Genomic DNA, 60,375 nt, shown 5'->3' with positions numbered 1-60,375 from the left:
CCACTTCCCAGTCTGTATACAGTGGGGTTGCTCTTATAACTAGTTCAGCATATATCCTTGACTGGATAATCTATGAAGAAATGAGGCAGAGATAAAATAGCTATTACTTCTTGAGAGTGGTAGAGTAGGGGATTTTGATCTGTTCTCTGAATTTATCACCAATGCCCATTTATTCCAGCAAAGCAAATGTTGATTTAAAATTAAAACAGAACATACTGGAAATTCCCTGCCGGTGTGACAGCTTCTGTGGAAAGACAGGGTTTACATTTCTGGTCTGTGGCCTTTCATCAGGGCATCAAAGTATTGGTTTAAATTGTTTCCTACATCCAGCAGTTGTGCCAGGACATGTAGGCATGAGCTGTTATATTGATGTGCTCTGTTCAACAGGGGCACCCTTGAAGCTTTCTTATGTGAAGTCAATTTGGTTTTGGTAGATACATTTGTGTATTAATGGTACCATCTTAGAGATTATAGCAGTTATTATACAACCTGTTAAGTGTTAGGGTTTTTGATGTGTATAAATGTGAGTGACTGGCTTGAAATCTCGAAGAGCTCTTGCATCCAGTCAAGGTGATCAAAAAAATGTCAGTACAGGGTTTGGTTCATGGAAGTATTTTAAAATTTGTGGGCAACTTATTACAACTTGTGGCTTTATCAGGTCCTTAAAGGTCATTCTAATTGCACAGTCACTTGAAACGTCTGCTCAGAGAATTGAAATTAACAAGGTAATGGTTTGTGTCTAGGTGCAAGGCCCATACATCTTGCGTTGAAGGCAGCAATGTATTGGTTAGCAAGCTGTAATGATGTCAGAAAGATTGACACTATGTTTTCTGTCACATTTGTGTTTTTAAAAAAGTTGATTTTGCTTTTGGGAAGCAAGGTGTATAGAGGAAGTTTCTAAGCTATCTTCCATGCTCACCTTAGCTTGTGTAAGTATATTGTTGTACTTTACTAAGTTTGCTCAAAACAGGTTACTCTGCACTCCCTAATTTCAGAAATCTTTTGGTATTGTCTGATCAGGGCTCTGGTTCCTCTACTTTGTACTCAAGTCATTTGGAATTTGTGTGGTTTTATCAGAAGTAGAAAATTATGCCTTCCCTGCCACTTGCTGAGAATTTGACAATTTTTCCATTTTAATATAGTCGTGCCAAAAACACATGATCTCTTATTGAAGATGAACTGGACCAGTTGCCTGCAGAAAGTGGTTAAGAATATGGGATAATATTTTCCACGGTTACACCAGCTCCCAGTTAAATTGCAGAATAGGGAAAGAAAATTGTAAGAATGCTATTCCATTGCCACTTCTACGACTTTCTGATGGCAGTGATATCGACCATGCATCTGCTCAAATATGAGCACCGAATGAGATCCAAATGATAGGAAAATTCATCATATAACACATTTCTTGTCACTTGTGCAACATTTCCAGCACCAGTGTTCAGCATTGCTATAATGGCAAGACTGAAACTTTAAAGGACTAGTGCAAAGAGAAATTTTTGAAAACATTTGATAGAAAATCTTTAAATTCACCTTAGCTATGCTACACATTGTTCCTAATTAAGGCAAGCAACTTGTCAATGACTGAAATAATACTAGTAGCCTGACAAAATGACCAAGAGAAATCAGTTGGAGTAGTAGATGCAGGATGGACAAAAGTTGTGCCATCTTAGGGACAAGCGGAAACTTCGTCCCTTGGTTCCTGCCAGGAGTAAAGAACTGAATCCAATGACAGCAATTAAGATAAATATAGATTTTTTTTCAGCTCCATCACCATTATTGATGTTATTCTTAGTGCTTGAATCACTGGTTATGAGTTGGACACTGTCACTATGCTGTTTTGTTTTGCTTTTCTTTTAGGCAGGGAAAACACTTTTATTACAGATAAACTGTGATGCCATATGCAAATTCTGTTGGCTGGTTGTAGTTTTGCATGATAAAATCCTGCTCGAGAACATCAGATCGATAGCTATGAACCTAATGGTCAGGCTCACATAATTCCAATTTCAAGGACAAAGTTGGGATGGGAATAACGACTCATCACCCTAATTTTGGGACTATTTTCCTTGACTGGACAGCTATTTCGATTCCTGCATCCCGTTGCTGTTCACAAATTTAACGTCCCAGGAAATAGGTCCTACATTTTTCCTATAGTAGGAAAAAAGGTTTTGTAATTGCTTTGCAAGTGGTTGGCTTAGTTACGATACCAGGAACAAATTGACTTTAAAAAGGACTATTTTTCAGAGAAAGAACTTGGGCATTCTTTGGTTCTGGTACTATGTAAAATACATAGGAAAAAAGTTACATTAAAAGATCATCAATATACTGAGATATGGTGCAGGGCTGGCAATAATCCTGACAAACTGTTTACCTTAGAAAATCTTATTAAAATGATTGATTTGTTGGTTCTTGGAATTGCCTCCTCCCACAGATTTAACTTGTAACCTTCCTAATAACGATTCAATTATTTGCATCCATGTATTACAGGTGTGCTAGGCGAACAACTTTATCAATAAACCACTATATTATATATATATATATATATACACACACACATACATCGAATAGTCCTGGTCCTTTTTCATAATGCCTAATAGATATTTGTAGAATATCCTGTATTACTATGTATATACAAGCACACTTCTGTCAAACAAAAGTAGTTTTCAGCTCTGATCAGCACACAATGACAAAACTCAACATGAAGAGTGCATTCCATTTCATTTGAAGTAAGAACGATATGATAAATATTGCGAGGAAGAACCATCTTTCCTCATTTATCAAGTAAAAAAAAAATAACTTTCTTACTGAAGCATCCCCAGCTGATTTTAAATAATTCCAAGGCTTCTCCCTGTAATATTTTACTTGGAGGTTAATCCCAAGCGCTCATAGAAAAATGATTAAGACTTTAACTTTCTGTCCTAAAGTTGCCTTTCACTGGTCTAACCACGAACACCTTGTCTACTAATCTACAATCAAAGTTCACTTTTCAGCACTGCTCCACACTAAACTTTTCTACATTAGTTACACGTGATCAAAGAGCCCAACATTTTGCAATCTTCTCATAACTCAATCCTTTGACACTCCGAATCACCCTTATGGCTTTTCTCTGCATAAAATTCAAGATTTGGATTTTTTTAACATCTTTATGACCAAAGCTGGTTTAATAATCAAGATCACAGTAGCCATAAAACGGCTCCAAAAAAATACAATCATGTAAGACTAAAATGCAAAGGCAAAAAAAGTTTATTTCATGAATTCAACAGGATCAGAAAATCTTAGAACACTTAGACTTACTGTATCAAGAATTAGACATGTAAAAGCAGAAGTACCAAGCTTTGCTAAACTTCACAAATAATCTGTTTCAGTTCCACACCATGCTGAACATGTTATGATTAACAATGTTTTGTGCACTTTTAAGAATGGAGCAATGTATTTTCAATCAAATCTTTTGGCAGAACTGAGACAAAGAGGGATATGCCTGATAAATCTGCAACAGGGCATCCAAAGGATTGAGCATCAATTGAGACAAATATCCATTTGGACAAAAAAAATTTTTGCAAAACTATATTCTGAAGTTTTCAATGTGAGATCTGCATTTTATATATTTATAAGAAATCACATTCATGTTTAGCAATGCCCCTGGTATAGTAACTGACTAAATGTGTGATATAAGGTACCAACTAATTTTCAATGGGAATAGCCATTATAAATAGGTGAAGTGGCATTAAATCACTCTTCTTCAATGACCACAATACTATTGTGAAACTGATCAGGAGTTGAAGGACATTATTGCACAATGCAGGTTAAACTTCTAATTCACAATAAAAATGCTGCATCTCAAGGATTCTATTTCCAATCATTCAGAGGTTGATGGCTGTCAGTTGCACTGATATAGATGTAAAAAAAAATCTGATGCACATTTTAAACACATTTATTCCAACAAAAATGAATATAAAGCTGTGCCTTGTTTTTGTCATTGTCATTAGATGGCACCAAAAGCATATTCCAAATCATCACTTCCCCTTTATCATTACATATGCTTTGTATTATGTACTTGACTTAAAGTATCTTACCCAGAGTAGGACACAGGTAATGCTCAAAGTATTTATTTGATAAAAGCATTATCAAGAAACTCAACCCTTAAAATACAATTGTCATGTATTATCAAAGCTGTGGCAGATATTCTCACTCTACTGCTTTTTCTCTTACAAGGAACTCAATAGCTTACAGTATTTCTGCATGAGTGGGCTTCATTTTACTGGAAATAGTAGACAAAATAGAAGAAAGACTTCTTTGTTTAAATCTCCAGATGTAATATATTTAGAATATGCAAAATGGCTATTTAATATTATGTTAGAATCTGCTATGTGAAATAATAGTTTTTAAAAGAGCTTCTGTATTTAATACCTTAGCAGGTTGAGAGTTTCAATGAAGCTTTTCTTTAAAGTATAAAAATAGTACAGTACTTAGTACTTTGGTTCGATGTAATGAAGCCCATTTTGGCCACTGTAAAATTTTGGAATAGCAAGTTACACAAATAAACTAGGTGATGAAAGACAGCAAATTTGTGGAATCAGGGGAACAAGTAAAAAAGCAACACTTTGTAAATGTTAGATTAAATTCAAAAGCTGGAACAAATGTGTGGCTTAAAACCACATTAACTAAACTGCATCTAAGTATTAACACAGTGGGATAAACCTTACAATAACTAATACACAGAAAATGGCTTTTAGTAATAGAATTACAATTTATGCATAATATTGTTTCTCACATCTTTTGCTTTTTAAAATGGATCAGAAGTCTGTCAAGTAGGTCGCAAGAATCCGCAACAATTTAGCCCCTTCAAAACTTCAAGAGAAATTGACTTTCAAACTAGTAATCATATTTAACAACAGCTCCAGATGACAGATTTTAATAAGGAATAGAGCACTGGACCCAGAATAGAGCTCAAACATTCATTCATAAGGTAAAAGTCAGTGAAATAGTTCAGGAAAGGTAACATTTCAAAATGCATAATCATTCTGCAATATTTTCAAGATTTTCTAATGATGCGTAATTTTTATTTCAGCAAAGTAATGCCCTGAAATGCAATACTTCTATGAACAATCAAAACAAATTGACCTACTAAACTTAACAGCTTGTGGTCCATGTGCAATTATTTTCTAAAGCTGAAAGCTACATCATATGTGCTGTACAGACAATTCTGACATATGTAATGGGACTTTGTTTCAAAATTTAACTCATACACAGAGTTTAAATAAAATGTGGATTCAGAAGGGAAAATTGTTAAATTAACAGTTAGTTACATATAGTGCACACAAAAGAAAATCATTTTATTTTACAGTATTGAACAGCTTGGCTGATCAAGTCAACAAAGCTCTTTATGAAATATCAGTATACTTTTCTCATGCATGAAAACAGGTAAAAATGTTCAACAATTGGTGATAAAGTAGCAAATAAGGACTTTCCAAGTTAACAATCACCTTTTGCTTACTTACAGATTTAAAAGTTACATCAGGTACAGAAGAAAAAGCTATATTATTGTTACATTAGATGTGGTTTTTATTTCCTCATGTGAACTGTTTTTTAATAACTCTTTGATGAATTGTTCAAGAGCAGCAAAATAGCCCTGGCACTGCCAAGTGTCATTGTGAGTTCCATCTGGAAATATGACTAGTCTTTTAGTCCGTGATGTCGACAGTTCGCACAATTGTTTCATCATGACTGGTGGAATTAACTGGTCTGACAATCCAGAAATAAAAAGAGAAGGCATTCTGCACTGTGCAATTTTGTTATAAGACAGAAATTTGTTCTTGTAGCACCAGAGTGGAAGATATCTCATGGGAAAGAAGGAGAACAAAGTGCTGGCCATGTGTGGGATACTGAGGAATGTGTTCTCAACAACTATTGCAAAAATCCGATGTGGATTCTCTGAGGCCAGGTGAATAGCCACCGCTCCACCCAAGGAGCGGCCAAATAAAATTATTTTTGTTTTATCAAGATCAGGTCTAGTCATCACATAGTCTAGTACAGCCTCCGAATCCAAGTAAAGGCCTTTTTCACTCGGTTCCCCTTCACTCCTTCCGTAACCTCTATAATCTACAAGTAATACATTGACTTTCAGATTGACCATCATCAACAGAGCATTTTGTATCCTGTGACCAATATTACCTGCATTCCCATGAAAATAAATTATAGTTGGTGAATATGGCGCATTATCTCCAGTGTACCTCAACAGAATCAAATTGAGTCGGACTCCATCCTTGGTTTTAACAAAGAGATTTTCATATGGGATCCCAGTAGGCACAGGAATGTACAAACGTGAGGAGGGTGGTTGCTCTGGAAAGTAGAGGAGCACATCTTGGAATTTGTATAATATACCTGCTACTGATGCAAGTATCAAGAGAAGTAAAAGGATCCCTCCATATAGGTGAAAGGTTAAAATCAAAGCTAGCAAGGAAATTCGACATAAGCTCCAGGACCATGAGACCAAGGCAATCAGCCATCTCCTGGCATATGTCCATGACTTCCATGTTTTTTCCATTGTGGTTTCTTTCAGAGGCACTGACCTTTCACGTATATCCGTTCTAAAAGAAAGTGAAAGACACGGGTGAATCAGACAGCTCATCAACTTCAATGCTTGTTACACAATTATCCTTTGAAAGATTGAGAACAAGATAAAGCGAAAGCTGGTAAATTTTGTTAAGAGCACTCAAAAGCTGCAGGACGCTAAAAAACGAAGCCGATATATTTATATCCAATACTCAGCAAAGCACCTAGCTCAATATTATTAGCGAGTATACTGAATGCTTCGTGGGTTATTCACAAAGAATTTTGCTTTTGCATCAGCTTCCTTTTCTTATATTATCAGCATGAAGTGGCAAATGTGTATTTTCAAGTGAGAAAAATCAGAATAAGTGCAAAAACAAAAATACATCCAAATGATAATTTAAACTGAAAATTTCTTGCTGCATAATTTGATGAAAGACCATTTTAAAAATCATAAGAGTACACTTCAAATAAATGCTACAACATAAGCCATCACAACCCAGGATGTCAAAATTTCTGAGGGCTAAATTTAGCAAGAGATTTGAAGAGACATGCAACTCCATTATGTTACTTAAATACACCAACATATCAAAAATAAATGCCTTGTACATACATGAATTTCTTATTCAGTTACGGGATGTGGGCGTCGCTGGCGAGGCCAACATTTATTGTCCATCCCTCATTGCCCTTGAGAAGATGTTGGTGAGCTGCCCTCTTGAACCTCGGCAGTCCATGTGGTGCAGTACACCCACAGTGCTGTTAAGAAGGGAGTTCCAGGATTTTGACCCAGCGACAGTGAAGGAATGGCAATATATTTCCAAGTCATGATGGTGGGTGACTTGGAGGGGAACTTCCAGATGGTGGTATTCCCATCTATCTGCTGCCCTTGTCTTTCTAGATGGTAGTGGTCATGGGTTTGGAAAGTGCTGCCTAAGGAGCCTTGGTGAGTTTCTGCAGTGCATCTTGGTACACACTCTTTCTGTTTGTCTGTGATGGAGGGAGTGAATGTTTGTGGAAGGGGTGCCAATCAAGTGGGCTGCTTTGTCCTGGATGGTGTCAAGCTTCGAGTGTTGTTAGAGCTGCACTTATCCAAGCAAGTGGGGAATATTCCATCACGCTCCTGACTTGTGCCTTGTGGATGGTGGGCAGGCTTTGGGGAGTCAGGAGGTGAGTTATTCGCCGCCGGATTCCTAGCCTCTGACCTGCTCTTGTAGCCACAGTATTTATATGGCTAGTTCAGTTCAGTTTCTGGTCAATTATAACCCCCAGGATGTTGATAGTGGAGGATTCAGTGATGGTAATGCCATTGAATGTCAAGGGGCAATGATTAGATTCTCTCTTGTCAGAAATGGCCATTGCCTGGCACTTGTGTGGTGCGAATGTTACTTGCTGCTTGTCGCCCATGCCTGAATATTGTCCAGGTCTTGCTGCATTTAGACATGGACTGCTTCAGTATCTGAGGAGTCGTGAATGGTGCTGAACATTGTGCAATCATCAGTGAACATCCCCACTTCTGACCTTCTGATGGATTGAAGGTCATTGATGGAGCAGCTGAAGATGCTTGGGCCTAGGACACCACCTTGAGGTACTCCTGCAGTGGTGTCCTTAAATGGAAATGATTGACCTCCAACAACCACAACCATATTCCTTTGTGCTAGGTATGACCCCAGCCAGCAGAGAGTTTTCCTCTGATTGACTCCAGTTTTCCTAGGATTCCTTGATGCCACACTCAGTCAAATGCGACCTTGACATCAAGGGCAGACATTCTGACCTCACCTCTGGAGTTCAGCTCTTTTGTCCATGATTGAACCATGGCTGTAATGAGGTCTGGAGCTGAGTGACCCTGGAGGAACGTCAGTGAGCAGGTTATTGCTAAGCAAATGACGCTTAACAGCACTGTTGATGACCCATTCCATCACATTACTGATGATCAAGAGCTGACTGATGAGGCGGTAATTGGCTGGGTTGAATTTGTTCTGCTTTTTGTGTACAGGACATACCTGTGCAATTTTCCACATTGCCAGGCAGATGCCAGTATTGTAGCTGTACTGGAACAGCTTGGCTAGGGGTGCACCATGTTCTGGAGCACAAGTCTTCAGTACTATTGCTAGAATGTTGTCAGGGCCCATAGCTTTGGCAGTATCCAATGCCTTCAGCCACTTCTTTATATCATGTGGGGTAAATCAAATTGGCTGAAGATTGGCATCTGTGCTGCTGGGGACCTCCAGAGGAGGCCAAGATGGATTTTCCACTCAGCACTTCCGGTTGAAGACTGTTGCGAATGCTTCAGCCTCATCTTTTGCACTGGATATGCTAGGCTCCTCCATCATTGAGGATGGGAATATTTGTGGAGCCTACTGTGCTAGTGAGTTGTTTAACTGTCCACCACCATTCACAACTGCATGTGGCAGGACTGCAGAGCTTAGGTCTGATCCATTGGTTGTGAAATTGCTTAGCTTTGTCCATCACTTGCTGCTTATGCTGTATGGCACGCAAGCAGCCATATGTTGTAGCTTCATCAGATTGACATCTTGTTTTTAGATATGCCTGGTGCTGCTCCTAGCATGCCCTCCTGAACCCTTCATTTAGCCAGGGTTGATCCCCTGGCTTGGTGGTAGTCACAGAGTGGGGGATATGCCGAGCCATGAGGTTACAGATTGTGGTTGAGTATAATTCTGCTGTTGCTGATGGCCCACAGTGCCTTATGGAGGTGAGAGTGATTGCACTTGATATCAAGTCCGCATTTGACTGAGGGTGGCTTCAAGGAGCCCTAAAAAAACTGGAGTCAGTAGGAATGAGGGGGAAAAACTCTCCACTGGTTAAGCCACACCTAGCACAAAGGAAGATGCTTGTGGTTGCTGGGGGTCAATCATCTCAGTTCCAGGACATCATTGCAGGTGTTCCTCAGGGTAGTGTCCTAGGCCTAACCATCTTCAGCACCTTCTAGACTCCTCAGATACGGAAGCAGTCCATGTCCTAACAAGACCCTAACAATATCCAGGCTTGGGCTGACAAGTGGCAGGTAACATTCGCACCACACAAGTGTCAGGCAATGACCATCTCCAACAAGAGCGAATCTAACCATTGCCCCATGATATTCAATGACATTACCTTTGTTGAATCCCCCGCTAACAACATCCTGGGGTTACTACTGACCTGAAACTGAACTGGGCTAGCCATAAAAATATTGTGACTACAGAGCAGGTCAGAAGCTAAGAACCCTGTGACGAATAATTACCTCCCTAAAGCCTGCGTACCATCTACAAAGCACAAGTCAGGAGCATGATAGAATACTCTCCACTTGCCGTGATGAGTGCAGCTCCAACAACACTTAAGATGGTTGACACCATCCAGAGCAAAGCAGCCCCCTTGAATGGCACTCCATCGGCAAACATTCACTACCCCCACCACCAAACAGTCGCAACAGTGTGTACCATCTACATGCAGGAACTCACCAAGACAACTTAGACACCACTTTCCAAACCCGTGGCTGCTAACATCCCAAAGGACAAGGTCAGCAGACACATGAGAGCACCACCTCCTCTCCAAGTCATTCACTATCCAGATTTGGATATATATCACCATCCCTTTATTGTTGCTGAGTCAAAATGCTGGAACTCCCTCTCTAATAGCACTGTGGGTGTACCTACATCACATGGACTCCAGTGGTTTAAGAAGGCAGCTCACCTCTACCTTCTCAAGGGCAATTAGGATGGGCAATAAATGCTGGCATAGCCAATGATGCTCACATTCCATGAATGAATAATAAAATATTACCTGTGGAACACCTCCATTCAGTCTGCAAGTGTACTCTTGAGTTACCAGTCGCTTGACAATTTAATTCTCTGCTCATGTTCCACTCTGACCTCTCTATCCTCTGCCTTCAACACTGTTCTAATAAAGCTAAGATAACTTGCTCTGATGTTGGTTAGCCAAGGCACCAGGAAAACTCCCCTGTTCTTGTTCAAATGTGTTCATTATGTATTTTTAAGAGCAGATAGGAGGTCAGTTTAATGTATGATAATGCCTCTCCCAAAGATAGGACTTTCAACAGTGCAACATTCCCTTGTTACTATATTAAAATCTCTATAGTGCTGCTTGAACCTATGACTTACTGACTCAGAGGCAGAGTGCTACCACTGTACCATTAGATAGGTGGTGGCCATCCCATGCACTGTGATTTGGTACATTTTGCAGATATTTCTAGTTGAATTTACATGGGGATTCTAGAGTTATCATCTTAGAAACTGTTTCTCAGAATTTCAGCTTAAAACAAAAATAGTTTCTCCCCATCTGTTCTTTTAAAATCTTGAAAAATTCAATCTTCTAAATTAACTTAACTCTCTAAATTCCAGGGAATACAACCCTGGTTTATGTAATCTCTCTGTAATTTAACCTTCGAGAACCAGATATCATTCTGGTAAATCTATGCGGCACTCTCTCCAAGGCCATTTTATTTTTCCAAAGGTGTGATGTCCAGAACTGCTCACAGTATTCAAGGGGATGTCTAATTGGGATTTTTATAGCTGTAGCATATCTTCTACCCTCCTGTATTCTGATCCTGTGAGATAAAGGCCAGCCTTTTTGATTATGTTCTGTATCTTTTAATGATCTTTCAACAATCTATGCACACAGAAACCACTACCCGCCCTCCCACCCCACTCCACCCCAACAAGTCTCTTTGGACCAGCACTATTTCTAATTTATCACCAGTTAGAAAGTGCTCTGTCCAAAGTGGATGACCTCATATGTGATTACACTGAAATCCATTTGCTAGTTTTGCCCATTCATTTAATATACTAATACCTCTTTGCAATTTTATGTTTCATATGAAGTGCTTACACTGCCACTTATCTTCAGTTTCGTTGGCAGAATGGGATATATGATTCTCTATCACTTCATACAAGTTGCTAGTAATTATTGTGAATTGCTGAGGCCCCAATACAGAACCTTGTGAAACACCACTGGTCACATCGCACCAATGAGAATATGTGCTCATTATCTCGACACTCTGTCTCCTGACACTCAGCAAATTTCTTAAACGTAGTGGCTGGATCTTGAGTTTGCTCCTACTAACCCATAGGACAAAGCAAAATCTTCTTTCTTTCAATTCTTAAAATAAGCTTCTTCATTAGCTAACTAATATTCCCAAGCAAATTACTTCTTCCTGCACTTGGAATTACTGAATCATCTGTTCATGGTGAATAGAGGATTCTTTGGGTGGAGCAAACTTAAGAAAATCACACACTTAAGTCAGTCAGGCATATCCTTTACCTGGACAATTCAAAGCATTCAAGGACAGGAGCAAGAAAAGATACTCCCTACATCTCTTATCTAGGCACAGTCCTCCTTCATCTACCAATATTGTTGTTACATTCTGCTAATTTGAGCACAGGCACATTATCCCCCCTCTCTCCTACCTGCTAACCAATTCCTTAACCACATTAGCAGTTTCGCAATTCTGTTGACACTAAAGAAGTCTGTGTCAGTATGCAGCAAAATCTGGACAACATTCAAGCTTAGGCTGATAAGTGGCAAGTTACATTCGCACAACACAAGTGCCAGGCAATGAGCATCGCCAATAAGACAGAATTTAACCACCACTCCCTATGACATTCAATGGCATTACCAGCGCTGAATTTCTCACCATCAACCTCCTGGGGGTTACCATTGAGAAGAAAGTGAACTGGACCAGCTATATAAATACTATGGCTACAAGACCAGGTCAAAAGTTGTTAGTTCTGCAGAGGATAACTCACTTCCTGACACCCCAAAGCCTGTCCACTATCTACAAGGCACAAGTCAGGAGTGTGATGGAATACTCTCCACTTGGCTGGATGAGTGCAGTTCCAACAACAATCAAGAAGCTTGACATCATCGTCAAAGCAGCCCGCTTGATTGGCACCCCATCCACCACCTTCAACATTCACTCCCTCCACTACCAATGCACAGTGGCAGCAGTGTGCACCATCTACAAGATGCACTGAAGCAACTTACTAAGGCTCCTTCGACACCAACTTTTAAACCGGCGACCTCTACCAGCTAGAAGATCAAGGGCAGCAGATGCATGGAAACACCACCATCTGCAAGCTCTCCTTCAAGCCATGCACCATCTTGACTTGAAACTATATCAGCATTCTTTCACTGTTACTGGATCAAAATCCTGGAACCCCCTTCCTAACAGCATTGTGGGTGCACCTACAAACAAGGACTGCAGCAGTTCAAAGCAGTGGGCGGCTCACTGCCAACTTCTCAATGGCAATTAAAAATGGACACCACATGCTGGTTGTTGGCCTAGCCAGTGACATTCCATGAAAAGAATATTTTAAAAATTGCCTATAACTTCATTCACACTCATTTTTGTTGGAAAAATATTTTGCAAACTCAACAATTTACAATGATCTGAAATGCATTACTTGAAAGGGTAGTGGAAGCAGATTAATTCATAACTTTCTAAAGCGAAATTGATATATATATATATATATATATATGTATATACTTAAAAAGGAAAACATTTCAGAGCAACTGGAAAGGAGACTGTTGGATAACTCTTTCAAAGAGCTGACACAGGCCCAATGCCTTTTGTTGTGCTGTACAATTCTACAACCAGTTTTTACAGCAGGCTTTTCTGATTTCCACGTTTATGCAGTCTGCTACTTTCTTGCTATCAGGAGTCATGTAGACAACTCCCAAAGTCTCACATCTTTCACTAATCCTCATTTCTACCCAGAAAGGTTCTCCTGCTTGCTCATCTTTATTAATATCCCCTCTTTCTAATGCTATAATTGTTTCCATCATTAATATTGCTACTCCAGCTTTTTCAGTTTCCCCACCCTTTCTAAAGGCCTTTTAAACTGGAATGTCTTCCAGACATGCCAGGTCTCAGTGTTCACCTTGGCATCATTCCATTTTGCACTCCTAATTTGCTTATTCTGCTCCTGATGCATCATACATTTGTGTATAGAACCCTATAACAGACTATATCCTGCCCTTCTATCCTGATGCTGTTCCTTCTCTCACCTTTTAAGCATATCACATTTCTTGTTTGTCCATTAAAAAAATACTGCAGGAATGATCAGTTATTTCTGCTGTGTTTTTTCCCCTGAACCTTAATCGATCTGTACTTTGCTGATATCCTTTGTTTCTTATCTTTAAGCTGTTTTCAGGTTAATTATGATGTCTCGGGTGCTGTAAACGGTGTTCCCCCAAGTCGCTGTGAACAATGTGTGTATTTTCTTGTCTGTGAAGTAAAAATTTTAAAATAACCCAGTAGCAAAGCCTTTTTACTTAAAAAAAACTGAAAAGGTTACTTATTTCATTCTATTGCTCTGGAAGTTACCTAAGAAAAGATAAAGTTATAACACACAGACACACAAAGTTAATTACAAATGAAGGTAAAAGGACACAAAAAATTTGGATCAGTTTAGTCCATATTTGGGCAGGTCTGATATGTTTGAAGTCAAGATGTGTTGTCTGAAATGTTTTTGAAGTTGTAGGACTGCCTCAGCAGCTGCAATGGCTTCCACTGTCGAATTGCCAGAGGTTACTTTAACAGGCGAGCTTCATAGGTGGAATCAGGTTTATAGGGAGAGAAGGTTGCTTACATCTGTTCTGCAGACATGGCACTGTTAGCTGCCTAGTTACTTTACAGCAGACCAGTAGCTGATGTTAGATGCCTCTGCTTCTCCCTGGATTGAAGCATCTTCAAGGTGATTCTCTGTGGATCTGCCCACTTCTTCCCTTTTCAATGCTTTTTCGCAGGTAAGATAAAGTCACCACCGTTATCATGTGGCCTGTACAAGAATACCATACAATACAAGTGGTAATTTCATTATAGTTATCCAAAGTCTCCTTACCACCTGTAGTGATCAAAAAAGTCAAGGTTGTTCACACCTTACAGTGGCTCATAAGTGTCTGTGTGTTTAGAGGAAAAGCCATCAATTCAAGAGTTTCTTTTACTCTTTTGGAACACTCATTGAATTTTAAATGTATACCTCTTTGAATGGATTCCAACCCAAATTTGCATGCCTTGGATCAGGGCAAGTCCCCTGGCCCATTCCCAGTTGCCAATGGCGTGTGCTAGTGCCAATCTCTTCAGAAGTTGCTCAATCTGAGATGACTCTAGACAAAGACCAAGGTCAAATGACCCTTGGAGTCCATTTTGGAAACAGTCTTAAACTCAACCCAAGGTTTACAAAACGTGACCTTCAAACCAGCTTTTCTACAAATTTGTAATATGATAACTGCATACTATAACATTTAGTTCTGATGAAGGGCCATCAGCCTGAAATGTTAACCCTGTTTCTCTATACAGATACTGCCTGGCCTGAGTATTTCTAACATTTTCTGTTTTTAACAACTAATTTCCAGCATCTGCATTATTCTACTTTTGTGATTATTATTTCTGCTTCAGCATGCCCCCACCCCATCCCCCTTTATTCACTTAGAGTCCTTTCTACACCACTATTTATTATTTCAGCTAGGGCGTTTGTCTGAGCCCAATTTAGATGCAGCCCATCCTAGCAGAACAGGTCTTTCCTGTTCCAGTACTGCTGCAAGTATCCCATTAAATGGAACCCATCTATGAGATCAATTCTTCAGCCAGATATGCACATTGCTGATCCATTTGTCCCTATGCCAATTAGTACATAGCTTGGATAATAATCTGAACATTACTATCCTTAAGGTCCCGCTTTTTAATTTAGCTCCTGATTCTCCATTAGCAGGGCTACTTCCCTATATTAAAAGAAAAATATTGCAGATAATGGAAATCTGAAATAAAAACAGAAAATATTGGAAAAACTCAGGTCTGACAGCATCTGTGGAGAGAAAAACAGAGTTAACGCTTCAAGTCCATTTGACTCTTCTTCAGCTTTACATACCGACTAGAACCCTACCAAACACTGCAAACGATGGACATGGTCATTTTCACCTCAAAGGATGAACACAAATAAAATAACATTTGACACTGAGCCACAATATGAGGCATTATGTCAGATAGGAAACAGGTGCCGGAGTAGGCCATTTGGCCCCTTGAGTTTGCTCCGCCATTCAACTAGATCATGACTGATCTTTTACTTCAAAGCCATATTTCCGCACTATCCCCATACCCCTTGATATCTTTAACATCTAGAAATCTATTGAGCTCTGTCTTGAATATACTCAATAACTGAACCTCCACAGCCCTCTGGGGTAGAGAATTCCAAAGATTCAGCACCCTCCGAGTCAAGAGTCAACAAGGGTTTATGAAGGGAAATCAGGTTTGACAAACCTATGGGAGTTTCTTGAGGATGTTACTAGCAGAATAGATAAGGGAGAATCAGTGGATGTGTATTTGGATTTTCAGAAGGCATTCGATAACGTCCCACACAAAAGGTCAGTAAGCAAAATTAGAACACATGGGATTGGGGGTAATATGCTGGCATGGATTGAGGATTGATTAAAGGACAGAAAGCAAAGAGTAGCAATAAATGAGTCATTCCAAGGTTGGCAGGCAGTAAGGTGCCGCAAGGATCAATGCTTGGGCCCCAGCCATTCACAATCTGTATCAATGATTTGGATATGAGGACCAAATGTAATATTTCCATGTTTGTTGAGAGTCAAAACTAGGTAGGAACGTGAGTTGTGAGGAGGATGCAAAGAGGATTAAAGGGAATTTAGGCAGGCTAAATGAGTGGTAAAGAATATGGCAGATGGAATACAATGTTGGAAAATGTGAAGTTATCCACTTTGGTAGGAAACCGAGAAATACAGAGTACTCCTTAAATGGAGAGAGATTAGGAAGTGTTGACGGCCAAAGGGACCTGTATCTCCTTGTTCATAAGTCACTGAGAGCTAACATGCAGATGCAGCAAGCAATACAGGAGAATTTGAGTACAGAACTAAAGAAGTCTTGCTGCAACTGTATAGTGCCTTGGTGAGATCATACCTGGAGTATAATCTACAGTTTTGGCCTCCTTACCTAAGGAGGATATACTTGCCATAGAGGCAGTGCAACAAAGGTCTGATTCTTTGAATGGCAGGATAGTCCTATGAAGAGAGATTGAGAAGACTGGGCCTCTAATCTTCAGAAGAATAAGAAGTGATCTCACTGAAGCATACAAAATTCTACCCAGGGCTCGACAGGGTCGAGGTAGGATGGATGTTTCCCCTGGCTGGTGAGTCTAGAACCAGGGGACAAAGTCTCAGAATAAGGTGCAGGCCATTCAGGACTGAGATATCAGGTTATGACAACTAAACATGACCACCAAAACCTTGGTCAAAGAGGTAGGTTTTAAGGAGTCTCTTAAAGAAGAAAGAGATGGGCAGGCAGAGAGGTTTAGGGAGCCAATTCTAATGCTTAACGACAAGGCAGCTGAGAATAGAGCCACCTATAATGGGGCAATTAAAACTGGATGCACAAGAGGTCGGAATTGGGAAAGCGCAGGGATATAAGGGTTGTAGGACTAGAGGAGGTTGCAGAGATAGGCCAAGGTGGGATTTGAAAATAAGGGTAAGAATTATTAAACTGAGGCATGGCTGGATCAGGAGCCAATGTAGGTCAGCAAGCACAGAGTTAATGGATGAACAGGCATTGCTGGATTAAGATACCAGCACCAGAGGTTTGGATAATCTCAACTTTTCAGGGCGCAAAGGAAGAGGTAGGCCTGGAGAGTGCGACCTCTAGACTTGTCTATTTCAGCAAAGGAATGGATAGGGATTTCAATCGATGGGCAGTCAATGTTACAAAGTTTGAAACAGGCAGTCTTGGTGAAGCAGCAGATCTGTGGCCAGAAGTTCATCTCAGGGTCAACTACAACACCATGGTTGTGTAGTGAAGTTACTCATTTGAGACCATCATAGTTATTCGATGGAGCATGTGTAATGTACTGGTGCAAGATACAGGAAAAAAATGTTAATGTTACAACAGCAATCCAGAATGTAGCCTCAAGTGTTTTACCCAAGAGTTTTACAATGACAGCAAAGATTGTTGCATTCCACAGAATGTACTTTTGGACGGTGTAATAAGCATTTCTTCTCTACATAACAAACATGCTGTCCTGCTTCTTACAATTGTCAGTTTTGATGACGTTTTTGTGATTGTGCCCGAGGAACCTTATCCTGGATCCTTAATCATGCACTTTTGTTACGCTGATGATCAAGGTGACGATAGCTATGCCCAACTATTGCACTTTGATGTGCATGCATTGGCAGAAGTGGCTGCAATGAACCAAATGCGCAATGACAGTTTTTGAAACAACTGATACAACAGAAAACTTTGGAGGTGAAGAATTGAAAAATATTTTTGAGACAACTGAGGCACTGACAACTCATTTCACATCCAAGAAGAATGCAATACTGCATATAAAACAACTGAAGCACCAAGCCAGAAGCTTCACTGGTATCAACAAACTGCAAGGTATTACATGCAAGTTGAATGTAGACACTAATGTGTCTCCAATCACACATCTGCTCAGACGAACACAGTTTCATATCAGAAAGCAAATAGAAAAGCAACTTCAGCTTACTTAAACTTGACATCATTGAGGAAGTTGAGGTTAAGCCCAGCCCTTGGAACTCACCCATACAAGTGGTCAAAAAACCCAAGAGGGAGAACAAGATCAGAATCTGAAACTAAAACAAAAATATCTGGAAAAACTCAGCAGGTTTGACAACATCTGCGGAGAGGAATACAGTTAACGTTTCGAGTCCATACTACTCTTCATCAGAACTGAGAGAATAAGGAATGAGGTGAAATATAAGCTGGTCAAGGGGGGTGGGACAGGTAGAGCTGGGTAGAGGGCCAGTGATAGGTGGAGGCAAAGATCAGAATCTGCGTTGGTATACGGTCACCAAACAAAGCAATATGAGAAAGGCATTTAGCATCAACAATTGACAATATCAAAGAACAAGTGAATGGTGCTAAACATGACCTCAATGCAGGCTACCATCAAATTAAGCTTGCAGAAGAACTGAGGTATCTTACAGTATTCTCCACTCACATTGGGCTCTTTTGATACAAGAGACTCAACTTTGGAGTCAACTCAACAGCTGACATATTCAGCACATGATTCAGTCTGCACTTCAAGGGCATGCTGAACATCAGTGATGACATTCTCATCTACAGTCTACACTGAACGTGAACTTGAGACATGCCTACAATGTCTTATAGAATCTAGGCTTACAAAGCCAAGTGCCTGTCCAATGAAAACAGAAACAAATGCTTCAATCATGTATTCAACAGTGAAGGAGGACCACCAGACCCACAGAAAGTTGAACCCATTGCAAATGTTTCACATCCTACAAATGTACAAGTCTGGAGTCTGCTTGGGCCCATCATGTACTGCAGTTACTTCATTCCTGATCTTGCGAAGCACTCTGCCCCCTCAAGCAATCTGAAAAGAGAGACCAAGTGGAAGCAGTCTAAATCACAGGCTGTGCACCAAATAAAACAACAGTTGTCAGCAAGTTGCACAAGTACCTACTTCAACTCTGAGAAAACCATCCAGCTAATCAAGGATGCAAGCCCAGTTGGCAGAAAGATGATACAGATCACCTATCAATTGTCATGCTGGCAAGCAGATTACTAACTCTTGTAGATCAACGTTATTCATAGAGAGAAGTAGGCTCAATCACATATGACATCTTGGGCTTTCATCTGTATTTGTATGTAAGTGAGTTTGAAGTCATAGCCAGTCATGAAGAAAAGGTTGCCAAACATTTTTACTATGTACAAATAAACCTGTGTCAAAGTTGCTAAAATTAACTGACATCGAAGTGGCAACAAAACAAGATGAAGCATGGCAAATAATTATGACAGCTATGGAATCATAAATCTGGAAACATATGACTGGGAGAGTGTCTACAAACAAAAATCACTCACGCAAAAGATCTTCACAATGTTCAAAATGAGCTCGCAGTTGCAACCATGTCTGATTGTGTGTTACACAGCATTGTCATTCTGCAGTCATTATAGAAATAGCACAAGAGTTACTAGGGAATTGTCAAAACCAAGCAAATCCTTCAGCAAAAAGTGCGGTTCCCCAAAATTGACTGCATCGTGGAGCATAAAATCAGTGTTTGCCATGTCAAGCACCCACAATATCAATCCTACACAATCTGCTTGACATGCCTGAGCTACCTGCAGGCCCATGGATTGAAGTTCACATTAACTTCATGCCCACTGGCGAGCACTTGTCTGGTGTCGTTGATGACCACAGCAGAATTCCAGAAATAGAAGGATACGTCTACCTGAGTGAAAGCATTCATCCCAAAGCTTGACCAGATTTTCAATTTGGAAATGGTAAGAAGCAAAAATGGACCCCCATTCAACAGTGACGAGTTCAGTAAAGTCGTGAACAACCCAGGTTCCACTCACTAAATAATCACATCCCATTGGCCAAGAGCTAATGGAGAAGTCAAGGATAAAGTGATATGTACAGTTTAAGCTGAGAACATGTCGTGGAAGCAGATGTATCACTTTCTTCATAATTAAAGTGACTCCTCACTCAACCACTGGAAAGTCTACAGTTAGTTATCTTTGCACATCCTTGTGCACACGTCTTCCTGAGCAACACCACAAAGTCACATATATGAATGTGATCTAGAACAGAAGGACTACATGAAAGCAAATGTAGAGCGCAACATAAAATTCAGAGCTACGCCACTAAAGCTAGAACATAAAGTGCTTGTGAAACATAATGGTCACGTTGGAAAGAAAACAACCCTCTATGACATCCAGCCATTTGCTGCGGCCAACACAAAAGGATCAATGATCACTGCTAAGCACGGGTCACAAATCATCATACAAAATGCTTCATTCTTCAGAGCACTGAAAACACCATTCGCAAGCATTAAGTAGGATTCAGATATCAACATCTCAGATGAGGAACAGGAGTTAAATGAGACAACACCTAATGTCGTACATCAGTATTCTACACGAGTGGAAATATGCTCCACGCTTAAGTGATTATTTTATAGAGTAAAATGTTTTCAGTTGAACATATCTTTCATCTCATTATATATTACTGAATTCAAAGTCTGCGCTTTGTTAAATTAATGCAAAAGGGCTGCATTGTAAAACTATAAGTTTACAAAGCAAATTTAAACCACCCTCAGATTAGCTTTAAACTTCAAATACTTAAATAATCATATAACCAAACCGGACATGAAGCACTGAACACAAAAAAAATTCATGAACTCAGTTTGATAAATCAAATTATGCTCGCATGAAAAAGCTTAATATTGCTAATATTTTCTTTTGTTGTATTTGCATGTGTGAATTTCATGCTATATTTAAGCAGAGCAAAGAAAAATAACTGTATGCAAAAAGTAATGTTTGCATACCTAATAGTGTCTGGCTTCAAATTAGTATTTTTCAAAAAAGGAAGAGGTGGAAAAGACCATTGACGTAATAAGGTCAAGTGTTACTGGTGAAAGTGAATGTTCAAGTTATGTTTGTTTAAGTTTATTGTTTACATTGCTCACACTTTAGAAAACAAACCATTGACACTGTGAAACAGGCAGCCTGTTCTGGAAGTTGAAATATTTTATTGATTCAAAAATAATCAAACTTTCTTCTGGATTTATAACTTCATAAGATAATATGAAAAGAAGAAATGCCTCTCATTTAACAAGGGGAGGGATGCAGTGCATTACGCATTTGAAATTGCCATAATTGCAGCAGGCGCAATATACAGGTGCAGGATACAGGAATAAATGTTGATGTTACAACAGCAATCTGGAATGTAGTCGCAAGTGTTTTATCCAGAGTTTTACAGGTTGCTGTAGTGCTCCATATGTTTTGCACTGAATTGTCAGCTGAGAAGAGGTATTGAAATGCTGGAATGTGGCTTGAGATCATAACCTTCTAACTAGAGCCCAGAATGCTAACATTGAACCAATCCAAATCTCCTATAGCTGGTAGGAATAATATTTGCAATACAAAAACAGAATTACCTGGAAAAACTCAGCAGGTCTGGTAGCATCGGCGGAGAACAAAAGAGTTGACGTTTCGAGTCCTCATGACCCTTCAACAGGTAGCTTTAATACTTACAATTTTGAACTATTAAATCAAATACTAGAGTTTTTGCTCCTAAGTACTATCTCATTTGGTGCTGGGCAACACCTCAGCCTGGCTATTAAAATGAAACTTGTGTTCTCTGTTAAAATGATTAACAATCCTATTCAAGTAGTATCTACAATTCAAAAGTACTTTATTGGCTGTAAAGCAATTTGGGATGTCCTGAGGTCATGAAAGGCATGATATAAATGCAAATCTTACATTTTGTTAGGCAAATGTAATTTGCGCCAAAGCTTTCAAGACACAATAAGTGAGGTCATTAGTTACCCTGAAGGGAGAGCAATACAACAACCAAGTTCTGAATGTACAAGTGTATCATTATTAGTCTAAAGTAGAATGCATGGGTATTCAGCATCCCCAGCTGGTTAACTAGAAGATTACATTTTTTTTGTGTGGTATAAAGAGCAATAAATGTTATAGTGCTATAAATGAGTGCAAAATTGAAACATATTAAAAATAACTTTTCTTTCTAGGCACATTCAGATAATGAATTTCTGTCTTTCTCGCCACAGATGCTGTCAGATCTGCTGAGTTTTACCAGCATTTTTTGTTTTTGTTTCAGATTTCCAGCATTTGCAGTATTTTGCCTTTATTCACATCACGCATGTAAGTTTACACAGCTGGTTTACTGGTGTCCAATGACTCTACTATTATTTTCAAATAATATCGTCTTAATTTTCCTTTGATTTTTATGCACAAGATATTTTCTTGGACTCGGCATCATCGGAAACTTCCAAAACCAGGCACCAAGAGCTACTAGAGTATAGCATTACCTTCCCATTATCTAAGTAAATGAAACGTGACCTAGAAGTCAAGGAGTTTTCATATAGTCCTGGCACAATGACCAGCTTACCACGATATATCATGTGCCACTGCATGGTCTATTCACTTTGGTAAGTAGATTGGACAGTATATACTAAGTAGATTAGACAGTATATACTATCAGGCTATGGCAAAGAATAATAACCAACTATTTAACAATAACCAGGTATACAGTTTTATAACAATTACAAATTCTACTGATTTCCTAATAAAACAGACATTTTTCTTGCTAATTCTCATGATAAAAACAATTTCACATGAATATGGATTTTTTTTAATGTTTTGGGAATATGGTGGTATTCTGTAAAGAGGTTGTGTGTATGTATGTATGTGTCCATGATTAGACAAGCTGGGGGAAGGTTAGTAAAGACAGCTTCTTTGCGGGAACTAAGAGATGAAAGATAGAGATGCTAGATGCATGCCTTTGTAATTAGAGGCTATGGTGAAGTGGGATTTTGAAGTAAATAGGATGTGTTTTAAAAATTTTCCTTACAACATAAGTAGGGACTTTTTCAGCTGTTAAAGTTCAAAGGGGAATTTAGAAGTGACAAGAGTATACAACTTACAAAGGTTTCATAAGTAACCAAGGGAAGGTTATTACAAAGAGATAAAAACAAAAACCTGCGGATGCTGGAAATCCAAAACAAGAACAGAATTACCTGGAAAAACTCAGCAGGTCTGGCATCATTGGCGGAGAAGAAAAGAGTTGACGTTTCGAGTCCTCATGACCCTTCAGCAGAACTGAGTGAATCTTAGGAAAGGGGTGAAATATAAGCTGGTTTAAGGTGGCAGGGGTGGGAGGAGAGGAGTTGTGGGGGGCTGGGGTGGTTGTAGGGACAAGCAAGCAGTGATAGGAGCAGATAATCAAAAGATGTCACAGATAAAAGAACACAGAGGTGTTGATGGTGGTGATATTATCTAAATGAATGTGCTAATTAAGAATGGATGGTAGGGCACTCAAGGTACAGCTCTAGTGGGGGTGGGGTGGAAAGGCTAGCAGGGCATAAAAGATTTAAAAATAATGGAAATAGGTGGGAAAAGAAAAATCTATATAAATTATTGGAAAAAACAAAAGGAAGGGAGAAGAAACAGAAAGGGGTGGGGATGGAGTTCAAGATCTAAAGTTGTTGAATTCAATATTCAGTCCGGAAGGCTGTAAAGTGCCTAGTCGGAAGATGAGGTGTTCCTCCAGTTTGGGTTGGGCTTCACTGGAACAATGCAGCAAACCAAGGACAGACATGTGGGCAAGAGAGCAGGGTGGAGTGTTAAAATGGAAAGCGACAGGGAGGTTTGGGTCATTCTTGCGGACAGACCGCAGGTGTTTTGCAAAGCGGTCGCCCAGTTTACATTTGGTCTCTCCAATGTAGAGGAGACCGCACTGGGAGCAACGAATGTAGTAGACTAAGTTGGGGGAAATGCAAGTGAAATGCTGCTTCACTTGAAAGGAGTGTTTGGGCCCTTGAACGGTGAGGAGAGAGGAAGTGAAGGGGCAGGTGCTGCATCTTTTGCGTGAAAGACTGGTGATAGACTGTCCACCAATATCCATTACAAGCCTACCGACTCCCACAGCTACGTCGACTACAGCTCCTCACACCCCACTTCCTGTAAGGACTCCATTCCATTCTCTCAGTTCCTTCGTCCCCGTCGCATCTGTTCTGATGATGCTGCCTTAAAAAACAGTTCCTCTGACATGTCCTCCTTCTTCATTTTTATGTGGTGAAACTGAATAGAACCACTGATTTAGCCTGGTCTTTCTTTTGGCTTCATGATATTAAAAAAATCTGATATAAATAAAGGACATTTAAAAAACAACTGCTCTCCTAACAACTACATTGGGTTAACAGCCACTTTTAGTAACTCTTTCGAGTACAAACACGTTTCCATCTGTTCCTATTCAGATGAAGTTACATTGTTTCATAGTTTGCCATTGTGAGATTTGAACTCTTGATACTCTTTTGAGTAAACCTGTTTCCATCTGTTTCAGATGAAGTTACATTGTTTTTTTTCATAGTTTGCCATTGTGAGATTTGAACTCTTGATCTTGGGGTTACAAACCCAGTACCATAACCACTTGGCTATTTAAGCCAAGCAAATGAAAATCCTTTTACATTGTTTCATAGTTTGCCATTGTGAGATTTGAACTCTTGATACTCTTTTGAGTAAACCTGTTTCCATCTGTTTCAGATGAAGTTACATTGTTTCATAGTTTGCCATTGTGAGATTTGAACTCTTGATCTTGGGGTTACAAACCCAGTACCATAACCACTTGGCTATTCAGGCCAAGCTACATTGGGTTAACAGCCACTTTTAGTAACTCTTTCGAGTACAAACACGTTTCCATCTGTTCCTATTCAGATGAAGTTACAGTGTTTCATAGTTTGCCATTGTGAGATTTGAACTCTTGATACTCTTTTGAGTAAACCTGTTTCCATCTGTTTCAGATGAAGTTACATTGTTTCATAGTTTGCCATTGTGAGATCTGAACTCTTGATACTCTTTTGAGTAAACCTGTTTCCATCTGTTTCAGATGAAGTTACATTGTTTCATAGTTTGCCATTGTGAGATTTGAACTCTTGATACTCTTTTGAGTAAACCAGTTTCCATCTGTTTCAGATGAAGTTACATTGTTTCATAGTTTGCCATTGTGAGATTTGAACTCTTGATCTTGGGGTTACAAACCCAGTACCATAACCACTTGGCTATTTAGGCCAAGCTCCTGAACTCTTGATGAAGTTACATTGTTTGCCATTGTGAGATTTGAACTCTTGATCTGAACTCTTGATCTTGGGGTTACAAACCCAGTACCATAACCACTTGGCTATTTAGGCCAAGCAGCCACTTTTAGTAGTAGAACTGTGTGTTTGTGGGATTTAATTGAATTGGAGACAGCTGGTCTGGAGGCTTTGACTCATCAAAAGAAGCTAGGTTTGAAATGTTAAATATGGAAACATGGTTGAAGTTTTAGGATGTGTGGTGAGGAGACTTACTTTTATTTTCATTCATGGGATGTGGGTGTCGCTGGCGAGGCCAGCATCTATTGCCCATCCCTAATTGCCCTTGAGAAGGTGGTGGTGGACTGCCTTCTTGAACTGCTACAGTCCATGTGGTGGTAGGTACACCCACAGTGCTGTCAGGGAGAGAGTTCCAGGATTTTGACCCAGCGACAGTGAAGGAACGGAGTGCAGTGAATGAGGATTCCAGTGCCTGGCCTGAAAGCAGCACATCCAAGCGCCAGGCCAAAGCAATCTCATAGCAGTCGGGCATGTAAAGGAGGTGAATAGGTTTCGATGCTGGAACCAAGCCCTCGAACCCATAGTCACTCGCCAGTCATCAACAGAAATAGGACCTTTGGAGGCTCATGTTGCTCATGCCTCTTTCCACCTTCATTGATGTCAGTCCGTCCAGTACATCCTCTCATTATGCCTATTGTATCTCATATTTCACACTCCTCATCTTTAACTAGAATATCTGCTTCATCCTTCTCCTTGGTAAAGACAGAGACAAAGTACTCATTGAGAACCCTGGCCACACCTTCAGCACAAGAGCACAAGTTACCATATACATTCTGATAGCCTTACCCTTTCCTCAATTACTCCTTTGCTCTTAATGTACTGGTAAAACATCTTTGGGTTTTCTTTGATTTTACCTGCCAATATTTTTTCATATCCACTCTTTGCTTTCCTAATTACCTTTTTTACTTCATCCCTATACTTTCTATACTCCTCTAGGCTTTCTACAGTATTACGTTTTTTATGACTGTCATGAGCTTTCTTTTTCTGCTTTATTGTATACATTTAGGTAGCCAGGGGCTCTAGATTTGGCAGTACCGCCCTTTGTCTTGGTGGGAACATGTGTGCACTATGCCTGTAGAATCTCACTTTTGAATTGGTCTCTCACTGATTTCCCTTCAAGTCACTGTAACCAGTCCACTTTCTCAGATCACCTCCCAAATTCATAAATTTTGTCTTTCCCCAATTCAGAACTTTTACTCCTGTTCTATCTTTATCCTTTTCCATGATTATAGTAAATCTAACTGTAATACTGACATTAGCTTCAAAATGGTCACCTACTACTACTTCATCCACTGTCAAGCTTCATTTCCTAAGACTAAATCTAGAATTGCATTCCCTCACATTGGGTTTGTTAAATGTTAGCTAAAAAAGTTCTCTTGAATGCAGTTCAAGAATTACGTGCCCTCTGTGCCGATAACACTGTTCATATCCCAGTAGATATTAGGGTAGCTCAAGTCCCCAACTACCCCGGAATTAATTTAGGAACAGTGGTTGCACTCCCTCTATGACAAGTCTATCTTTCCTTATGTAAGGAGACCAAAGCTGTACACAATAATCCAAGTGTGGTTTCACCAAGGCTCTATATAATTGTAGTAAGACATTGTTACTTCTATACTCAAATCATTTTGTAATAAAGGCCAACATATCATTGGCCCTCTTAATGGCTTGCTATACCTGCATGTTAACTTTCAGTGGTTCATGAACAAGGACATCCAAGTCCAGCCTCTCAGTCTTTAAGAAATACTCTATTTCTGTTTATCCTACAAACAAGGATAAACTCTCATTTCTTCACATTGTCTTCCATCTGCCAAATTTTAGCTCACCCGTGTAGCCTGTCTAAATCCCTTTGAAGAGTCTTTGCATCCTCCTCACAACTCATACTTTCACATAGTCTTGTCTCATCTGCAAACTTGGAAATATTACATTTCATTTCCACATCCAAATCATTGATATAAATTGCGAATAGCTGGGGCCCAAGCACTGATCCTTGTGGTACCCCACTAAAAATTACCCAATTATTCCTACTATCTGCTTTCTGTACATTAACCAGTTCTCAATCCGCGCCAGTAAACTATCCCCAATCCCATATGCTCCAATTTTGTTTATTAACCTCTTGTGGGATATTATCAAAGGCTTCCTGCAAATCTAAATATACCACATCCACCAGTTCCCCTTATCTATTCTGCTGGTTACATCCTCAAAAAACTCCAACAGATTTGTTAAACATGATTTCCCTTTCATAAATTCATGTTGACTCTGCTCAATCCTACCATTATTTTCTAAGTGTCCTGTTATCACATCCTTTATTATTGATTCCAGCAATTTCCCCACTACCAATGTCAGGCTAACAGGTCTATAATTCCCCCTTTTGCTTCTTTCTCCTTTCTTAAATAGTAGGATTATAGTTGCCACTTTCCAATCTGCAGGAACCATTCCAGGGTCAATAGAATTTTTGAAAGATGACCACGAATGTATCTGCTACCTCTGCAGCCACCTCTTTCAACACACTGGGATATATATCATCAGGAACAGGGGATATATTTACTTTAAGTCCCATTAATTTCTCTAGTAATTTTTTTATTAATATCAATATCCTGCAGTCCCATATTTACACTAGACCCTTGATTCCCCATTGTTTCTGCAAGGTTTTTAGAATTTTCCTCGTGAAGACAGGCACAAAGTATTTGTTTAGTTTCTCTGCCATTTTCTTATTCCCCATTATAAATTCTCAGGACTTCACTTCTAATGGACCCATGTGTGTTTGTTTTTCATACCTATAGAAGCTTTTACAGTCCATTTTTATGTTTCTCACCAGTTTACTGCCATATTCTATTTTTCCTTTTGTAATCTTTTTCTTGGTCATCCTTTGCAGAATTCTAAAATGCTCCCAATTCTCAGACTTAGCACTTTTTGGCAACTTTATATGCCTCTTCCTTTGATGTAATGCAATTCTTGACTTCTTTCGTTAACTACAGTTGGAATATCTTCCTTGCTGGCTTTTTGTGCATTAAATAAATATATTTTTGTTGTAAGCTATGCAATTGTTCTTTTAAATGCTAGCCATTGCCTGTTTATCATCATATCTTTCAACATACCTTCCCAATCTACCACAACCAATTTGCCCCTCATTTTGTCATAGTTACCTTTTTTTAGATTTAAAACCCTAGACTCACATTGAACTACATCACTTTCAAACTTAATGTAAAATTCTATCATATTATGGTCACTCTTTCCAAAAGGCTCTCTCACAACAAAACTATTAACTAGCCCTTTTCCATTGCACACTACTAGATCGAATTCTAGATTGTTCCCTTGTTGGTTCCTCAACATATTGCTCTGGAAAACCATCTTCCATACATTCCAAGAATTTGCCCTCCACAACATTAATACTAATTAGCTTTACCAAATCTATATGTAGATTAAAATCCCCCATGATTTCTGTATTACCCTTGTTACATGCATCTTTAATTTCTTGATTAATATTGTGATTTACATTACCACTGCTCATTGGCCTATAAACAACTCCCACCAATGTTTTCTGTCCCTTGCTGTTTCTTAGTTCCACCCAAACCAATTCTATGCCCTGATCTTTAGAACTAAGATCATCTCTCACTACAGTGCCAATGCCCTCTTTATTTCAGAGCTACCCCACCATCTTTTTCCAACTTCCTGTCCTTCCTGAATGTTACATACTCTGGGATATTCAGGTCTCTGGTTTGCTTTCCTTGTAGTCACGTCTCTGTAATGGCTATCAGGTCATATGTATGAATTTCTATTTGAGCTGACAATTCATCTGTTTTATTGTGAATGCTGTGGGCATCCAGATATAGAACCCTTAATTCAGTTTTTTTTTAAACTGGTTTTGTAAACTCTGGCTCTATCTGCCAGTAAACTCTTAAGTTTACAATCATTACCCTTTCCTGCCGTACTCTGATTATCATTACCTTTCTTGCTATCTTGACCTATTGCCTTGTCATTTCCCTTTAAGTTATTTAATTTACCTCCACATGACCTCTTCCCCAGCTCCACCCCCACCTCCACCCACCCAAGTTAGTTTAAAGCCCTCTTGACTTCCCTGGTTATACAAGCTGCTAGAACACTGGTCCCAGCACGGTTCAAGTGTAGACGATGCCAGTGGTTCAGTTAACACTTTCCCCAGTGCTAGTGCCAGTACCCCATGAATCAAAACCCATTTCTGCCACACCAATCTTTGAGCCATTCATTCATCTCCCTAATCTTATTTTCCCCATGCCAATTTGCACATGGCTCAGGTAATAGTCAAGAGATTATTAGCTTTGAGGTTCTGCTTTTTAATTTAGTGCCAAGCCCCTTGTACTCCCTATGCAGAACGTCTTTCCTAGTCTTACCAATGTCGTTGGTGCCTACATGGACCATGACCACTGGAGAATGTTCCACAAGGCGGCAAGCGTAACTTGGACCAATATGGGTTCACTATGTAAGTGAGCATAGTTAAAGGGGAAATTGCGGAGAAGAAAAGAGTTGACGTTTCGAGTCCTCATGACCCTTTGACAGAACTTGAGTTCGAGTCCAAGAAAGAGTTGAAATATAAGCTGGTTTAAGGTGTGTGTGAGGGGGGCGGAGAGAGAGAGAGAGAGAGAGAGGTGGAGTGGGGGTGTGGTTGTAGGGACAAACAAGCAGTGATAGAAGCAGATCATCAAAAGATGTCAACAACAATAGTACAAAAGAACACATAGGTGTTAAAGTTAAAGTTGGTGATATTATCCAAACGAATGTGCTAATTAAGAATGGATGGTAGGGCACTCAAGGTGGGGGCTCTAGTGGGGGTGGGGAGAGCATAAAAGATGTAAAAAAAAAAGAAAAAGAATTTTTTTTTTATAATGGAAATAGGTGGGAAAAGGAAAATCTATATAATTTATTGGAAAAAAAAGAAAAGGAAGGGGGAAACAGAAAGGGGGTGGGGATGGGGGAGGGAGCTCACGACCTAAAGTTGTTGAATTCAATATTCAGTCCGGATGGCTGTAAAGTGCCTAGTCGGAAGATGAGGTGTTGTTCCTCCAGTTTGCGTTGGGCTTCACTGGAACAATGCAGCAAGCCAAGGACAGACATGTGGGCAAGAGAGCAGGGTGGAGTGTTAAAATGGCAAACGACAGGGAGATTTGGGTCATTCTTGCGGACAGACCGCAGGTGTTCTGCAAAGCGGTCGCCCAGTTTATGTCTGGTCTCTCCAATGTAGAGGAGACCACATTGTGAGCAACGAATGCAGTAGACTAAGTTGGGGGAAAAGCAAGTGAAATGCTGCTTCACTTGAAAGGAGTGTTTGGGTCCTTGGACGGTGAGGAGAGAGGAAGTGAAGGGGCAGGATGGTCAGAGGGCCCTTAGCTTCTTCCTCGAACAGAGGCCCGAACAATCCCCATCCACCACTACTCTCCTCCGTCTGGCTGAACTTGTTCTCACGCTGAACAATTTCTCCTTCAACTCCTCTCACTTCCTCCAAGTAAAAGGTGTGGCTATGGGTACCCGCATGGGCCCCAGCTATGCCTGTCTCTTTATGGGGTATGTGGAACATTCCTTGTTCCAGTCCTACTCCAGCCCCCTTCCACAACTCCTTCTCCGGTACATCGATGATTACTTCGGTGCCGCTTCATGCTCTCGTCGGGACTTGGAAAAATTTATTAATTTTGCTTCCAATCTCCACCCCTCCATCATTTTCACGTGCTCCATCTCTGACACTTCCCTTCCCTTCCTTGACATCTCTGTCTCAATCTCTGGTGATAGACTGTCCACCAATATCCATTACAAACCCACCGACTCCCACAGCTATCTCGACTACAGCTCCTCACACCCCGCTTCCTGTAAGGACTCCATCCCATTCTCTCAGTTCCTTCGCCTCCGTCGCATCTGTTCCGATGATGCTACATTCAAAAACAGTTCCTCTGACATGTCCTCCTTCTTCCTTAACCGAAGTTTTCCACCCACGGTCGTTGACAGGGCCCTCAACCGTGTCCGGCCCATCTCCCGCGCATCCGCCCTCACGCCTTCTCCTCCCTCCCAGAAACATGATAGGGTCCCCCTTGTCCTCACTTATCACCCCACCAGCCTCCGCATTCAAAGGATCATCCTCCGCCATTTCCGCCAACTCCAGCATGATGACACCACCAAACACATCTTCCCTTCACCCCCCCCGTCGGCATTCAATAGGGATCGCTCCCTCCGGGACACCCTGGTCCACTCCTCCATCACCCCCTACTCCTCAACCCCCTCCTATGGCACCACCCCATGCCCACGCAAAAGATGCAACACCTGCCCCTTCACTTCCTCTCTCCTCACCATCCAAGGACCCAAACACTCCTTTCAACTGAAACAGCATTTCACTTGCATTTCCCCCAACTTAGTCTACTGCATTCGTTGCTCCCAATGTGGTCTCCTCTACATTGGAGAGACCAAACTTAAACTGGGCGACCGCTTTGCAGAACACCTGCGGTCTGTCCGCAAGAATGACCCAAACCTCCCTGTCGCTTGCCATTTTAACACTCCACCCTGCTCTCTTGCCCACATGTCTGTCCTTGGCTTGCTGCATTGTTCCAGTGAAGCCCAACGCAAACTGGAGGAACAACACCTCATCTTCCGACTAGGCACTTTACAGCCATCCGGACTGAATATTGAATTCAACAACTTTAGGTTGTGAGCTCCCTCCCCCATCCCCACCCCCTTTCTGTTTCCCCCTTCCTTTTCTTTTTTTTCCAATAAATGATATAGATTTTCCTTTTCCCACCTATTTCCATTAGAAAAAAAAAAAAATTTTCTTTACATCTTTTATGCTCTCCCCACCCCCACTAGAGCTATACCTTGATTGCCCTACCATCCATTCTTAATTAGAACATTTGTTTAGATAATATCACCAACTTTAACACCTATGTGTTCTTTTGTACTATTGTTGTTGACATCTTTTGATGATCTGCTTCTATCACTGCTTGTTTATCCCTACAACCACACCCCCACTCCACCTCTCTCTCTCTCTCTCTCTCTCCGCCCCCCACACACACACCTTAAACTAGCTTATATTTCAACTCTTTCTTGGACTCGAACTCAAGTTCTGTCGAAGGGTCATGAGGACTCGAAACGTCAACTCTTTTCTTCTCCGCCGATGCTGCCAGACCTGCTGAGTTTTTCCAGGTAATTCTGTTTTTGTTTTTGTTTTGGATTTCCAGCATCCACAGTTGTTTTGTTTTTATATTAATAAAGGGGAAATTGTTCAACGTGACAGGTTCAGTTAGCGAAGGAGGGTGGTGGGGGTTGAAGACTGGTTGGGTCTCTGTTCATGGAAGTGTAGATTCATTGGATGCCTACAAGTTTTGTTTGTAGGTATGCTCCTGAGCTCCTTGTCACATGTCATCTTAATTCTCCACCCCTCCCCCTTGCTGACCTCTAACACTGTTCCAATGAATATAAAAACAAAAAAACTGCGGATGCTGGAAATCCAAAACAAAAACAGAATTACCTGGAAAAACTCAGCAGGTCTGGCAGCATCGGCGGAGAAGAAAAGAGTTGACGTTTCGAGTTCTCATGACCCTTCAACTGTTCTGTATATTCTTCCATTTGATGTTGAAAAAAGCTGTTGTTCCACGATAGAAATTTAAGAAAATAACTCAAAATTCATGAAGCTGTTCCACTGTACAAAACCAACTTATGAAGCATAAGGTTTTTTTTAAATTGTTCACGGGGTGTGGGCATCGCAGGCTGGGCCAGCATTTATTGCCTATCCCTAACTGCCCTTGAGAAGCTGGTGGTGAGATGCCTTCTTGAACCGCTGCAGTCCCTGTGGTGTAGGTACTGCGCTGTTAGTGAGGGAGTTCCAGGCTATTGACCCAGGGACAGTGAAGGAAAGGCGATATAGTTCCTAGTCAGGATAATGTGTGATTTGGAGAACTTGCAGGTGGTATTGTGCCCATGCTTCTACTGCCCTTGTCCTTCTGGGTGGTAGACGTCAAGGGTTTGGAAGGTGCTGTCAAAGGAGCCTTGGTGAGTTGCTTCAATGCATCTTGTAGATGGTACGCACTGCTGCCACTGTGTGTCGGTGGAGGGAGCGAATGTTGAAGGTGGTAGATGGGGTGCCAATCAAGCATGCTGCTTTGTCCTGGATGGTGTTGTGCTTCTTGAGTGTTGTTGGAGCTGCACTCATTTAGACAGGTGGAGATTTTTCTTGACTTGTGCCTTGTAGATGGTGGACAGGTTTTGAGGAGTTGGGAAGTGAGTTACTCTCCACAGAATTCCAGCCTCTGTCCTGCTCTTACAGCCACAGTATTTATATGGCTGGCCCAGTTCTGTTTCTGGTCAATGGTAACCCCTGAATGTTGATAGCAAGGGATTCAGTGATGGTAATGCCATTGAGTATTATGGGGAGATGGTTAGATTCCCTCTTGTCATTGCTTGGCACTTGGGTGGTGCAAATGTTACTTGCCACTTGTCAGCCCAAGACTGAATATTGTTGAGGTCATGTTGCATTTGGGCATGGACTGCTTCAGTATCCGAATATTGTTCATGGATGATTGAACACCCCCATTTCTGACCTTATTATGGGAAAGAAGGTTATTGATGAAGCAGCTGAAGATGATTGCACCTCTAGGACTCTACCATGAGGAACTCCTGCAGAGGTGTCCCGGGGTTGAAGTGATTGACTTTCAACAACCGCAACCATTGTCCTTTGTGCTAGGTATTACTCCAACCAGTGGAGTGTTTTCCCCTTGATTCCAGTTTTGCTAGGGCCCCTTGATGTCACGCTCAGACAAAGATGGCCCTGATGTCAAGGGCAGTCACTCTCACCTCGGGAGTTCAGCTCTTTTGTGGCCATTGTAGAGCCCAAACTGAACATCAGTAAGGAGGTTATTGCTTAGTAAGTGCTGCTTGATGGCACTGTCGACAACACCTTCCATCACTTTGCTGAAGATTGAAAATAAACGAATGTGGCAGTAATTAGCCAGGTTGTCCTGGTTTTTGTGGGCAGGACATACCTGCACAATTTTCCACATTGCTGGGCAGTGACATACCTGTACTGGAACAGCTTGGCTAGGGGTAAATGCTAGTTCTGGAGCCTAAGTCTTCAGTACTTAAAAACAGGACCTCTATGGTTGTAATCTCAGGATTACTCCCTGTGCCATGTGCCAGTGAGGCTAGAAATAGGAAGATAGTGCAGCTAAACACATGGCTGAACAGATGGTGTAGGAGGGAGGGTTTCCGATATCTGGATCATTGGGATCTCTTCCGGGGCAAGAAGGACGGGTTGCATTTAAACTAGAGGGGCACCAATATCCTGGCTGCGAGGTTTGCTAGTGTCACTCAGGAGGGTTTAAACTAGTATGGCAGGGGGGTGGGAACCGGAGCAATAGGTCAGCAGGTGAAATAAATGACTGGGAACCAGTGAATATGGCCAGTAGGACTAAGAGGAAGAGCAGGGAGGGAGAAATTACTGAACACAGTGGGACTGGGGGTCTGAAATGCATTTGTTTCAATGTGAGAAGTAGAACAGGCAAGGCAGATGAGCTTAGAGCTTGGATTAGAACTTGGGACTATGATGTTATGGCTATTACAGAGACTTGGTTGAAGGATGGACAGGATTGGCAGATAAATGTTCCAGGATTTAGATGTTTCAGGCAGGATAGAGAAAGATGTAGAAGAGGTGGGGGAATTGCACTGCTGGTTAAGGGGAATATCACAGCTGTACGACAGGAGGATACATCGGTGGGCTCATGCAGCGAGGCAATATGGGTAGAGCTCAGGAATAGGAAGGGGGCCGTCACAATGTTGGGGGTTTACTACAGGCCTCCCAATTGCCCGCAGAAGATTGAGGAATAGTTATGTAGGCAGATTTTGGAAAGATGTACAAGTAACAGGGTTGTTGTGGTGGGTGATTTTAACTTTCCCTATATTGACTGGGAATCACTTGGTGCTAGGAGTTTGAATGGTGCAGAATTTGTACGGTGCATTCAGGAGGGCTTCCTGAGACAATATGTAAATAGTCCAACTCAGGAAGGGGAAATACTGGACCTGGTATTAGGGAATGAACCCGGCCAGGTGGTCGAAGTTTCAGTAGGGGAGCATTTCGGGAAAAGTGACCATAATTCAGTAAGTTTCAAGGTACTGGTGGATAAGGATAACAGGAGTCCTCGGGTTAAGGTGCTTAATTGGGGGAAGGCTAATTAGAACAATATGAGGCAGGAACTGAGGAATCTAGATTGGAGGCGGATGTTTGAGGGCAAATCAACAACTGGCATGTGGGGGGCTTTCAAACATCAGTTGATAAGAATTCAGGACCAGCATGTTCCTGCTAGGATGAAGGATAAGCATGGCAAGTTTCAGAAACCTTGGATAATGAAGGATATTGTGAGATTAGTCAAAAATAAAATGGAAACTTTCGTAAGGGCTAGAAGGCTGGGAACAGATGAAACCCATGGAGAATATAAAGAAAATAGGAAGAAACTTTAGCAAGGAGTCAGGAGAGCTAAAAGGGGTCAGGAAAAGTCACTGGCAACCAGGATTAAGGAAAATCCCAAGGCCTTTTATACATATGTAAAATGCAAGAGGGTAGCCAGGGAAAGGGTAGGCCCACTCAGGGACAGAGGCAGGAATCTGTGTGTGGAGCCAGAAGAAATGGGAGAGATATTAAATGAATACTTCTCATTAGTATTCACCAAAGAGAAGGACTTAGCAGTTGATTTGTGGGAAGAATGTGTAGACCAGCCTGGATCACGTTAAGATCAAAAAAGAGGTGTTAGGCGTCTTGAATATAAGTCCCCAAGGCCAGATGGGATCTACCCCAGAGTACTGAGGGAGGCAAGGGAGGAGATTGCTGGGGCCTTGACAGAAATCTTTGTATCCTCACTGGCTATGGGTGAGGTCCCAGAGCACTGGAGAATGGCCAGTGTTGTTCCATTGTTTAAGAAGGGTAGCAAGGATAATCCAGGAAATTACAGGCCGGTGAGCCTTACGTCAGTGGTAGGGAAATTATTGGAGAAGATTCTTCGTGACTGGATTTACTACCATTTGGAAGCAAATGGGCATATTAGTGACAGGCAGCATGGTTTTGTGAAGGGGAGGTCGTGTCTCACTAACTTGATCGAGTTTTTCGAGGAAGTGACAAAGATGATCAGCATTGGAAGGGCAGTGGATGTTATATACATGGATTTCAATAAGGTCTTTGACAAGGTCCCTCATGGCAGACTGGTACTGAAGGTAAAGTCGCATGGGATCACAGGTGAGCTGGCAAGATGAATACAGAATTGGCTTGGTCATAGAAGACAGAGGGTAGCAGTGGAATGGTGCGTTTTTGAATGGAGAGCTGTGACTAGTAGAGTTCCGCAGGGATCAGTGCTGGGACCTTTGCTGTTTTTAGTATACGTAAATGATTTGGAGAAAAATGTAACTGGGCTAATTAGTAAGTTTGCAGACGACACTAAGGTTGGAGGAGTTGCAGATAGTGAAGAGGACTGTCAAAGGATACAACGGGATATAGATCGGTTGGAGACTTGGGCGGAAAAATGGCAGATGGAGTTTAATCCAGACAAATGCGAGGTAATGTGTTTTGCAAGGTCTAATACAGGCAAGAATTATAGAGTAAATGGCAGAACCCTTAAGTGCATCGAAGGGCCGAGGGATCTGGGTGTACAGGTCCACAGGTCACTGAAAGTGGCAACGCAGGTGGATACGGTAGTCAGGAAGGCATATGGCATGCTTGCCTTCATTGGCAAGGGTATTGAGTATAAAAGCTGGGAAGTCATGCTGCAGCTGTATAGAACCTTGGTTAGGCCACACTTGGAATATTGCGTGCAATTCTGGTCGCCACTTTACCAGAAGGATATGGAGGCAATGGAGAGGGTGCAGAGAAGATTTACCAGGATGCTGCCTGGTCTGGAGGTTGGAGAAATTTGGATTGTTCTCACTAGAGTGACAGAGATTGAGGGACGACTTGATAGAAGTTTACAAAATTATGAGTGGCATGGACAGAGTAGATAGTCAGAAGCTTTTTCCCAGGGTGGAAGAGTCAATTACGAGGGCACATAGATTTAAAGTGAGAGGAGAAAACTATAGAGAATATGTGCAGGGCAAGTTTTTTTACGCAGAGGGTAGTGAGTGTCTGGAATTCACTGCCAGAGGAGGTGGTGTTTAAGAGGCAGCTTGATAAATACATGAATAGGATGGGAACAGAAGGATACGGACCCCGCAAGTGCAAAATGTTTTAGTTGACGGGCAAAATGATCGGCACAGGCTTGGAGGGCCGAAGGGCCTGTTCCTGTGCAGTACTTTTCTTTGTCCTTTGTGCTATTGCCGGAATATTGTCAGAGCCTATAGTCTTTGCAGTATCCAGTGCCTTCAGCCGTTTCTTGATATCACTTGGAGTGAATCGAATTGGCTGAAGACCAGTATTTGTAATTCTGGGGACTTCTAGAGGAGGCCAAGATGGATCATCCACAGGGCACTTTTGTTCCAAATGCTTAAGCCCTGTATTTTCACTGATGTGCTGGGCTCCCCATCATTGATGGTGGGAATATTTATGAAGCCTCCTCCTCCTTATAGTTGTTTAATTGTCCACCACCATTAACAACTGTGGCCGGACTGCAGAGCTAGATCTGAGCCATTGGTTATGGGATCACTTAGCTCTGTCTATCGCATGCTCCTTCTGCTGTTTGGCATGTAAGTGGTTCTCTATTGTAGCTTCATCAGGTTGACACCTCATTTTTAGCTTTGCCTAGTGCTGCTCCTGGTATGCCCTCCTGCACTCTTCATTGATCCACTGGTTTGATCATAATGGTAGAGTGGGGCATATACCGGGCCACGAGGTTACAGATTGTGTTCGAGTACAATTCTGCTGCTACCAAAGGCCCACGGCGCTTCACAGATGTTCAGTTTTAAGTTGCTAGATCTGTTCAAAATCTATCCCATTTAGTACAGTGGCAGTGCCACACAACAAAATGGAGGGGATCCGCAATGAGAAGTTTTATTACTACAGTTGAAAATGACTTTATCACTGAAAATAAGCATTTTTAACAAGGGTTAAAAATGTCATCCATCTATGAATTTCTTACTTTTAAATCACTGTAAATGACAAAATTATAATGAAGCATTTAATAGTTTCATTGGTATAGACTTGTTAGTTTCTTCACAAATTAAATATTTCTTAACATGGAAAATGTTTAAGATGTGCACAATAATGCCCATGTGCCAAAGAAAAGAAATGCAATTTGAAGAGCCTTCCCAAACAAACACAAGCAGCAAAATCTCTCAATTTTGACATAGAAGCCTGGCCAGTTTTGTGTGTGGGAGCCTGATTCTGGTGAACCAGCATAACAGATAACAGAAAACAGGAACACAAGTGGTTTTGGGTGTAACATGCATTTAAAATTCCGTGACCTGTTGGGTCAGTTGGGTCAATTCCACCTGAATTTCACCGATATAACTCAACAAGCTGGTCTTTATATACCACAAAGTACCCAAACAGCATTCTGAATTTTGGAGGGAGGCAGAAATAATTTCTGTGGACTGCATTTCAACTTATATAAGCAGTATTAACATTGCATTTCTTAATGTCATTTTCTACAAAAGACAAACATGGTTATTATATTTAACTTAAAACTTCCAAACATTATTTAATGGAGACAGCAATGTTACCTGCACACTATCCACTCACAGACTCTTACATATATCTTACCAATCATGATACCAACTGTCTCCATACACAGCCTATATGAAATGTCAAAACGTACTTTCTGTATAAAAACACATTTAAATACTTATTGGATAGAGACAGGTAGAGTTTTCTACAAGTGAATGCTATTCTTCTGGGATCATTTTAAAGAATACACCTAGTTTGCATTCCCATTAGTACAAATGAAGCATAGCAACATAAGAGAAGTACGCCACTCAGCCCGTCAAGCCTGCTCTGCCATTCAATATGATCAAAGCTGATTGTCCACTTTAATGCCCTTTTCCCACACTATCCCCATATCCCTTAATGTCATTCATATTTAGAAATCTGTCAATGACTCCTTTAAACATGCTCAATGATTGTTTTTCTATAGCCCTTTGGGCTGGAATATTCCAAAGATTCACAACGCTCTGAGTGAAACAAATTCCCTTCCTCTCGATCCTAAGTGGCTTCCCCCTTATTCTGAAATTGTGTCCCCTGGTGCAAGACTCCAACCAGGGCAAACATCTTATCTGCATCTACCCTGTGTATCCCTTTAAGTATCATTGAAACCTGCAAAATACTTAAATTTCCTCCTACCAAAGTGGATAACCTCACATTTTTGCACATTATATTCCATTTGTCGTGTTCTTGTCCGCTCATAACGTCTGTCCAAATTCCTTTGTGACCGCTTTGCATCTTCCTCACAATACAATCCCACCTAGTTTTGTGTCATCTATGAACTTGGAAATATTACATTTGGTCCCCACATCCAAATCATTGATATTTGTGAGCAGCTGGGGCCCAAGTACTGATCCTTGCAGTACACTACTGGTTACAGCCTTTCAATGCAAGAATGACCCCTTTATTCCTACTCTGTTTTCTGCCTTTTAAACCATCCTTAATCCTTACCAGTATATTACTTCCTATACCCATATGCTTTAATTTTGCTAACCAACCTCCTGTGGGGACTTTATCAAAAACCTTCTGAAAATCCAAGTATACTATGTCCGCTGACTCCCTTTTATCAACTGTTAGCAATATCCTCACAAAACTCCAACAGATTCGGCATACATGACTTCCCATTCATAAATCCATGTTGAATATGCCCAACCAGATGATTGTTATCTAAGTGTCCATTTTTCACATGTTTTATAAGATTCTAGCACTTTCCCTACTACTGATATAAGGCTAACAGGTCTGTAATCCCCCATTTTCTCTTTCCCTCCTTTCTTAAATAGTGGAGTCACATTTGCTACCTTCCAAACTGCAGGAACCACTCCAGAATCTATAGAATTTTGGAAGATGATCACTTGTCTTGTAAAAGAATACAAACTTATCCTAACACTATAGCCTTCATCTTATTTTCTTCAAAATATATTTTACTAGACTGTGCGGTCGACCTTCTCACCACTGGAGTGTCAACAAACCTTCAGTGTTCACATTAGGCCAATACATAGCATCCATATCTCTGTCCACCTCTGGAAGTTTTTTAGGAGATGCACAAACTACATCTTCGAAGAATTGAACGCCTACACTATTTCTTCCAGGCAATGAAAACACGCTTTGCATGTCAACAAAGCAATTCTAGAACGGCATGGTGATCCAAAACCGCTTCTGTGAACTGAGTATAAACTTAATTCACAACAATTCCATGATGACTCTGACACGTACTCACCCCCGCCAAGCAGCAGCCCTAAACTGACATTTTGAAATGTATCCAATTAAAATTCACTAGGAGCGGGATTGGCCGAACTAAAGACAAGGCAGTGCTGACTCAGGATGTCAGCTTCACTCCTGGGGGTTACCTTCCCGGCTCAGTCCCGCTGCGATCTGCTGACCGAGTCCTTACTGAGGAAACACAAACCCATCTCCACCGGAGGAAGGTACCGGGAAACGACGAATCCTGGGGCTTCTCCCCGATTTCCTATCCTATCCTCCCCTACCCCCTCAGTTTAAAAAAAAATCCAACCAACCTTCATAACGATCAGGCAGAATCCGCACTGATTCACTCACACACCGACTCCATCTTTACAGGGAGATAGCGACAGGCCGGAAGTGACAACTACAGCGGCGCCACAAGCTTCCGCTCTCCCAGAATCCAGCGCGGAGCTAGCAGGGACTCAGAAAGCGGCGGCGCGGAGTTGGTGGACCGGTGAGAGTGCGGCGGCGCGCAGCCGGTGGGCGGGTGAGAGTGCGGCGGCGCGGTGCTGGTGGGCGGGTGAGAGTGCGGCGGCGCGGTGCCGGTGGGTCGGAGTGCCGAGGCAGTTCTATTTCCTGAAAAGGTGAGCTTTCCCTCTCAGGATGTCCCACTACTGCTCCCCTCCCCCGGTTTTAATGGTGTCAGCACCAGGGGAGATGTTATTGGTGATGCCGATGGTCGGTTATTTCTAAAGATTTGTTTACAACCTGCAGCCACTGGCACTTAGTCGAGAAGGCAATGGTCCCCTTCCTCATGAAGGATCTGCTTAAAAACAAAAATACCTGGAAAAACTCAGCAGGTCTGACAGCATCTGCGGCGAGGGATACAGTTAACGTTTCGAGGATCTGCCCATGTAGTTTCATTAACTGCTCCATTACTGCCTGTCACAATAGGCCCCAGCGAGCCCACTCGACTGCTGGTAGTTCTGAACAAGCCTGGACGTTTCAGGCATCCCTATCCTTTCCTGTGACAAGTCACTTTTGACAATCCTGGCACTTCCTCGGTTTTGCTCAGCTTCTTGTTCCATATATATTTATGCAGAGCTGATGAGAGTCAGAGATAAAAACAAAAAAACTGTGGATGCTGGAAAACCAAAACAAAAACAGAATTACCTGGAAAAACTCAGCAGGTCTGGCAGCATCGGCGGAGAAGAAAAGAGTTGACGTTTCGAGTCCTCATGACCCTTCGACAGAACTTGAGTTCGAGTCCAAGAAAGAGTTGAAATATAAGCTGGTTTAAGGTGTGTGTGGGGGGGCGGAGAGACAGAGAGGTGGGGGGGGGGGGGGGGGGGGGGGGTGGGTGTGGTTGTAGGGACAAACAAGCAGTGATAGAAGCAGATCATCAAAAGATGTCAACGTCAATAGTACAATAGAACACATAGGTGTTAAAGTTAAAGTTGGTGATATTATCTAAACGAATGTGCTAATTAAGAATGAATGGTAGGGCACTCAAGGTATAGCTCTAGTGGGGTTTTTTTATTATATAATGGAAATAGGTGGGAAAAGGAAAATCTTTATAATTTATTGGAAAAAAAAGGGAAGGGGGAAACAAAAAGGGGGTGGGGATGGGGAAGGGAGCTCACGACCTAAAGTTGTTGAATTCAATATTCAGTCCGGAAGGCTGTAAAGTCCCTAGTCGGAAGATAAGGTGTTGTTCCTCCAGTTTGCGTTGGGCTTCACTGGAACAATGCAGCAAGCCAAGGACAGACATGTGGGCAAGAGAGCAGGATGGAGTGTTAAAATGGCAAGCGACAGGAGGTTTGGGTCATTCTTGCGGACAGACCGCAGGTGTTCTGCAAAGCGGTCGCTCAGTTTACGTTTGGTCTCTCCAGTGTAGAGGAGACCACATTGGGAGCAACGAATGCAGTAGACTAAGTTGGGGGAAATGCAAGTGAAATGCTGCTTCACTTGAAAGGAGTGTTTGGGTCCTTGGATGGTGAGGAGAGAGGAAGTGAAGGGGCAGGTGTTGCATCTTTTGCGTGGGCATGGTGTGGTGCCATAGGAGGGGGTTGAGGAGTAGGGGGTGATGGAGGACTGGACCAGGGTGTCCCGGAGGGAGCGATCTCTACGGAATGCCGATAAGGGGGGTGAAGGGAAGATGTGTTTGGTGGTGGCATCATGCTGGAGTTGGCGGAAATGGCGGAGGATAATCCTTTGAATGCGGAGGCTGGTGGGGTGATAAGTGAGGACAAGGGGGACCCTATCATGTTTCTGGGAGGGAGGAGAAGGCGTGAGGGCGGATGCGCGGGAGATGGGCCGGACACGGTTGAGGGCCCTGTGTGTGGAAAACCTCGGTTAAGGAAGAAGGAGGACATGTCAGAGGAACTGTTTTTGAATGTAGCATCATCGGAACAGATGCGACGGAGGCGAAGGAACTGAGAGAATGGGATGGAGTCCTTACAGGAAGCGGGGTGTGAGGAGCTGTAGTTGAGATAGCTGTCGGAGTCGGTGTGGTTTGTAATGGATATTGGTGGACAGTCTATCACCAGAGATTGAGACAGAGAGGTCAAGGAAGGGAAGTGTCAGAGATGGACCACGTGAAAATGATGGAGGGGTGGAGATTGGAAGCAAAATTAATAAATTTTTCCAAGTCCCGACGAGAGCATGAAGCGGCACTGAACTAATCATCGATGTACCGGAGAAAGAGTTGTGGAAGGGGGCCGGAGTAGGACAGGAACAAGGAATGTTCCACATACCCCATAAAGAGACAGGCATAGCTGGGGCCCATGCGGGTACCCATAGCCACACCTTTTATTTGGAGGAAGTGAGAGGAGTTGAAGGAGAAATTGTTCAGCGTGAGAACAAGTTCAGCCAGACGGAGGAGAGTAGTGGTGGATGGGGATTGTTCGGGCCTCTGTTCGAGGACGAAGCTAAGGGCCCTCAGACCATCCTGGTGGGGGATGGAGGTGTAGAGGGATTGGACGTCCATGGTGAAGAGGAAGCGGTTGGGGCCAGGGAACTGGAAATTGTTGATGTGACGTAAGGTGTCAGAGGAATCACGGATGTAGGTGGGAAGGGACTGGACAAGGGGAGAGAGAAGGGAGTCAAGATAACAAGAAATGAGTTCTGTGGGGCAGGAGCAAGCTGAGATGATCGGTCTACGGGGGCAGTTCTGTTTGTGGATTTTGGGTAGGAGATAGAAGCGGGACGTCTGAGGTTGGGCGATTATCAGGTTGGAAGCTGTGGGAGGGAGATCCCCAGAGGAGATGAAGTCAGTGACAGTCCTGGAAACAATGGCTTGATGTTCAGTGGTGGGGTCATGGTCCAGGGAGAGGTAGGAGGAAGTGTCTGCGAGTTGACGCTCAGCCTCCGCGAGGTAGAGGTCAGTGCGCCAGACCACAGCTTCCAACCTGATAGTCGCCCAACCTCGGACGGCCCGCTTCTATCTCCTACCCAAAATCCACAAACAGAACTGCCCCGGTAGACCGATCGTCTCAGCTTGCTCCTGCCCCACAGAACTCATTTCTCGTTATCTTGACTCCCTTCTCTCTCCCCTTGTCCAGTCCCTTCCCAGCTACATCCGTGATTCCTCTGACACCTTACGTCACATCAACAATTTCCAGTTCCCTGGCCCTAACCGCTTCCTCTTCACCATGGACGTCCAATCCTTCTACACCTCCATCCCCCACCAGGATGGTCTGAGGGCCCTTAGCTTCTTCCTCGAACAGAGGCCCGAACAATCCCCATCCACCACTACTCTACTCCGTCTGGCTGAACTTGTTCTCACGCTGAACAATTTCTCCTTCAACTCCTCTCACTTCCTCCAAATAAAAGGTGTGGCAATGGGTACCCATATGGGCCCCAGCTATGCCTGTCTCTTTATGGGGTATGTGGAACATTCCTTGTTCCTGTCCTACTCCGGCCCCCTTCCACAACTCTTTCTCCGGTACATCGATGATTAGTTCAGTGCCGCTTCATGCTCTCGTCGGGACTTGGAAAAATTTATTAATTTTGCTTCCAATCTCCACCCCTCCGTCATTTTCACGTGGTCCATCTCTGACACTTCCCTTCCCTTCCTTGACCTCTCTGTCTCAATCTCTGGTGATAGACTGTCCACCAATATCCATTACAAACCACACCGACTCCCACAGCTATCTTGACTACAGCTCCTCAAGCCCCGCTTCCTGTAAGGACTCCATCCCATTCTCTCAGTTCCTTCGCCTCCGTCGCATCTGTTCCGATGATGCTACATTCAAAAACAGTTCCTCTGATATGTCCTCCTTCTTCCTTAACCGAGGTTTTCCACCCACGGTCGTTGACAGGGCCCTCAACCGTGTCCGGCCCATCTCCCGCGCATCCGTCCTCACGCCTTCTCCTCCCTCCCAGAAACATGATAGGGTCCCCCTTGTCCTCACTTATCACCCCACCAGCCTCCGCATTCAAAGTATCATCCTCCGCCATTTCCGCCAACTCCAGCATGATGCCACCACCAAACACATCTTCCCTTCACCCCCCTTATCGGCATTCCGTAGGGATCGCTCCCTCCGGGACACCCTGGTCCACTCCTCCATCACCCCCTACTCCTCAACCCCCTCCTATGACACCACCCCATGCCCACGCAAAAGATGCAACACCTGCCCCTTCACTTCCTCTCTCCTCACCGTCCATGGACCCAAACACTTCTTTCAACTGAAGCAGCATTTCACTTGCATTTCCCCCAACTTAGTCTACTGCATTCGTTGCTCCCAATGTGGTCTCCTCTACATTGGAGAGACCAAACGTAAACTGGGCAACCGCTTTGCAGAACACCTGCGGTCTGTCCGCAAGAATGACCCAAACCTCCCTGTCGCTTGCCATTTTAACACTCCACCCTGCTCTCTTGCCCACATGTCTGTCCTTGGCTTGCTGCATTGTTCCAGTGAAGCCCAACGCAAACTGGAGGAACAACACCTCATCTTCCGACTAGGGACTTTACAGCCTTCCGGACTGAATATTGAACTCAACAACTTTAGGTTGTGAGCTCCCTCCCCCATCCCCACCCCCTTTCTGTTTCCCCCTTCCCTTTTTTTTCCAATAAATTATAAAGATTTTCCTTTTCCCACCTATTTCCATTATATAATAAAAAAAAACCCCACTAGAGCTATACCTTGAGTGCCCTACCATCCATTCTTAATTAGCATATTCGTTTAGATAATATCACCAACTTTAACTTTAACACCTATGTGTTCTATTGTACTATTGTCGTTGACATCTTTTGATGATCTGCTTCTATCACTGCTTGTTTGTCCCTACAACCACAACCCCCCCCCGCACCTCTCTGTCTCTCTATCTCTCCGCCCCCCACACACACCTTAAACCAGCTTATATTTCAACTCTTTCTTGGACTCGAACTCAAGGTCTGTCGAAGGGTCATGAGGACTCGAAACGTCAACTCTTTTCTTCTCCGCCGATGCTGCCAGACCTGCTGAGTTTTTCCAGGTAATTCTGTTTTTGTGATGAGAGTCAGTCCTTTCCATTCTTGATAAAAGCAAAATACTGCAGCTGCTGGAAATCCAGAGCAAAAACAAAAATACCTGGAAAAACTCAGCAGGTCTGACAGCATCTGCGGAGAGGAACACAGTTAACGTTTCTAGTCTGAATGACTCTTCATTGGAACTAAGGAAAAATAGAAAAGAGGTGAAATATAAGCTGGCTTGGGGGGAGGGTGGGGGGACGGACAGGTAGAGCTGGATAGAGGTCCATTTTTGAACTGTGCCCATGGCGCGGCAGACGCATTTTTAGATCTTGAGTATACATGTGGTTTCTTGTCTTTGTTTCCTGGATACTCCCATCCTATTATTGCTGTGAGTAACTTGTATTTGCCATTTTGTCACACATTCCAGTGCTTAGATCCATATAAGAATGTGGGGAGAAGCATGCCTCCATAAGCTTTTGCCCTCATTTTTACTAAGGTATTGTGAGCCTTCTATAATCCAGTTTAATCTCCCAAAGGCAACAGAAGCAAGTCCAATCCTAGTTTTGACATTTCCTTCACAAGCCCCACTTATTGACACTAATCGACCAAGTGTTCACACCCATCCAACTTCCCAAATGACAAAAATTTTGTCGTCTTTGTATTAATCGGTAATCCAAACTTTTTACTGTCCCTCTACACATCCGTTAATCACTGCATGCAGCTTTTAGATAAAAACAGAACATTGTGGATGCTGGAAAGCTGAAACAAAAACAGAAAATACTGGAAAAAACACCCAAGAAGAGTCATACAAAAGTGAAACGTTAACTCTTTCTCTCTCCACAGATGCTGCCAGACCTGCTGAGTTCTTCTAGCATTTTCTGTTTTTATGCTGGTTTTAGATGTTGCTATAACATCAAAATCATCAACAATTCTGAGATTTTTAGAAGTCTTGCATATATGGAAACTCCAATATCATCATCTAGTGCAAGATTCATTATTGCTTCCAATTATACATTAAATATATCAGGCAACAGAGTATATCCTTGCATCACTCCAACTGTTGATCTGTTGGACCAACTGCTTAATACTGTGGCTACAAGAGCAGCTCAGAGTTTGGGAATTCTGCTGTGAGTAACTCACCTCCTGTCTCCCCAAAGCATGTCCACTATCTACAAGGCACAAGGCAGGGGTATATGATGCAATATCCTCCACTTGCCTGGTTGAAGCTTGACATCAACCAGGACAAAACAGCTAGCATGTTCACCTTAAACACCAATTCCCTCCACCATCGGTGCACAGTGCAGTAGTGTACTAGCTATAACTAGGACTGCAGCAACTCGCCAAGCCTCCTCCAAAAGCACCTTCTAAACCTGCCAACCCTATCAGCTAGAAGGATAAGGGCAGCAAATGCATGAGAACACCACCACTTGCAAATTCTCCTCCAAGTCACACACCATCCTGAAATAAAAACATTTCTGGAAATGTTCAGCAGGTCAGTTGTGTAAATGCACCCTTGTGATCTTGCATCATGCAGTCCCCAAATCCACCACTTCTGACGGAAAGGATTCAACCTCGAGGTTACAACACCTAGTATGTACTTGGCTGTACTTATAACTTTTTTATGATTGACAAGAAAGACTGGGCATTTATAGTATGCCAGAACTTGATGTTTGTATGTCCCATCCACTCCAATGGAAAATCTTCCCAAGGGGGCCAATTTTTAGGACAGATCAGATTTTTTTTCTATATGAAACCTCAACAGCAGAAGGCATTAGCTTTTCAAGTTTTCCTGAGGTAACTTTAAAAGCTAAATCCCATATACTATACTTGAGCCAGTACAGCTGGCAATGTACCATGAGAGCCAAACAGCTGAGAAACAGACCTGACAAGTGGTGAAAGAATGGACAAGTTTTTTCTATCTCTAGTGTATTCTGAATAGATACAGAGAGTGATTGATTATTGGGGTAGTGTTAAGAGGCAAGGAGCTCATGGAACAAGTGAATTGGAAGAAAAACTGATACTCTTTCCCCTTCATTCCTACAAGTGTGCCACTTAAAAAGCACAAAGATTTTATTATATATAGTTGACCCCTCCACATGGTGTAAACTAGCAGTGGTTAACTAAATATGAATTGAAGAGCAATAATTGTTGCTGCTTTTTATGAGTTAAAAATAAGCATGTGTTTTGTGACTCATGGTATTGGTTCTTTAAAATGAAGTATAGTTTCTGATTTTAATAGCTCGGCTGAGGCGAATTTGACTTCAGACGACAAATTTCAAATATTTATTTTTTAAAGTACTTTACACCAATGTGGTATAAAGCCTGCTGTTGCAGTTTATGGTCTTACAAAACAGTCAATATGATTAGATTAACTAAAAAGGTAGTGGAAGCAGAGTCTTTGACTATTTTTAAGGCAGAGGTAGATAGATTCTTGATAAGCTAGAGGGTGAAAGGTTATCAGGGATAGGCGGGAGGTTACAATCAGATCAGCCATGATCTTATTCAATGGTGCAGCAGGCTTGAGGGACCGAGTGACCAACTCCTGCTCCTAATTTGTATGTTTATTTGCAATAGCAAACATGTGTTGCATCTACTTGTCTCATCCAAAATCTGATACGCATGCATGACAGAATGTAATTTTTTGCAGATTTTTAAAGTTTACTGCAATCACATGCTTCTAATGTTTGACAGTTTTGTGTCAGATAGTTCATTTCTGTTTTTCCTATAGAGTATTCTCCTCCTTCAGGTACCATTCCTCTAAGAGGAATGTTGGTGACCGTTGGACTTCCATTGCATTGGTCCACGATGAAACTTGGAAAACTACCACAGTGGTTTGTTGTTGCCTTTCTATAGAATATCAGCTTTTTAACTTAAGATTTCATTGATGTCCAAATAGTCCTGGGCATTTATCTGGTTTTTAGCCTCTCCGAGGTGATTATATGGCCCTGGGTGGATAAAGAGTGTATGTATTACACAAGTCATTACAACAGCATGGAACAGACCAGTTGGCCTTTTCCTGGCCCAGTATGTTTCTTTTGTGACCTGCTAAAGCAATATAACAGTATATTGAATAAAACAATTAGAAATAAAGCAGGCGGGAAAATGTCTGAGAGGAGAGACAATAAACAGACAGTCAGGTCACAGAAGAGGGAGTTAATGTGTTTTATGTTGCAAACTAAAAGAAAATTGTTGTAGATATAAAATTTACTGTGACGAAGAAAAAACAAAAAACATACGAAATAGGGGCAGAAGTAGGCCATTCGGCCCCTTGAGCCTGCTCCACGAGCCATTAAGAAAGGACAAAAAGTTAAGAACATAGAAATAGAAAAAAGAAAGGAAAGAAACTATAAAAATGCAGCAAAACTATAAAACAAAAACAAAATTAATGATAACGTACAGTTGGTTCACCAATCCTGGAAATAGCAAAACACCATAGCACCGATTCTTCACCAGCTCTGTGTTCTAACGGCCAATATCTATATATTATACAAACATTTCTGTCTTGTACTTCGTTTCGAGCATTGCTTAAAGCAAATTAGTATAAAGAAAATTTCCCTTAAGTGCTTCAGTGATGCTATTGGAATCTGTAGCTGTTAGTACAGCTGCAGGCATGAATGTGTGACACGGAATTTTATAATAGGGAAAATCCTATTCCAATGTCACTGAGAGCCAAGAGAACCATGATGCCCAAATAGAGTCCATGACACATATAAGAAATGTTATATGTATAAAATACATTTACATTTAAAACCTGACTGGGTAAATTAGATTTTTTTGTCCGTATTCACTCTGACTTCAAAGACTAGCATTTTCAATCCCTTGTCTTTTCAATTGGCAGATTGCATCTTTGCACTATTACGGATTCATCATGTCTGCAACATCTGTATCAGATAGTTCATTGATAAAGACTGTGGCCACTAAAGTCCCTTTTAGTGACCTGTGTTTAACATTGGAAAAAATACAGAAGACTAAGTCCAGGCCTGATAAAAATAAATATTTCAAAGACTTCCTGGATTCATGGAGAAATTTCCATAACACCCTTCACAAGAATGATTTAAACACCACTGATTCCTTCTACCCAGCATTGCGTCTGATCCTTCCTCAGCTTGAGAGGGAGAGAATGGCATATGGAATAAAAGAGACAATGCTTGCAAAGCTTTACATTGAAGTTCTTGGTTTGCCGAAAGATGGAAAAGATGCTCTTAAACTCCTGAACTACAGAGCTCCAACCAACTCACAGAGAGAGGCAGGTGACTTTGCTGTGATTGCATATTTTGTTCTGAAACAGAGGTGTCCAAATAAAGGCACACTAACTGTTCAAGGCGTAAATGAACACTTGGACTCTATTGCACTTAATAATGCTGCCAAGAGGAAAGATTTGATCAAGAAGAGCCTATTGCAATTAATATGTCAGACTTCAGCATTGGAACAAAAGTGGCTTATTCGTATGATCTTGAAAGACATGAAATTAGGCATTAGTCAGCAAACTATATTTCAGTTATTCCATGCAGATGCATCAGAACTTCACAGCGTAACGACAGACCTAGAGAAAGTTTGCAGACAACTTCATGATCCCACTGTGTCCCTCAGTGATGTCTCCATCACAATGTTTTCTCCTTTTAAGCCTATGCTTGCTGCAATTGCCAATATAAAACACATTGAAAAGTTAATGCACAACCAGAGTTTCTACTTAGAAACTAAACTGGATGGAGAACGTATCCAGCTTCACAAGGATGGAGATGTATACAAGTATTTTTCTCGTAATGGATATGATTATAGCCAGCAGTTTGGCGGTGCTTCATTGCAAGGGTCTCTCACACCATTCATTCACAATGCCTTCAAGAGCACTTTGCAGAACTGCATTCTGGATGGAGAGATGATGGCCTATAACCCAATCACCCAAGCCTTTATGCAGAAGGGAAACAAGTTTGACATCAAAAGAATGGTGGATGATTCAGAATTGCAAACCTGTTTCTGTGTCTTTGATGTGCTAATGGTAAACAACCAGAAGCTGGCAAATGAAACCCTCAGGAAAAGACATGAAACCCTTCAAACTCTCTTCACATCAGTGCCAGGACGCATTCAGATTGTGGAAAAAATGGAAATAAAAACAAAAAAGGATGTGGCCGATGCCCTAAATGTAGCTATAGATCAAAGGGAAGAAGGAATTATGGTGAAGGATCCTTTGTCTGTTTATAAACCAGACAAACGTGGCGAAGGCTGGTTGAAAATTAAGCCAGAATATGTTGACGGTTTGATGGATGAGCTTGACATCTTAATTGTTGGTGGTTACTTTGGTAAAGGCCATCGTGGTGGAATGGTATCTCATTTCTTATGTGCTGTTGCAGAGCCTGCTTCACCTGCTGAGAAACCATCAGTCTTCCACTCACTTTGCCGTGTAGGTTCTGGATACACAATGAAGGAGCTGTATGAACTTGGACTGAAACTGGCTAATCACTGGAAACCTTACTGCAAAAGAGATCCTCCACCAAACATTCTATGTGGCACTGAAAAACCAGAGGTCTATATCGAACCGTGTAATTCTGTTATTCTTCAAGTCAAGGCAGCTGAAATTGTGAGCAGTGATATGTATAAAACAGGTTGCACTTTGCGTTTTCCACGAATTGAAAAGATCAGAGATGATAAGGATTGGTACGACTGTATGACATTGCACGATTTGGATCAACTGTACAATAAAGCATCTGGGAAACTTGCATCCAAACATGTTGACCTAAGTGATGAGGAACCAGATAAGAAAAAACGTAAGATTCCTACAAAGGCCAAAAAGTTAATTGGCATTGCAGAACAGTTTAAGGCCCAAGATCTATCGAGTGTTGACAAAGTTTCTAATATTTTTGAAGATGTTGAATTTTGTGTCTTGAATGGTCTTCACGATCACTCCAAAGCTGAGTTGGAGAAGGGAATAGCTAAATGTGGAGGGTTGGTCGTACAGAACCCAGGGCCAGACACATATTGTGTTATTGTTGGCACAGTTAATGTCCGTGTCAAAAATCTTGTTGCTGCTAATGAACATGATGTGGTGAAAGCTGACTGGTTGCTGGAGTGTTTACAAAAGAAACATTTTATACCATGGCAACCTCAGTATATGATTCATATGTCACCTTCTACAGAAAAACATTTTGCCCAGGAATATGATTGCTATGGAGACAACTATTATGCTGATACTGATAAAAGTCATCTCCGGGAGGTATTCAAACGAATGAGTAAACCAGAACAAAATTTACCCTTTAAAACTATTGCTGACCTAGAACAGCGATACTTATGGGACATATCCTCTCTAAGTATGTTCAGACACTGCATCGTTTATATAGATTTCTACACTAGAATTGGTGACTCTAGTACGCAGATACATGGCACAAGTTTAGATTTGAGGATTTTAGAGTTGCGGTTTCATGGGGCACAATGTGTCACAAACTTGAAAGAAGGTGTCTCACATGTTGTCATTGGTAATGATGTACAACGTCTCTCAGAACTAAAGTTGCGAAGGACGACATTTAAAAGGAAATTCAAAATTGTGTTGGAATCATGGATAACTGATTCAGTAAAAGCAGGCAGTCTGCAAGATGAAAAATATTATCTGCTGTAGAAGAATCAATGAAATATAAGTAAGACTTGGGCAATTCTTAACGTGGGCAATGTAGAGTTTATAAGTAAACTTGTTCGATTCCACACCCTGCAAAACACTTCAATTGAAGATCAAAATGTGTCTGAAGCTGTGCAATCCTTCACAAAGAAATTACAATCTTGTTTTGTTTTTATTTATTTTTCTGCCTGGACACAAAGCAATACATGATCCAGAAGCAGTATTCCAGATGGTGATTGATTATACAGTTTCCTTTTTGAGTTTAACTTTTCAGTTTACCCTCTAAAAAGGATGAGTTTCTTGATGTGGGCAAAATAGAACAATAATTTTATCAATGCACAATATTGCGAATGCTGGAAATCTGAAATAAAATAGAACAAAATGCTGGAAAAACTCAGCAGATCATGCAGCATCTGTGGAGAGAAACACAGTAAATGTTTCAGGTCAAGTGACCTTTCATCAGGAGTTCAGATGAAAGGTCACTTGATCTGAAACATTAACTGTTTTTCTCCATAGATGCTGGCTGACCTGAGTTTTTCCAGCATTTTTTATACTTTGTAGTTATCATCAACAATGCTTAATTTTCTAAATTTAAACCAAGGCTTTAAAAATAATATTGAAACAGGAAGGATCAGCACTAGAAGTGATTGTAATATCAAAACATTGTATTTAATAATTGTGGAACTAATGTTCTCCTTTTTAAATTGACATCCTTTACAGATAACATGTAATAAGACTTAGGTCACAAATCAGATAAAGAAACCATCTTGCCACCATAACCTGCATTAAATAATCTAAACCTGTCATTATTGTTTAGCTTGTCAGTAGCAAAAGGAAATATTCACTGTTTGGCTATATATAATGTGACTGTTTCGACTGGTATTTTGTGTCGAATTACAAATCATAACTGTCTTGTGTATTGGAAGTGACACTTAATGAAGCAAGAAGATTGGTTTAAGCTGGTGATGTATACCTCAAACTTATAACAACTATGCACTATACTCTGTTATCAAGCAAATCAAACCACAGGCTTTAAACAACATTCTGGACTGAGACTACAGAAGAGATGAATTTACTTGTAACCTAAAGAGAATAGGGCCAAACAAAAAGGTATGGCATTCCATGACTGATCAGACTGAGGGAAGCAAAATAAATTACACCAGAGACCAAACAGTGAGACAGTGGAGGGGGAAATGTGGTTTTACATAAAACTGCCTTATTCTTCTGCAAAGTCATTTTAGCATAGAATCCATAAAGAAGAATCCTTCCTAACTCCTTAGAGGGAGTTCTCAAGCATTTTAAGAGAATCACTTTTTATGATCTCTGAAAGTGAGCTGCTGAGATATTAACTATTATAGTATGGGTGCTGGTTTCAGACTGCTTTCAACATGTCTAGAACTGTCTAAATGAGCCAGTTCTTCGTAGACCATGAATTTATTTATTTACACAGTTATATACCATCGGAGCCTTTGAATTATTAAATACTGCAGGGGAATTGCTAAACCTAATAAATAGTAGCACTTCGAGCAAGGCTTCCTTGATTTTGCTTCAAAGCTAAATTTTATTGTAATATGTATGTGTTTTTTGTGCCAAATACTTTATTTTTATTCATACATTGACCTTCATTTTTTAAGTACACCATGTTCCTTACTGTGTTGTACAGATACATAAATTGAAAGTGATCCATGGTGGAGCAGATCACACAGTTCAAATTATGACAAGTCAGAGCCAGTTAATGGTTGAAGTAAGGAAATGTACCACATGTTTTGAGTAAAATTTGTCTGATTTTCACATACTGTTTGCATGTTATTAAAATTTTAGATGTTAAAATTATTTTATTCTATGGCTTAGGAGATTAATTTCTCCTAACGATGAGTTAACTCATTTCCACAAGTGATCATACAAATAAGTCAATGGGAAAATAGATTTTTTTTAAGGAAAGTAGTGGAGGGTCCCTGTTTTTGCTTCAAAGCTAAACTGTAATTAAACATTAAGATGTATATTTTCAGCATTTATAGCAATGGTAAAATTAAATTATCTTGGAAGAATTTTAGATTTGTACACAGGCTGGTGTCTATATGTACATGTGCTGATTGTCAGCAGATATTCTTATCCACGTTAATAGCATTAATAACTTGTATTTTGAAAAATAATTTAATAAAGAACCTGATTAAGTGTGGAACATTAACTTCTAAAGCTTTGACAGTTATTTGATGCATTAATATACACCAATAACACAATTCCAAACATTCCCTTCTCTAAGAAACAAGGCAGCCAGATCTCAAACACGTGGAGGTCTCCTTTCTTACAGCAGGGAGGAACAAAGTTCTAGAGATGGGAACCAGATAGACCTTACAACCAGTGAGGAAGCCACAGATGGTTACACAGAAATGCAAGCTCCCATACCCAAAATTCCAAGTCACTTATGCAAAGAAATTTGAAACTCTCCCTTGTATGCACCGGTCCCTGTTTTTTAACTGCCTGGGTTTATACAGAATGCAGTATTTCAGTCCAAACTTCTCTAAAAAAGACTGTTGTATTTGCAAATGCATTACTGTTTCCATATGCAGACCAAGTTCTTTATGAACTTAAGCCTGTGGCTTTATCCGTTGCTACAGAGTCTTCATTGTCTGGTTGCCTCATATCTTCACAAAAAGGGGTAGGCATCTGATGGAAAATTATTTTAAACATAAGGCTACTGTTTGTAATTTTAGTGATTTTTGTTTGGAATGATGTCATTTTTTTGTCTTCTGTTAGTGTTTTGGAATTGATCTTCAGACAACTTTTAGTGAAAACGTTTAACTTTATTTACAAGACAGTAGCGACAACTACACGTGTATCAAACTTTTCTGCACATTTTGTATTTACGAGGATATTTATCTCATGACATTACAATATTTACACTGGTCGTGAAATTATTCCAGTCTTTCAGGTGATTTCCTGATCCGTGTGGAACGACATAGCTCCACAACTTCAGATTCTTTTGTAGGAAATGCATTCTCTGGAACTGCAATAACATCAGGCACCTCATTAGGCACAGGTAGTTCAGTGTCTTCCGCTCCGACAGAGACATCAGGCATGTATGTCCTTGGTTGAGCAACTTCAACAGGAATCACTGGTTTAGTAATGGTTACAGGCAGAACACCATTTTGTTGGGGTCTCTTTATTTTTCATAAATGATCCACATGCTTACGGGTGATCTGGCCCTCCATGCCCATGTGGTAGGACAATGGTCCGGTCACAACTCATTTTGCCAAGTAACCACTTCAGTCCTCCACCAAAATTCTTTACATACACTGCTTCCCCAACAGCAAATTGTTCATGACTATGCAAATCATGAGTTGCTTTTTGGTTCCTTTGACTTTTCTCTATTTTCCCCTCCAAATTGGGAAGTATTAGGCTTAGTCTTGTCCGAAGACAGCGTCTCATCAATAATTCTGCAGGTGCTCCTGTCGTAGTGTTGGGGGTTGTTCGGTAGTGAAATAGAAAATGAGCAAGTTTGGTCTCCAACGAATCACCTATTAACTTTTTCATTTCCACCTTAAAATTTTGTACTGCCCTTTCCGCTAGTCTGTTTGATGATGGACGGTACGGTGCAGTCTTCATGTGGTTGATACCGTTGAGGCTGATAAATCATTGGAACTTGACACACATAAATCCAGTGCCATTATCTGAGATGATTACCCCTGGCAATCCGTGGATGGCGAAGCTCTGGCATAGTTTTTCTATAGTAGCACCTTATGTTGGTGACTTTACCTCATAAACATCTAACCACTTGGAATGAGCATCTATAATCAGCAGAAACATGGTTCCAGCGAAAGGACCAATGTGCAATTGCACCCAGGGTCTACCAGGCCACTCCCATGGGTGTAAAGGGGCTGCCACGGCAACATTTGCAGCTGTTGACACTGCACAGTGTTTTACCACATTTTCAATATCGCCATCCATCCCTGGCCACCAAAGGTAACTCCGTGCTTTCGTCTTCGTTCTGGAGATCCCTGGATGGACACTGTGTAGCTCTACTAAAAGTGGTTCCCTTATGCTGGAACGACTACCTGTGCATCCCATAATAGAATACCATCCTGACTGGTCATCCCGTGTCTTTGGTTGAAAAATAGCTGTGGATAGATTTGATAGAAATCATCCTTACTAATTTATCATCCCTAAAAATGATTTAAGTTCAGAGGTGTTCTTGGGTGCAGGTGCCTCTCTTACAGCTTTAACCTTCTCTTCAACCAAGTGTAACCCTTGGGCATCTACCCGGTGGCCCAAATAAATGACTTCATTTGCTTGAAAAATGCATTTTTCCTTCTTCAGATGTGCTCCTGCTTCTAAAAATCATTTCAAGACTTCCTCTAGTTTAGTCAATTGTTTCTTTTCTGTGAAACCAGTTATCAGTACATCATCCAGTCAGACCACAATCTGAGGCAGTTCCAGTAGTAAGCTCTCCATTGTCTTCTGAAAAATGGCACAGGCTGAGGAAACATCGAAGGGCAGGGGTGTATATTGGTTTAGCCCTTTGTGGGTATTTATGGTTACAAATTCCCGGGAGGCGTCATCAAGCTCCAGTTGCTGATATGCTTGACTCATGTCAAGCTTTGTATATGTTGTCCCTCCTGCTAGTTTGGCATATAGGTCTTCAATCTTGGGAATATGGTACCTGTCTAGTTTGGCTGCTCTGTTTACCATTAGTTTATAGTCCCCACAGATCCAGAAGGTCTGGTGTGGTTTAAGGACTATGGGTGCTGCCCACTCTGAGAAGTGAACCGTCTTTATGATACCCAGCCTCTCTAGCCAGTTCAGCTCAGCGCAACCTTCTCTCAGGGTGTATGGCACCAGTCTTTCTTTCAAGAAGCGAGGGGGTTGTTTCTGGCTCCATGTAAATCTTGGCCTTGGAATTTTCCTAGTTCATCCTTGATGACAGTATCATTTTTTTTTTAGCAACTCTGGTAGTCCACCTGCTCGCAACTGGAAGATTTTGGACCAGTTTAATTTAATCTCCTTCAAACAATTATGCCCTAGAAGGCTTGGCCCTTCACCTTCTATCACCATCACTGGTAGTTGTGCCGCTTGGTGTCTATAATGAGCAGTTGCTCTGGCGATACTTTGGATTTCTTCGCCTGCATACATTTTCAACTTGACAGATGTTTGTTCCAAATTTAATTGTTGATCACCTTTATTTAAATATCTGAAAGTGTGTTCCCCTATTACAGTGGTAGAAGCATCCGTGCCTACTTCCATTTTTAATGTTTACCATTCACTTGCACTGTAACAAACATTGGCTCTGTCACCCCAACTTTTGTGTTGAATAATGAATAAATGTCAGAATTGGTTGTTTCTGGCTCTTCTACACTATAGACTTCATTGGACTTTGTTGTTTGGAGGCCCGTTTAAATCTTGCTTTACAATGTCTCTATGTGCTATGTGTCCACTTCTGTGACAAAAATAACATTCTACTTTTTAAAATTGCCAATCACGAGAAGGCTGACTTTCCACATCGACGTAAGTTATTTTTTGACTTAGTTGCCAAGCTGTTTCCTCTCATTTTTTGGTTAGCGGTGGCTGTTTCCTGCTTTGCAGCGGAGGCCCGGCTTTTCGCACCACTTCCTGCCCAACTAGGAGAATGGCGCCATTTTGCATCCCTTGAATTGCTTGTGAATCCCTTACAGTGCTTTCCATCACCAGTGCTATTTCTAATACTTCCTTAAAATCAAGATTCACTTCAGCCAGCAATCTTCACTGAATAGCATCCTCCTGCACGCCACATACCAAACAATTTCTGAGGTGTCATTCAGGGTTTCACCAAAATCACAATATTCCATTAGTTGGTTTAATTTCACCGTGTAGGTAACAATTGTCTCCCCTCGGGCTCTATTCCGTGAATTGAACCTGAACCTCTGCATTGTGACTGAGGATTTGGGTTGAAAATGTCCCTTAATGATGTCTACTAATTCACTGAAAGTCTTCAAATCTCTGGTATTGGGGGCCGTCAAGCTTTGAATTAAACTGTAGGTCTTGCTCCCACAATTACTCGGGAGAATCGCTCTCTTCTTTTCCTCCCCCATGATTTTGTTTGCTTGAAAGAAGAATGCAAGACTTTATATATATTGAGACCAATCATCTGTGGCTAGTTCAAAGAGATTGTTTCTGCCAAACTGTGCCATTTCGGATGAGTTATCTTATTTTTAACTTAGATACTCACAATTGCTGCGTGAGATACAGCACCAAATCAGATTTACTCATCAGGTTGTTACAGAGTTGAGCTTCAGACAACTTTTCTTAGTGGAAACATTTAACTTTATTAAAAAGACAGCAGCAGCAACTACACGTGTGTCAAACTCCAGAACTCTCCAGTAGTGGTTCCCCGAGCTGCTAACTCATTGGTTTACACAGATCATGTGATCTTACAACAGGATTATTCTTAAAGCTCCGGTCCTACATTTTCCAAAACTATAACTATTAGAGTTAGAAATTTTATTTTGCCATTTGCTAGAGGTTTAATTTGTTAAAGAACTCTAATAGCGGGTTAACCAAAGATTGACTAGAGGGAAAGTAATGTAAATAACAATGCAGAAGATTTTTTAAAATGTGCCCTGAACTACACCCAAAATTATGGAGGCATCTACTCTTCCAGAGATACAGAGGGGTGTTTCTATACCCTTGATCTTGTCCCATGGAAGGATTAATATGCATAAGATGAAGCTGTCCATGCGGGGATGTTCTGGGATCTACTTCAGTTTTCAACCTGGCATTTTTTAAAATTCATTCATGGGATGTGGGCTTTGCTTTTATTTATTGCCCATCCCTAGTTGCCCTTGAGAAGGTGGTGGTGAGCTGCCTTCTTCAACTGCTGCAGCCCATGTCGTGTAGGTACACTCACAGTGCTGTTAGGGAGAGGTTTCCAGGATTTAGGAACGGCAATATATTTTCAAGTCAGGATGGTGAGTTAATAGGGAGGGGAATTTCCAGGTGGTGGTGTTCCTATCTATTTGCTGACCTGATGGTAGTGGTAGTGGGTTTGGAAGGTGCTATCAAAGGTACCTTAGTAAATTCCTGCAGTGCATCATGTAGATGCACTGCTGCTACTGTGCGTCGTGGTAGAGGGAGTGAATGTTTGTGGATATGGTGCCAATCAAGCGGGCTGCTTTATCCTGGATGGTGTCAAGCTTCTTGACATGTTGCAAAGGGAGTTACCACAACATAACAAGACTATTTGCAAAATGCAGAAAACTTCTGAGGCTCAAATGTGCTGCTTACTCAACAGAAAATGATTACATTTAGGGAAGCAGCACTTGGAAGCATTTATGGACTCCAATTCTGCCAGGTACACAGGTTTTCCTGCATAATATCTAAACTGCACATGAAATTGTAATTAGCAGGTTTTCTCATAGATGAGGTCATCCTGCCAATTTGTATTGAGAGTTGGGTGGGGCCTACTTTGGAAGGAAGCTTGGCAGAGCTTTTTATCTTACAAATAAAAAGTCCTTCCCTAAATTTTGACTGCCAACTCTCCCCATTTCCATTGTGCAATGGCCTGTTCTGAACTCTAAACTCTAACCTCTGCTGTTCACAGGCCTCCCTCTTGAGGTGCCTCCATTCCACATTCTTAAATGCTGTCACTATATATATTTGCAGTCATTTAATCCATCATCTGTTATACATATGCCTCAAACATCTTCCCTTTCTGTTGTTCACTGATCCATTATATTACCCGCAAGTAACACTCACGCCCAAGTCCTTCTACAAAATGCAAGCCTTCAAATTTTTCCACCCCTGCTTATCCTTAATTCCCAAGCC

General features: G+C 41.4%; 2 protein-coding genes across 7 annotated transcripts; one reads left to right on the top strand and one right to left on the bottom strand.

The window, feature by feature from the left end:
• Positions 1-3,222: 3,222 nt before the first annotated feature.
• On the bottom strand, positions 3,223-40,972 carry abhd13 (abhydrolase domain containing 13). Its single transcript, XM_041198886.1, has 2 exons — positions 40,855-40,972; positions 3,223-6,584 (listed from the first exon to the last, which is right to left on the bottom strand). Exon 2 carries the CDS (start codon positions 6,539-6,541, stop codon positions 5,531-5,533), a length of 1,011 nt encoding a protein of 336 aa, XP_041054820.1. The 5' UTR covers positions 6,542-6,584; positions 40,855-40,972; the 3' UTR covers positions 3,223-5,530.
• Position 40,973: 1 nt separating this feature from the next.
• Positions 40,974-54,766, top strand: lig4 (ligase IV, DNA, ATP-dependent). 6 transcript variants are annotated; one of them, XM_041198879.1, is made up of 3 exons: positions 40,996-41,033; positions 48,703-48,805; positions 49,813-54,766. In XM_041198879.1, exon 3 carries the CDS (start codon positions 49,843-49,845, stop codon positions 52,579-52,581), a length of 2,739 nt encoding a protein of 912 aa, XP_041054813.1. In that variant the 5' UTR covers positions 40,996-41,033; positions 48,703-48,805; positions 49,813-49,842; the 3' UTR covers positions 52,582-54,766. The 6 variants fall into 6 exon arrangements, with proteins under 6 accessions (XP_041054815.1, XP_041054813.1, XP_041054819.1 ...); XM_041198880.1 differs by lacking the exon at positions 40,996-41,033 and adding an exon at positions 41,074-41,163; XM_041198884.1 differs by lacking the exon at positions 40,996-41,033 and adding an exon at positions 41,092-41,163 and having other exon boundaries at positions 48,721-48,805.
• Positions 54,767-60,375: the final 5,609 nt, after the last annotated feature.

This window comes from Carcharodon carcharias, chromosome 11 (genome assembly GCF_017639515.1).
Source record: "Carcharodon carcharias isolate sCarCar2 chromosome 11, sCarCar2.pri, whole genome shotgun sequence".
NCBI lineage: Eukaryota > Metazoa > Chordata > Chondrichthyes > Lamniformes > Lamnidae > Carcharodon > Carcharodon carcharias.
The sequence above is the reverse complement of the archived record's forward strand: the minus strand, read 5'-3'. Positions and strand labels throughout refer to the sequence as shown.

Bases quoted from the DNA above. Each gene is read 5' to 3' on its own strand.
- abhd13 (XM_041198886.1), bottom strand. From the start codon at position 6,541: ATGGAAAAAACATGGAAGTCATGGACATATGCCAGGAGATGGCTGATT.
- lig4 (XM_041198881.1), top strand. From the start codon at position 49,843: ATGTCTGCAACATCTGTATCAGATAGTTCATTGATAAAGACTGTGGCC.